General features: G+C 42.3%; 1 long non-coding RNA gene across 1 annotated transcript; it reads left to right on the top strand.

Moving 5' to 3' along the window:
* Nucleotides 1-34,056: 34,056 nt before the first annotated feature.
* Nucleotides 34,057-70,778, top strand: LOC126474046 (uncharacterized). Its single transcript, XR_007586562.1, has 2 exons — nucleotides 34,057-34,358; nucleotides 70,624-70,778. It is a non-coding gene; the product is annotated as an uncharacterized LOC126474046 (long non-coding RNA).
* Nucleotides 70,779-72,089: the final 1,311 nt, after the last annotated feature.

The following is a 72,089-nucleotide window of genomic DNA, read 5'->3' as shown; positions in this document are numbered from 1 at the left end:
CACACACACAGAAATAAAAAGTGCAGAAATCAGGAAAATCAGATGCTGAGGTCGACCGTGAATGATGGAAAAAGATGTTCCATTGTTCCAAAACGCTTGTTGTTGATGTTATTGTGGTCTTCAGTCCTGAGACTGGTTTGATGCAGCTCTCCATGCTACTCTATCCTGTGCAAGCTTCTTCATCTCCCAGTACCTACTGCAACCTACATCCTTCTGAATCTGCTTAGTGTATTCTTCTCTTGGTCTCCCTCTACGATTTTTACCCTCCACGCTGCCCTCCAATACTAAATTGGTGATCCCTCGATGTCTCAGAACATGTCCTACCAACCGATCCCTTCTTCTAGTCAAATTGTCCCACAAGCTCCTCTTCTCCCCAATTCTATTCAATACCTCCTCATTAGATATGTGATCTACCCATCTAATCTTCAGTATTCTTCTGTAGCACCACATTTCGAAAGCTTCTATTCTCTTCTTGTCTAAACTATTTATCGTCCCAAAACGCTTACTGTAGTCAGAAAGAGAAAAAAAATTTGCAGCTTTGCAACATGAGATCTCTCGTAAGGATGTGTGCTATGAACTATTTGTATAGAAGGTAACATACATTGTCCAGTCATATATCGAAATAATCAGCAACTGATTGCATTACAGAAATTTCTTAACCAGTTTCAGGGTCTTAGTGCCGTTCATCAGAAAATGAAATGTGAGTGAAATCTTATGGGACTTAACTGCTAAGGTCATCAGTCCCTTAGCTTACACATTACTTAAATTATCCTAAGGACAAACACACACACCCATACCCGAGGGAGGACTCGAACCTCCGCCGGGACCAACCGCACGTTCATCAGAAGGCTACTAAGTTACTACTTACTTACTTTACGCAATACGGCCCAATGTTGAGAGATTGCCTGCACTTCAGCCTGTCTTCGGTTCCTTTCTGCCATCCTTCCAGCAGCCCCACTCTCTGAAGGTCTTTGGATACGCAGTTACTCCATGAAATTCTAGGTCTTCCTATGGGCCCTCTGCCGGTTGGCTTGGTGTTGGGTACAGTTTTCGGCCATAGGTTGTCCTGCATTCGAGCAACATGCCCTGCCCACTGGAGCCGTCGTGTCTTCATTATAGCCACGATGTTCGACTCTTTGTAAATATCATACAACTCTGTATTGTGAGGAATCCATTTTTCACTCTCATTATCGTAAACTGGTCCAAAAATCTTCCGATGGACTTTCCTTTCAAATACCATCAGTTCATCATATTATTTGCAAGTGTCGACAGTAAGATGCAGACAGTCATGTGGTTCAGGGTGCCTGCATCTTATTGTTGACGGTCACAAATAATGCGTTGCATATAACCTTCTGAAGAGGGGCACTAAATTCTCGAACCCGGTTAAGAAATTAAATTTCTTTTATGCAACTAGCTGCTGACTATTTCGATACATACAACCACAGTTGCTGAGTACGTATAAACTCTCCAACCTGTCAAAAGCCTGACTAACCACCTTTTGAAGCGCAGACTGCTGCAAGGCATGCTGGGAGGGAGCCACTGAGGTTCTGGAAGGTATGGACGGAGGTGTGGAGCTATGCCGACTCCAGTGCTGTAACCAGCTGTTCTAGGTTTCTCGGCTGAGGACCCAAGGAGCGAATAGCCCGATCTAGGTGAGGATTTGCATCATGGAGTTTGGTGACCAGGGGTGTACGATAAACTCATACTGATGCTCTTCGAATCATGTACAATGCGAGATGTGTGGCACGTTGCACTGTCTTGCTGGCTGAGAATAAAGGAATAGCATGTAGGGGTGGACAGATGCACACTTGTGTTGATCCATTGTGCCTTGCAGAATGACGACATCTACATACATATTCCGCAAGCTACGTGATGGTGTGTGGCGGAGGGTACCTTGAGTACCTCTATCGGCTCTCCCTTCTATTCCAGTGTCGTATTGTTCGTGGAAAGAAAGATTGTCGGTATGCCTTTGTGTGGGCTCTAATCTCTCTGATTTTATCCTCATGGTCTCTTCGCGAGATATTAGGAGGGAGCAATGTACTGCTTGACTCTTCGGTGAAAGTATGTTCTCGAAACTTCAACAAAAGCCCGTACCGAGCTACTGAGCGTCTCTCCTGCAGAGTCTTCCACTGGACTTTATCTGTCATCTCTGTAACGCTTTCGCGTTTACTAAATGATCATTTAACGAAGCGCGCTGCTCTCCGTTGGATCTTCTCTATCCCTTCTATCAACCCTATCTGGTATGGATCCCACACCGGTGAGCAGTATTCAAGCAGTGGGCGAACAAGTGTACTGTAACCTACTTCCTTTGTTTTCGAACTGCATTTCCTTAGGATTCTTCCAATGAATCTTAGTCTGGCATCTGCTTTACCGACGATCAACTTTATATGATCATTCCATTTTAAATCACTTAATGCGTAGTCCCAGATAATTTATGGAATTAACTGCTTCCAGTTGCTGACCTGCTATATTGTAGCTAAATGATAAAGGATCTTTCTTTGTATGTATTCGCAACACATTACACTTGTCTATACTGAGATTCAGTTGCCATTCCCTGCACCACGCGTCAATTCGTTGCAGACCCTGCTGCATTCCAGTACAATTATCCATTGTTACAACCTCTCGATATACTACGGCATCATCCGCAAAAAGCCTCAGTGAACTTCTGATGTTATGCACAAGGTCATTTATGTATTGTGAACAGCAACAGTCCTACGACACTCCCTTGCGGCACACCTGAAATCACTCTTACTTCGAAAGACTTCTCTCCATTGAGAATGACATGCTGCCTTCCGTTATCAAGGAACTCTTCAATCCAGTCACACAATTGGTCTGATAGTCCATATGCTCTTACTTTGTTCATTAAACGACTGTGGGGGACTGTATCAAACGCCTTACGGAACTCAAGAAACACCGCATCACTCAGAGAATGCCACGAAAACATTCCCCAGACCATAACGCTTCCGACGACTGAATGAGAGTGTTTGCCAACAGCCATCTGTTCGATGGAGCATAAAACGTGACTCATCTGAAAAGGCCACGTGTCGCCACTCAGTGGATTTCCAGTTCTGATATTTTGGTGCAAGTTTCAGCTTTCGTTGCCGACAAACAGTCATCCTGGGCGCATGGACCAGGCACCTGCTGCGGAGGCCCATGCGCAGCAACGTTCGTTGAACGGTCGTCGAGGGGACGTTTTTGGTTGACCTTTGGTTCATCTGTGCGGTCAGCTGCTCACCATTTGGACGCCTAGTCGCCCGTACGCATCTCCGTAACTGCCATTCACCCCTGCCATCCACAGATGACAGGTTCGTGGCGCACTACAGTCGCCTCGGCGCCGGTTTTTGGTGGCGCTGTTTTGCCTTGCATGGTATAACTTAACCACAGCGGCACGCGTACGGTTTACAAAAGTCATCCTTTTCGTAAATTCTTCCACCTTTGGCCCGAAAGCCAATGACCACGCCCTTTTAGACGTCAGATAAGTCGTTCCGTTTCCGCATTACGACAACGGTTGCACTGTTTTCCGCGTGCCCCCCGACACGCTTTATATAGCCGCCACTGCTAGTGCTGCCACCTGTCGCCTGTGAGTGGTTATCGCACGCTGACGTCGAACGTGGGCAGTGTTCACATTAATATGACTGGAACGTGTATTTTCCAACAGGAACACTTTTGTACCCGTGATTAATGAATACACAGCTCACCCCCCCCCCCCACCGTAACCCTCCACCCCACACATACACACACACACACACACACTCTCTCTCTCTCTCTCTCTCTCTCTCTCTCTCTCTCTCTCTCTCTCCCTCCCTCCCTACCTCTCTCTCTCTCTCTCTTTTCTCACACGCACAAAAAAGGGTAATAAAAATAGTAATGATAACGATAATGATAATAATAATAAAAACCTACAAAACTGCTCTCTCTCTCACACACACATACACACACACACACACACACACACACACACACACACACACACAACAGTAATGCACAGACACCTCTGAAGGATTTAGAACAACTGCCAGGAACACCTGTAACTGTTCCACTGTCAGCCATCTTGTTTTTATACCTTCAACTGTTCCACTGTCCGCCATGTTTGTTTTTACAGCTGGTAAACAGTGAAAAAGTGACAGTGATAGAGACAGTGGCAGCTAAATATATAGTGTTTGACAGTGAAGAAGATGAGGACAAAGAAAATGTAAGTGAAACATAATGTAAACAGACACACACACACACACACACACACACACACATGTACATAGTATTAATTAATTTTAGGCATAGGAATAACAATTTTCAAGTCCTAATTTTGGCTTAAACAATTTATCTACTTTAAGGTATAAATGCTTGCAGATGACAAAGTGTGGAACAAAACAGTCACTGTAGAAATACATCAGAAAAACAACACCATGTGGTAAAAAGGCATGAATTCATAATTTTATGTGTTTTTTTTTTCAAATATACGTATTTACGAATTAAAAACTAATAGTTACATGTATACAAACAGTAAAGAACATTCTTTATCTTTAACAGCCATAAAATAAAAACCCACTGCAACCGCAGTGAAACATGTTTGGGATAAAAAACAAAAATGTCTTTTGCTAAAGGCAGACCCTATCCAAAAACATACATATTTTTGTACCCGTTTTTAAAAAAAATGTATGCTCTGCATTGTCATCGCATTCCAGTTATCTAATAACGAGCTCTGTGTGAAGGCCATGAGGGTAGTAGGTATGTCGACCGGCCGCCGCGTCCTCCTCTTTTTCTCGACGTCATGTGGATGTGGTACAGAGGTGCATGTGCTCAGCATACCGCTCTCCCGGCCGCTTTTGCAGGCTTTCCAGACCGTAGAGCAGCTACTTCTCGATCAAGTAGCTCTTTAATTGGCATCAAGAGGCTGAGTTCACCGCGTACCAGTCCTCCCACCAAGGAAAAGTCCTTGGCAGTACCACGAATCGAATCTGGGTCGTCCGCTTGGCCACTTGCCTACCAAGGCGGACAACTCTCTAATAAATGTGTGCAGAAACGTCATCGAAATGGGCAAAATAGTACGAGAGCTGTCCAGAAAGTAAGTTCAAATCGGTCGCCAAATATAAACTATAGTGAAAATCAGAAATGTTTTATTTGCAACAGATAGCTACACCTTCCAGCTACATCTCTACACAGTCACCGCTCAGACTTAGGTATCTGTTGTAGTGTTGTACCAAGTTTCTAATACCCTCGTCGTCGAAGGTGGCAGCCTGTGCTTTCCGCCAAAATTCTACGTTGTTCTACAGCTCGTCGTCTGTGCCAAAACGTTGTCTTCATAGCCATCGGTTTATGTGAGTAGAGATGAAAATCACAGACGGGAAAGACTGGGCTGTATGATGGATGATCTAACACTTCCCATCGAAAACGCTGCAGGAGCGTCTTTATCGCCCCTGCAGTGTGCGACCAAGAATTGTCACGAAGAAGGAATTGAATGACAGTTATGTTTTGTGGGGTTGTGTGAACTCAGACGAAATCTCTTGGCAGACTCCTATACTTGACGGGAGACAATATTTTCCATGCGTCTTTACGTGCTCACTGTGCGCTCAGAAATGCAAAGTGCAACGTGATGAGATCGACGGTGCAATTAGGAACACTGACAAACACATGTGTGCAAAGCTTCATCGCAATTTCACTGTGGTTTCCATTTCCTGACCGATCGGAACTTTATTTCTGGACACCCTTCGTAGTTGAATAACATGTAAAGACGATAGCGAATATTGAGTTACGAATTCGACTTCCGTCTTCTTCACGTTGCGTCACTTGTAATGGCAGTGTATGACCATCTAGCGAAGTTTAGGACGGAGGAAGACAGCGGCATACCACCTACGGGAGTACTCCAGAGTGCAAACCAATTCCCGGGTTGACCACAGCTTTACTTAACAGTGCTAATTATTGCTTCAGAAGACAGTCGCGAGGCGTCGTAAGTGGCCGGACAGCTGCGGCGAGAAAGCTGCACCAGCTGTTCCACGGTTCCGCCTCAAAGTGTGCCGACACTGCGGGGGAAAGCGGCCGCTCGCTTTCTATTCTGGCCGCGGCGCAGCCTTCCCGCTCTTGCGACACCCTCGCAGCGCAGGAGACGCGTTCTTTTTAGCACGCTTTACACAGTGCGGGATCTTAGTCCGCTCTGTTCTCCTGCTTCATTCACAACTCCGACGCTCGTGACGATTCGCTAGGAGCACGTTTCAGATGTCCGTCCAGCTATCCGTATGCAAAGTCGATTACGAGATCCATACCTGCCAGATGGCAGTTATAAGAGTCGAGGGGCATGAAAGGGAAGCAGTGGTTGGGAAGGGAGTAAGACAGGGTTGTAGCCTCTCCCTGATGTTATTCAATCTGTATATTGAGCAAGCAGTAAAAGAAACAAAAGAAAAATTCGGAGTAGGTATTAAAATCCATGGAGAAGAAATAAGAACTTTGAGGTTCGCCGATGACATTGTAATTCTGTCAGAGACAGCAAAGGACTTGGAAGAGCAGTTGAACGGAGTGGACAGTGTCTTGAAAGGAGGATATAAGATGAACATCAACAAAAGCAAAACGAGGATAATGGACTGTAGTCGAATTAAGTCGGGTGATGCTGAAGGAATTAGATTAGGAAATGAGACACTTAAAGTAGTAAAGGAGTTTAGCTATTTGGAGAGCAAAATAACTGGTGATGGTCGAAGTAGAGAGGATATAAAATGTAGACTGCCAATGGCAAGGCAAGCGTTTCTGAAGAAGAGATATTTGTTAATATCGAGTATAGATTTAAGTGTCAGGAAGTCATTTCTGAAAGTATTTGTATGGAGTGTAGCCATGTATGGAAGTGAAACATGGACAATAAATAGTTTGGACAAGAAGAAAATAGAAGCTTTCGAAATGTGGTGCTACAGAAGAATGCTGAAGATTAGATGGGTAGATCACATAACTAATGAGGAAGTATTGAATAGGATTGGGGAGAAGAGAGGTTTGTGGCACAACTTGACCAGAAGAAGGGATCGGTTGGTAGGACATGTTCTGAGGCATCAAGGGATCACCAATTTAGTATTGGAGGGCAGCGTGGAGGGTAAAACTCGTAGAGGGAGACCAAGAGATGAATACACTAAGCAGATTCAGAGGGAGGTAGGCTGCAGTAGGTACTGGGAGATGAAGAAGCTTGCACAGGATAGAGTAGCATGTAGAGCTGCATCAAACCAGTCGCAGGACTGAAGACCACAACAACAACAACCTGCCATCCCATCTCTCGTGGATCATTTCGGTACTGAAACCGTAGACGGAAAGCCGAATTATTAAATTTCACGAGACTGGTTTCATGCGGCCCCCCACGACTGTCTATGTCTCACAACCATACAATGCTAAATTCAAATGTGTGTGAATTGCTAAGGGACCAAACTGCTGAGGTCATCGGTCCCTAGACGTACATACTACTTTAACTAAAACTAACTTATGCTAAGAACAACAGACATAACCATGTCCGAGGGACGACTCAAACCTCCGGCGGGAGGGGGGCCGCAATTCTATGACAGGTTTCGCTGGCTCTCTATTTGCTCTGTTTTATTATTACTCGCGTAACAACTAATATATGAGATAAAATATGTTGCTACGAAAAGAGCTCCGAAATACCTTTTAGTGATGCTGTGCTGTGACTTTCTTTGGATCATTAATTTTCAACAAAACAAAGTATATTATGTTCTTATTGTTCTGGACTTGGCTTTCTATTAAAGGAACATTTTTTTTCGTTACTGTAACTCGCCATAAAGTTCAAAATATCTTCCTTACTTTACAGTTATTGAAAAGGTTAATGAAAATTATTTCGTTAACAATACTGATGTTACAGTAAGCAGTGATTGTTCAACATCAAAATTTTGCAGTGGATTTTTGTTAACAGTAAGACACCAATAAGTACCACGACTAACACGATAACATGAGACTATTATCATAGAAAAAGATGTTTTTACTATAAGGTTTGCCAGACCAGAACTACGCACAGCAAGATTTCTTTTATGTTATGAAGGTAAACTATATTTTTGCACTGTTAATAATATACTATCAGCAGCCCGCGACAACCTGTAAAACACATCATAAAATCTGCTGCTCTGCTCTGCAGTTCTGAAAGCTGAAAGAAATAATTTTAGTTCACTATTACCAGTCCGCTTCTTTGCGGTATGGTTGGTTTCACTTAATACAGTTTGAATGAGCCGCGGCAGCGGCTCGTTCGTTCTTAGCGCAGCTCTGCACCACGAATAATATTTAAATAGCTGAAAATGTCTTAAAGGGATGGGATAAAATACCAGGCAAGCTTATTACAAATCATAATGCATGTTTTCACGAAGTAACTCTATTCAAAACATTTAAACAGATTAAATTATTACACACCTTTACAAATCCATGTCTAATGGCGTCCTTCTCTCAATCTTGACAAAAGAATGCTACGCAAGCGTACAATATAACGTCACAGGCTCTTCCTACTCACGTTAACTCCAAGAAGACGACAGAGAAATTAATGTCGGGTCATTACTATTTATACTAGTCATATATTCTCATCTTTGTTTGATATTTAATAAGTATCGTCTGTGGCGGTTTCAGTACTCGCCGACACAGATATTATTAAAAAAAATCAGTACATAATTCTATACAAGAACAAAACATGACACATAATGCTTTCTCTTTATTACATAAAGTTCACACAATCGTTGTCCACGCAATTGCAATCATCCAGTTCAATTATTCTTTTCTCTTTTTCTTTTTTACCACATATAATATGTCTTTTGCTAAGAGACGTTACACAGGGCACCTCAAACCGCGCGGCCACTCCGCGCGGCATACACCGCTGTTCTCTAAACGTAGATTTTCAACAGAAATTCCTTCCTCAAATTAAGATCTATGTTTGATATTAGTAGTCTTCTCTTGCCGAGGAATGCCCTTTTTGCCAGTGCTAGTCTGCTTGTTGTGTCCTTCTTACTCTGTCGGTCATCGACTACTTTGCTGCCTAGTTAGCTGAGTTCCTTAACTTCGTCTACTTCGTGATCTCCAGCTATGCTTTTAAGTTTCTCACTGTTGTCATTTCTGCTGCTTCTCACTACATTCGTCTTTCTTCGATTGACTCTCAATCCATATTCTGTACTCATTAAACTGTTCATTCCATTCAACACATCATGTATTACTACTGTTCCAACAAAACTTCCTGGGAGATTAAAACTGCCTTTCGCACGTTAATACTTTAGTGAATTAGCTATCCACGCACAACTAACGACCCACCCTCGCAGATTTACTTCCGCCAGTACTTTCTGTCCTTCTGATACCGTACGAACGTTTGACGGCCACACAGACTCTCAATTGAGAGGCAGTGCTTTTTGCATCCCCATATGGAGAAACAAATAAGACTATTTAAAGCCAGCAAGGCTTACGAAGATGAAAACAAAGAAAATAATTTCTCAAGCATTCCAGCTGCCTTGAATGCGACTCCAGATGACTTTCACGAGAAAATGACTATTTATGCCAAGAGTCGTTCCTCGAAGAATGACCAGGAGAGGAAAACATGGATATCAGTAACCCGGCTGAGGAGCAGTTAAGACAACCTAGGAAGACAGCATTATTACAAGAAAGAAGCGGCGAAATGTGAACACATGGCAACAGACGACTTTACACCTACATAACTGCGTCGTACAACACTGATGATGGTTCAAATGGGTCTAAGCACTATGGGACTTAACGTATGAGGTCATGAGTCCCCTAGACTCAGAACTACTTAAACCTAACTAACCTGACATCACACACATCCATGCTCGAGGCAGGATTCGAACTTGCGACAGGAGCAGTAGCGCGGTTCCGGACTCAAGCGCCTAGAACCGCTCGGCCACAGTGGTCGGCGGCACTGATGATCTCGGAGTTCTGCAGAAAATTTGTTTTAATATGCTGTGATTAATTCAGAGAGAACTTAACAATGAGGTACATAGTGTACATTATTATTTATTTTAAATACAAATGTACTACAGTGCTTTTGTTGCAAAATAAGTAAAGAAATAACCATTTACACATCAAAATACACCAATGAGGTGCTCCATCTGTAAGTAGACTCTTTAGGTTTTTATGCTGGTAACGTCACGTAGAGTTCTGTATGAGAATCACTGGCTGTGCTGTGTGCAGTCTGTGGCTGGTTGGCATTGTTGGAATTTTCGCTATTGTAGTGTTTGGCAGTTGGATGTGAACAGCGCATAGCGTTGCGCAGTTGGGGGTGAGCCGCCAGCAGTGGTGGATGTGGGGAGAGAGATGGCAGAATTCTGAGAGCGGACGATCTGGACGTGTGTCCATCAGAAAGAGTAAATTTGTAATACTGGATATCATGAACTGCTATATATATATGATGACTTTTGAACATTATTAAGGTAAATACATTGTTTGTTCTCTATCAAAATCTTTCATTTGTTAACTATGCCTGTCAGTAGTTAGTGCCTTCAGTAGTTTGAATTCTTTATTTAGCTGGCAGTATTGGCGCTCGCTGTATTGCAGTAGTTCGAGTAGTGAAGATTTTGTGAGATAAGTTATTTATGAAAGGTATAGGTTATTGTTAGTCAGGCCATTCTTTTGCAGGGATTATTGAAAGTCAGATTGCGTTGCGCTAAAAATATTGTGTGTCAGTTTAGTGTTGATCAGAATAAGTAAAGAGAGAAATGTCTGAGTAAGTTCAGTTCTGCTCAGCTGTTTGAAAATCAAATAACATAAGGGGTTTACCAGCACAGTAATTCATAATTTTTTCTAAGGTGAGGTTTCACATCTATCGTCCTTGTTGAAGTATTTGTTTGTTTACTGGTTGGAATTTACATTTACTTCGTTCCCTAGACAATAAATTTATTGTAGTATTCATATCTTATGCTTTCATCTATCAGATTCCAATTCCAGGTAGCCTCTTGAAAATGACAGGGAGTTTACCAATCGAAATTTCGGCTGATACGAACGATTCTACGCAGCCGCTTTTCCGTAAACTATCCGAATCCTAAGAAATATAGTTCTCTGTGTATATAACTATACACCTTCGTTGCCAGAATCTTGTTTAGTAACACCAGCAAATCAACTGAAATCGTCGGCACTCAAGACTAGAAGTGACGTTTTGAAAATGTGAAATTTCGCTTTTCGTCTGTATTTCAAGGTGCTGTTTATAGAGCCAAAACTGATTTTTATCTCCAGTTACGAACGAGTTATTTTAGTTTTTGCGTCAACACCCATGGCACTCTTAAGCGTTCAACGACTTCAAATATTGAGAATAACAGATTTTGTGTGCTGTGACTGAGGAATGGAGTTTCGCACTTTTCAGGCTAAATGGAGAAAACAGTGTTACGTTTGTGTATCTGAGTCTGCAAACGATATGGAAACTTCCACTATTCGAGGAACCGTACCTTAAAAGCCGAGAACAGTATTGAAGTCTTCTTCTTTATTCATGGTATGAGGTAGCCTTGGCGTTCCACTTTCCACATTGTAGCCTTCACAATTCGCCGAACACTTGAAGGTTCATCCGCGTGCACAGTAATTCACAGTTTGCGATGGTCGTTAAAATGTGTTGCAACACCGAAGCCCTTACAGCCTGCTGGTCGCAGTCGCCCAGATGTCCCCCTTGCGTACATGAACGGCACAGCTGGTTGCAAGATTAGCCCTGGCGCAGTGTCCGATGTGTTGGTGGCAGAGTTCCAAACGCATCGTCGCTGCAAGCCTTTGGTGCTTCTGTGCTTGCAGTACTTTTCCAGTACAGCCCTGCGTTGCACCCACATTTCAGCTACGACTGCAGCTATGTTTTCCTTTCGGAGCCCGCGTCGAGCTCTCTTGATCTTCTTCGTGGACTGAGGATATAATTCACTTCTGCACCGTGTGATGATCGTAAACGCATCCTGACAGCGGATCATGGACGTGGGGTGGCGCAACATCTGTGATGTCGTAATGTTGACATCCACGGTGGCCTCACCCGGCCGTCCATTTTTAGGTTTTCTGAGGTTTCGGTAAATCAGTTAAGCTGAATGACAGGGCGGTTCCCCTGAAAAAGGATACGACTAATTTCCTTGCCAGTCCAAATTTGTGTTTCGTCTCTAATGACTGTGATGTCAATTAGAAGTTAAACACTAATCTTCCTTCCTTTTGCTAATACTGGGTGATCAAAAAGTCAGTATAAATTTGAAAACTGAATAAATCACGGAATAATGCAATAGAGAGGTACAAATTGACACACATTCTTGGAATGACATGGGATTTTATTAGAACAAAGAAAATACAAAAGTTCAAAAAATGGCCGACAGATGGCGCTTCATCTGATCAGAATAGCAATAATTAGCATAACAAGGTAAGACAAAGCAAAGATGATGTTCTTTACAGGAAATGCTCAATATGTCCACCATCATTCCTCAACAATAGCTTTAGTCGAGGAATAATGTTGTGAACAGCTCTGTAAAGCATGTCCGGAGTTATGGTGTGGCATTGGCGTCGGATGTTGTCTTTTCGCAGCCCTAGAGGTCTCGGTCGATCACGATACACTTGCGACTTCAGGTAACCGCAAAGCCAATGATCGCACGGACTGAGGTCTGGGGACCTGGGAGGCCAAGCATGACGAAAGTGGCGGCTGAGCACACGATCATCGCCAAACGATGAGCGCAAGAGATCTTTCACGCGTCTAGCAATACTTTGTTTTTTATTTTTGGTTCTAATAAAACCTCATGTCATTTCACGCATGTGTGTCAATTTTTACCTCTCTATCTACATTATTCCGTGGTTTATTAAGTTTTCAAATTTATACTGACTTTTTGATCACCCGGTACAAACCAAAATATACAACTAAACTGAAGCACCCGGTAGACAGAAGGAAATATCGTTCGACAATGCCTCAATTAAGATAAAGTACATAAATGTAGGCGGTCCGCATGCTCTGAATACTGGGTAAAATTTGTTTTGTTTTGTTTTGTTTTGATAGTTCCGAGTTCGAAGCGGCCTGTTAACATTAATTTTCAGCATCTTTCTTTAACACCACATATGAAACGGAAACCCTTCGATTCTTGAGAACTTATAACATTGCAGTGCGCCAGCAATCGTGAATAATTTAATGATTACAAAGAATCCGCTTCGATTGCGGTAGAAACCGGTTGATGACCTAGGTTTCGGCGCGGATAACCACGCCTCCTTCGGAACACACTAAAACTACAAACTGCCTAAAGAGGCATGGTCCAACATTAATACAGAACGCCCAAAAGGGCAAAAGATTCTCTTCTTTCCCGGTTTTCACACAATCTATGGTTCACTTCTATACACTGCTGTGCTCCGGAGGTAGAAGTACGTTCTCATACATTTTTTTCTCAAGTAACGAGTATGTTTTATCTTTTGGGGAGGAATATTCTCTTTGTCTATGCTAGTCTGCTACTTATGACTTCCTCCTACGTCGATGATGAGTTACTTCCATTGTAGCAGAATTTCTTCAGTTCTAGTATTATTATTTATTCGAGTCAGAAACAAATACAATACAAGGTAATTACAATTAAAAGCAAGTAAACGAAAGAATCATGAGATTATTCTTAACCAAAATCGTGAAACTTCAATGCAGACGGCCACAGTTGCAAGCGGAAGACCTTCTTCTGTGAAAGAACTCACTGCAGTAGGTGTTCCATTGTCTGTACTTGTCCGCAGTCATACTTGTTGGTATGTACAGGGAGGCATCATTTCTGGACATCACTCCTGGATCTTCCAACTCTGTGATGAAGGCGGCTAGGTGACCACCACGCGATCAAATTCTGTTAATGCCCACTTGAGAGGGTTTCCGAAAGAGAGAGGCCAGGCAGAGTTATTCTTGAAACAATTTTGTTTGGTAGCTGTAGCTGCTGCTGTTTGCAAGCCCGAAGCGAAAACGAGGAAACTCCTTCTGGACTTCAACCCTTAGGCTGCTGGAACTTTACCATGTAATGGATATTTTTCCTGATTAACCTGATTTGTGCTCTCCGCATTCCCAGCTAATTCACGACAAATATCTGGTGGTGCTACAATTACGAGCTGGCAGAGTTTTACAAACGGCGTAGATTCAAACAAACTGAGATAAGCGTTCACGTTTAGTTTAATGCCTTGTCAGATACCTTTGCAGAGGTAGATTTATAACCGTCGTGTGTACGTATACTACGCAGCACTGTAACATGTTCCTAGTGCCGTCGTTCACAACGTTTGTGGTCGAGAGCTCCACTTGCTACAACTGATCTTGCGATGAAAATTAGTTCTGGTTTCAAGTTGACTTACTTTACTTTAGCAGGCGTTTCCATTTATCAGCAGTCGCCTGTTCTCAGATGCCACAAATCTGTATCCTATCAGTCCTCTTCCGACAGAACTCTCCTGTCTCCGACTATGGTTCCGCTCCACTTTGCCCTCGATCTGTCTCGGCTCTTTGTGCCTGGCGTAGACCAGTTGAGCAAACTCTGAGGCCATCGTTGTTCCTCCATCCGTCGGACGAGTTCAGCGCTCGAGCATCAATCTTTTATGTGACTGGTTCACAGTATGCTTCTCCATTCTTACATATTCATTCCTCAGTCGATGCAAGGGGGACTCTCTCACGCTCCACCGCAACCCATCCATTTCGACAGCCTCAGTTTTCCCCCTTTGTCTGCCGTTCAGTGTCCAACACTAAGCCGTGCGTCAGAATGCTGTCAACCACTACACACAGTACCATTTAATGGTCTAACAGTATATGAGTTCCAATTTCGACGTACAATTTCTCGCTGCTCTCATTTTTTCTGTCACTCAACACTTCTGTCTTTCTTTGGCTTACACTCGACCCACTCTGCACTCAGTTGACTTTTCATTGACTTCAAAAGGTCCTATAATTCTTCTTCACCACTTCCACAGAGGATAACAGTGTCACCACTGATATCCCTTCACTCAGCTTATTAACTGTACTTCTGAAGCTTTGTTGATGAACAAGGTGGACAGTGGAGGAGAAAGACTTAAGCTTTTTTTATCCTAGCACTAGAATTTCTCTCCCGGTCATTCACCCCTTGCCGTGCGACGTCAATTTGTCCCACCACAATCGCCCTCCGTAATACAAACTCGTGCTCGCAGCGTCAGCTACGGTGGCTGGCTGCAGCTAGGTCTGGCGAGCAGATGCGACCGCATTCAGCCGGTTTATCACTTCCGGCGCGTCCCGGTTATCGCCCATCCGCCACCGCTGGCTAAGAGTCCCGTGATGCTGCAGCCGTGCTGTGCTGCTTAGCGCTTCGTGGACCACTGCGTAGGGACTGGGGAAAAGTGGAGGGAGCGGTTGGGGGAGGGGGGGGGGGGGGGGGAGCGCGGGGCAACGTGAAAGTTCCCGTGTGAGAAGCCTAACAGGCTGCTACCGTCTGCAGCAACGAAGATCACGTGGAGAATACCGCAGTCTTTCCACGTACAACTGTCCCTGCTATTCTGTCTGCCCAACTCCTCCTGAGAGACAGGCTGTCTTGTAAGATAGTGCTAACTGGCTACCCTTCATGACGCCGTAAGGAAGTCAATTTGGTTGCTAAGCAAGAGTCTCTAGAGTCTTTTCAGTTTGCTCTCGGTACGGTGCCCCATCTAAGCAGAAATATTCAAAATTGATTTCGTAGCGAAGAGTGAAGAGTGTTGAAGCATTTTTGCAATTTTTCAAACACGTGCGCCGCATATTAAATCGATACATGAAACTTCTCATTCCCACAAGACCACTATTTCTCTTTCAGATTAGATTAGATTCAGTTTTCGTTCCATAGACCAAAAAATTAGATGATTCTCGTGGGTATAAAACAAAGTATAACATAAAAGACATAAGACACTTGAATACAATACCCACTACCCTGATCATTTGTTAGGAGATTGCCAAAATAGGTGAGTGCATTATGAAACCTTCCCTTAGGATTTCTATCTCTTGCTTAATAATAACAAATGAAATCTTCCCTTTTAAATTAATTCTCTTTCTCAATAATAATAAGTGCAATCTTCGCATACAATTTTAAATGCTGCACATTAAAAGTGATTTGCTGATTATTTCGATGAAACATAGAATGTGTCGTCGTCGTGGCCCTCAGTCGTTACCTGCAATAACCCAAAACTGTTCCTTGCCTTTTTTTATACTGTTACTGGATCGCCATCTGACTGCGACATCGAACTGCGACGTGAATATACTTACTCTGTTTTACTATACTCTATTAGCTGCTGGTGGGCTTTCATAATAAGTGGCTGTATTTATTACCAAAGCTGACGTTATTCTTTAATAGCAAAGCTGACGTTATTCTTTAATTAATTTGACTGAAGCTACGTAATTCATAGTTAAACTTTTTCTTGGCGACAATAAAATTTTGCAAAGTTTTGCGTTGATGGTTTTTGGGATGGATTATAATCAGTAATGCAATATTGCTGGCAAAAATTAATTATATTCTGAATGAAATGATTTTACAAACTTTCAAATGTGACTTACTTTTTACAGTAATCTTACAACTACCATTGCGCAAACATACCTTCAGTAGTCTTGAGTTTCTCAAAAAAATAATTCAATAATATTAGTTCCTCTTATGATAATAGTTAGCTGATGTCTCTGTACATCCGTTTATAATCTCTTGTAAATCATAGCTGGTGGCTGGCAGGCACACCGCTCCTCTCAACCTCTCGCTTCAGACCTGCTACCGACTCGCTTCACATCTCGCTTACGACTGACTTCCTACGAACGCTAAAGTACGGTCTCTCCCGCTCTTTTCTTAAAATGTATCCATACGTGGTCTCTCCCGCCCTTTTTAAAATTATATCAATGTGCGGTCACTCCCGCCAACAATACTTTGGTGCAGACATTCCCTGCTACCACAATTATTTCCAAAATGATAAATATTAATTATTCCTACTTAATCCTATTAATAAAATATAAACATCTTTCATAAATTGTGGTTTGACAATAGACATTAGAAATATAGACGTCTTACAATTAGAGTAAACTGGAACTTCTAATATTTACAGAATTAATACGCTGTCATAATGAAACATAGTATCATACACAAAATACCTAATCTTGACCGTTGTGACCAAGTGCTGTGCAATCTGATATCTAACAGAAGTTTCAGTTGTGCATTTGATTTGAAGAGTCATATATTTTAAAGAACTTACTCGTGCCCAGTTTTCAGATGGAAATTAGATGAGGAAAATATTCCATAGCATTTCCAGTAACATAGCATTCCTATCGTGCCAGACACTTCCAAATTAGACAGTGCTAACTTCCGAAAAAAATAACAAAAAGGAAATTAATTCCAGGTTTGTGAAGCAGCATGCTCCAAGGACTATTAAAGAGGGCGTCTCCAAAACGACTCTGCTTGTAAGACATTTGTGAGTATTATCTTTGACTACTTCCATAGCATGTGGCACTCAGAGCATGTGGCAAGCCGCTACACGTTCGCAGTAGAATGGTGACCATAATAAAAATGTTCTGTCACTCGGCGGAAAGGGCTAGCATTTCTGTTGGGGACTCACAGGCTGCCGGATCTGCGATGTTGTTCATACGTCTGGGTATGATCAGCTACACGGTTCCACCTGGGATGTAGTACACTGGTGTGAAAAACTCAACAATGAAACTCACCGCCGCATAATGTGTCGCTGCCAAGTAACATAGATTGATGAAACGTAGACTATGCGTAGAAATAACTGCTACATTATACTACAGAAGGCAGTGGAAAGAAATACACAGTGAGACGAACAAGACAATGACGAAGCTGAACTCACTGCGATATATGATTCTCCCATGGACATTACAGAAGGCGTTGGTAAGATTCTTAATAGGATGTGCGATCACCTCAGACGGCAGTGCATGTTCTGCGGCTTGCTCCCATGCTGGCCACAAGCTTGGAATGCTCTTCCTTGGTGGTAGGGCATTCCATTCTTTCACCAGACACATTAACAACTGCCGGATCGCCGTTATTACATGTGGATGTGCTGCGATACAGCTTCAAAAAACCCTCTTATTCCTTCAGCTCGTCATCCTGTGCTATTCGAAACAGTACCACTTTTTTTTTTTTTTTTGAGTCATGAGTCTTCTTACTGATTTGATGTGGCCTGCCACAAATATCTCTCCTGTGCCAACCTCTTCATCTCGGAGCAGCACTTGCAGCCTATGTCCTCAAACATTTTCTTTGTATTCCGTGTTCCAATCCTTGTCTTCCTCTACAGGCTTTACCCTCTATAGGTCCCTCTACTACCGAATTTTCCACATATTCTTTCCCCCTCCATTTCTTCGCAGAACCTCCTCATTTCTTACCTTATCAATGCATCTAATTTTCAACATTCTTCTGTAACACCACATATCAAATGCTTCGATTCTCTTCTACTGCGGTTTTCCGACAGTCCATGTTTCACTACCAAGCAATGTTGTACATTCTCAGAAATTTCTTCTTCAAATTTGATAGTAGTAGACTTCTCATTTGCCATTGCTGGTCTGCTTTTCATGTTCTTGCTCCGTCCGTCATTGGTTATTTTACTGTTTAGGAAGTAACAAATTTCATTAACGTGTCTTGATTTTGCATTAGTCGTGCTTCCTTTACCAACCGGAAAGTCAGAATTGCCTCTCTGGTGCCTTTACCTTTCCTAAAGCCAAACTGATGATCATCTAACACATCCTTCTGACATTCCACGACCCGACTTGTAGAACGTTATCCTTTTTTTCGTTATTCAATTTTTATGTCATGGTCACCTCCCCTTAGCAGTCCTCTCCCGGAGATCCGAATGGGAGATTATTCCGGAGTGTTATACCAATGAAGAGATCATCATGTCACTTTTCCTAATTACAGGCAACATGTCGTATGGATACACATAAAGGTTTCCATTGCCTTTGCGTCCTGACGCCTTTGATCATTGTTAATTGTTCCTCCTTTAGTGGCAAGTTTCCACCCCAAGGGCAAGAGAGTGCCCTGAACCTCTGTCCACTCCACTCCATCGCCCTCTTTGACAAGGCTGATTCTCATTCATCCCCACCGAGTGTTTACTGTGTTATGGCACTTTATCCATCTCACTCTGAAGTTTTGCAGATCAGTGTACACAGAAACTTTTGAACAGTAGCAGTTTAGGACAGAGAGGAAAATGTGCCTCGGCGAGCCGTGAGAAAGAAAGAAAAGATACCTGCGAGACAGTCTGTGAGAGTGGTGATGCTGCTGGCTGACCTGTACTGCTAACAGTGGCTGTTCATGCACAGTCAAAGGATTGTCAGTAGTGGAGAAGTTGCTGCTGTTGCTGGGCGCCCATGATGTATCCTGGGCCAACCGCAAGCTCGTCATCAGAGTGGTTAATTTTATTAAAAAATTATCTACATCTACATACATACTCCGCAATCCACCATACGGTGCGTGGCGGAGGGTACCTCGTACCACAACTAGCATCTTCTCTCCCTGTTCCACTCCCAAACAGAACGAGGGAAAATGACTGCCTATATGCCTCTGTACGAGCCCTAATCTCTCTTATCTCATCTTTGTGGTCTTTCCGTGAAATGTAAGTTGGCGGCAGTAAAATTGTACTCAAATACTGGTTCTCTAAATTTCCTCAGTAGCGATTCACGAAAAGAACGCCTCCTTTCCTCCAGAGACTGCCACCCGAGTTCCTGAAGCATTTCCGTAAAACTCGCGTGATGATCAAACCTACCAGTAACAAATCTAACAGCCCGCCTCTGAATTCTTCTATGTTCTCCCTCAATACGACCTGATAGGGATCCCAAACGCTCGAGCAGTCCATCGCTCTGCAATGTTACGACCAAATATATAATCGACGTGACTGTGTCAAGCGCTACACTACTAATGGAGTATTCAAACATTACGGGATTCTTCTTCCTATTCATCTGAATTAATTTACGTTTATCTATATTTAGAGTTAGCTGCCATTCTTTGCACCAATCACAAATCATGTCCAAGTCATCTTCTATCCTCCTACAGTTACTCAACGACGACACCTTCCCGTACACCACAGCATCATCAGCAAACAGCAGCACATTGCTATCCACCCTATCCAAAAGATCATTTATGTAGATAGAAAACAACAGCGGACCTGCCACACTTCCCTGGGGCACTCCAGATGATACCCTCACCTCCGATGAATACTCATCATCGAGGACAACGTACTGGGTTCTATTACTTAAGAAGTCTTCGAGCCTCTCACATATTTGGGAACCAATTCCATATGCTCGTACCTTAGTTAGGAGTCTGCAGTGGGGCACCGAGTCAAACGCTTTCCGGAAATCAGGGAATATGGCATCCGTCTGATACCCTTCATCCATGGTTCGCAAGATATCATGTGAAAAAAGGGCGAGTTGCGTTTCGCAGAAGCGATGTTTTCTAAAGCCGTGCTGATGCATGGTCAGCAACTTCTGTGTCTCAAGGAAATTCATTATATTCGAACTGAGAATATCGAGAATCCTGCAACAAACCGATGTTAAGGATATTGGTCTGTAATTTTGAGGATCCGTCCTTCTACCCTTCTTATATACAGGCGTCACCTGCGCTTTTTTCCAGTCGCTCGGGACTTTACATTGGGCAAGAGATTCGCGATAAATGCAAGCTAAGTAAGGAGCCAGTGCAGTAGAGTACTCTCTGTAAAACCGAATTGGAATGAGTAACATTTATGGTATGGGATATGGGGTTTGTTTGTCGTTTCTGTGTTCCCAGCTTCGCTGCGTGAGCAGTTTGCCTACTGTTTTTGTTGTATAGCTGGTAGAGTAAATCAAGCTCACGGCGATATAAGGTTACGTCGATCTAGTGTTGTGTTTCATTTTCACTTTTAACTATCCGTAGCTCTTCAGTTTTCTCTACTAAAGAGTTCCTTTTGTCTGTTATGCTCCCACTACAGGTTATGATCGTAATTTCCCCAGTTTGAGATGAAGGGGTTGTTCGAATGCCTGTCTGCGTGTGAACAGAGCTGCTTCACACTTATCAATGCTTACTCTGCACTTCAGTTTCCCAGCCGAACTTCAAAAGCTCTGAGTGTAGTCCGTAGTCGTGAGCTAATGTTCGATGGATTCCAGTCTTGAACCTGGATAGCTATATCATCAGCGTAGATGGCCACCACCGTCTTATGTTTCGCTAGGATGTCATTTAATGCAGAGGTTAAACATTAAGGGCCCCAACATGCCTGTACACCTTGCTGCGCTGACTGTTTGCCCTGATTGGTAATGCGAAGACTTCTGTTTTGAGACATACGAACGTCATCAGGTTTGTGTATGAGGCAGCTGTGTCAGATAAAGGGGAAGACACTTTAGACGTCTAGGATCACCGTCCCTGTTGTCTTGTTTGTGTTGTAGCCCTGTACCATATGTTCTGCTACGCAGAAGAGTTGTGCTGTAGAACGGTGATTCCTGAATCCGAATTGCCCCGGCCTCAGTTACCTATTGTTGATGCGGTGCGGTCCAAACAGCGGATGTTTACTTAACCTCAGAATCGGATTATCCAATTTTGGGTTGTCTCCATACCACGATGGAACAATACTGAAAGTGGAAATAATTTCCGTATAGATTAAAGCTTCCTTCTCTATGATTCACAATCAACTTTTATATGCTTGTGTAAAAATCTGTAGCAGATTGTCGGTAGATATCACGTAGGAAATTGAAAATTCTCATTTCACATACCTGAAAGCTCTCCTTCATGGCACGATTTACAGAATATGACGTACGAATGAATATGTTGTAACTGTGTTGTAACACCATTTGCCTAATATTTTTGTTCACTAGAAAGCATGCCATGAATCGACGAACTTCAGATTACATAAATCTTACGCTCAAAATTAAAAAGTTGTTAGCGGAGCCTAGACTGGCTATTCCGAGATAAGATAGCAATGTACCGATGCGAATATTCCAGGCGTTACTACGACTTGAATGAGCAGTGTGTATGAAGTACGAGTTTCTAAACTGCTTAAGTTCCTTAACAGACAACTCCCCACTCCATCGACGTTGCTGGCGCTACCTCGGAAAACAAAAAATGTTCTTTCCACGGTGGAATTTGGCACTGATTACAGTTCGTGACTCGGTGTCGAGTCGTTACAATAAATTGCTGAGGAGCGTTTAGTGTATGATGGAAAAGGATATAGTGCCCAGGAAGCCGAGCGAACGTGCAGATGATCCACAGTACATGTGATTACCAACTTACTGGCACGCTTATAGCTTGCAGTGTTCACTTGCGTCCATTCTCTATGCTTGTAAATATTTTATTCTCTAATTTGATACGTCTCATGTCAGAGACTGAGACGTAACGAAGTGCAATACCTAATATGCTCATGCTCCATTTATTTACAATCGCGCTCGTGTGGGCGCGCGCGCGCGCTCGTGCGTGTGTGTGTGTGTGTTTGTGTGTGTGTGTGTGTGTGTGTGTGTGTGTAAGCTGGCAAAAATTCTCGTTATCCAAATGAATTTGTCATGGATACCAAAATGGAATGCAATTTTACGTATCCTAAAACGAAGCGATCTCTTCGTTTCCTACACACGTCGTTAACGCCTAAATTCCTCCATGAACCACGACCCTTCCCGAGATGAGATACATTCCGTGCCTATGCGATACAGATGGCCATAACTTAGGTGCATCCACAAAGGAAGGATATATGTGGAAGGGCCAGAAAAACATGTGATTCCTGAAGAGGGGCAGTCTTTTCAGTAGTTGCAGGGGAAGAGTCTGGATGATTGACTGATCTGGCCTTGTAACATAAGCGTACATGGCCTTGTTATGTTGGTACTGCGAACAGCTTAAGCAAGCAGAAACTGCAGCCACAATTTTTCCCGATGGCATGAAACTCTATTGTGTGGCTAAATCATGATGGCATACACTTCTTTAAAAATTTCTAAAGGTAAAATAGTCCATCATTCGTTTCTTAGGGCGGGGACTACACAGGAGGATCCCACCTTGAAAAACAAAACTGGCGTTCTACGGATCGGAGAGCGTCAAGTTAGATCCCTTAATTGCGTAGATGCCTTAGGAAATTAAGAAAGGAAATTGATAGTTTGAAGTTATAGTGGGAATTAGAGAAGTTCGGTGGCAGGACGAAGATGAATTCTGGTCACATGAATGTAGGGTCATAAACACTAAATAGAACAGATGAAATGCAGAATTAGATCTAATAAGAAAACAGGAAAATGGGTAAGCTACTATGAACACCTTAGTGAGCGATTTTCGTAGCCGAGATAGGCACAAAGCCAGTACAATACAGTACAAATTTATATGCCAGCAACTTCTGCAGATGATGAAGAGATTGAAATAATGCATGATGAGATAAAAGAAATTATTCATATAGTTAAGGGAGAGACAAATTGAATGTGGTGGGGAATGGGATTCGATAATAGGAAACTTAAGAGAAGGAAAAATAGTAGGGGACTATGGATTGGGTATAAGGAATGAAGGAGAAAACTGTCTCATAGAATTTTTGCACAGAGCATAATTTAATCTCTTAACACTTAGTTTAATAGTCATGAAAGAAGGTTATCATTAAAGCTAAAGAAATTGCAAAAACATAAGAAGTTAAAAAGACAGGACGTGGATGAGTTGAAATAACTAGAGGATTTTCAGAGTTTCAATGGGAGTTTTCATCAACTATTTACTGAAACAAAGGAAAAAAGTATGTATCGATAGCTTCAAAAGGCAAAGTAATGAAGGCAATAGATGATCAAATCGGTAAGAAGACAAAGCCTAGTAGAAATCCTTGGGTTTCACAGAAGAGATTGAATTTAATTGATGAAAGGAAGCGCAAAATATGTAAGCAGGAATGATTGGAGGACACATGCAAGGTTATAGAAGAATGTATAACAAGGGGGAAGACAGATACCGCCTATAGGAAAATTAAAGAGGCCTTCGGAGAAAACAGAAGCAGCTGTATATCAAGAGCTCAGATGGAAAGCCAGTACTCAGCAAAGAACAGAAAGCTGCAAGGTCGAAGGAATACACTCCTGGAAATTGAAATAAGAACACCGTGAATTCATTGTCCCAGGAAGGGGAAACTTTATTGACACATTCCTGGGGTCAGATACATCACATGATCACACTGACAGAACCACAGGCACATAGACACAGGCAACAGAGCATGCACAATGTCGGCACTAGTACAGTGTATATCCACCTTTCGCAGCAATGCAGGCTGCTATTCTCCCATGGAGACGATCGTAGAGATGCTGGATGTAGTCCTGTGGAACGGCTTGCCATGCCATTTCCACCTGGCGCCTCAGTTGGACCAGCGTTCGTGCTGGACGTGCAGACCGCGTGAGACGACGCTTCATCCAGTCCCAAACATGCTCAATGGGGGACAGATCCGGAGATCTTGCTGGCCAGGGTAGTTGACTTACACCTTCTAGAGCACGTTGGGTGGCACGGGATACATGCGGACGTGCACTGTCCTGTTGGAACAGCAAGTTCCCTTGCCGGTCTAGGAATGGTAGAACGATGGGTTCGATGACGGTTTGGATGTACCGTGCACTATTCAGTGTCCCCTCGACGATCACCAGTGGTGTACGGCCAGTGTAGGAGATCGCTCCCCACACCATGATGCCGGGTGTTGGCCCTGTGTGCCTCGGTCGTATGCAGTACTAATTGTGGCGCTCACCTGCACGGCGCCAAACACGCATACGACCATCATTGGCACCAAGGCAGAAGCGACTCTCATCGCTGAAGACGACACGTCTCCATTCGTCCCTCCATTCACGCCTGTCGCGACACCACTGGAGGCGGGCTGCATGATGTTGGGGCGTGAGCGGAAGATGGCCTAACGGTGTGCGGGACCGTAGCCCAGCTTCATGGAGACGGTTGCGAATGGTCCTCGCCGATACCCCAGGAGCAACAGTGTCCCTAATTTGCTGGGAAGTGGCGGTGCGGTCCCCTACGGCACTGCGTAGGATCCTACGGTCTTGGCGTGCATCCGTGCGTCGCTGCGGTCCGGTCCCAGGTCGACGGGCACGTGCACCTTCCGCCGACCACTGGCGACAACATCGATGTACTGTGGAGACCTCACGCCCCACGTGTTGAGCAATTCGGCGGTACGTCCACCCGGCCTCCCGCATGCCCACTATACACCCTCGCTCAAAGTCCGTCAACTGCACATACGGTTCACGTCCACGCTGTCGCGGCATGCTACCAGTGTTAAAGACTGTGATGGAGCTCCGTATGCCACGGCAAACTGGCTGACACTGACTGCGGCGGTGCACAAATGCTGCGCAGCTAGCGCCATTCGACGGCCAACACCGCGGTTCCTGGTGTGTCCGCTGTGCCGTGCGTGTGATCATTGCTTGTACAGCCCTCTCGCAGTGTCCGGAGCAAGTATGGTGGGTCTGACACACCGGTGTCAATGTGTTCTTTTTTCCATTTCCAGGAGTGTACATAGAGGGACTACACAAAGGAAATGAAGTTGAAGCCAGTGTTACAAAAAGGGAAGACGTGGTAGGCGAAAATGAGATAAAAGATATGATACTGCAAGAAGAATTAAGTCGAAATTTCTTTGGGAGAGCCATACTTGAGCAAAATGCATAAAACAGGCGAATACCGTCAGACGTCAAGAGGAATGTCACAATCCCAGCTCCAAATAAAACGATATGCGTGCTGACAAGTGTGAATACGACCAAACTACCAGTTTAATAAGTAATGGTTGCAAAATACTGATAAAAATTATTTACAGCAGAATGGAAAAACAGGTATACACCGCCCTTTGGGAAGATCAGTTTTGGGTTCCGGAGAAATGTAGGAACACAAGAGGCTGTATTGATTCTATGACTTATCTTAGAGCTTAGGTTACAGAAAGGCAAACATACGTTCTAGCTAATATGGAAATGTGGTTAGGCCTTGAGCAAAGACAACTTCTCGAAGAAGTTTCATTATCTTCTGTGGGTTCATTTATTATCTGGCGAGTCGAGTAAGTTCAAAATGGCTCTAAGCAATATAGGACTTAACATCTGAGGTCATGAGTCCCTAGATTTAGAACTACTTAAACCTAACTAACCTAAGGACATCACACACATCCATGCCCGAGGCAGGATTCGAACCTGCGACCGTAGCAGCAGCGCGGTTCCAGACTGAAGCGCCTAGAACCGCTCGGCCACAGCAGCCGGCCGAGTCGAGTAAGTCGTAAAGAATTGTTGCATCATAACACATAACAGTTTTCGAGATTATTTTATTTGCATTAAAAAAATATTAACAAACTGGATATATGGATATATACATTGGTATAACATATTGATGTTCATGTGGCTGTCTGACATTTGCAGTACAACAATTTCTTTGTTACAGTTTGTCATTTGCAATTATAATGTTACATAATTTGCCAAAACGTTTGTGATTGTGACAGTGTACTGCTGGACTGACACGTCTCATGTTTCATTTTTTACTTAAATTCATTTGGTTTGAATTCGATTGATATCAGATGATGAATTCACACGTTTATAGCAAGAAACTCCAGTGATTGCAGAGGTTAATATCTTACTTATCTCTATACTCTGAGGTGACGAATGTTGTGGGACACGTCCTAATGTCGTGTCGGACCTCCTTCTGCCCGGCGTAGTGCAGCAGCTGGAAGTGGCATGGAGTCAACAAGTCGCTGGAAGGATGCCTCCAAAGCCGTCCAGAATTGCGAAAGTGTAGCCGGTGCATGAGTTTGTGCACGGATTGACCTCTTGGTTATGTCCTATAAATGTTGGATGGGACTCATGTCGGACGATCTGGGTGGCCAATTCATTCTCTCGAATTATCCAGATTGGTCTTCAAACCAATCGCCAACAAATGTGGCCTGGTGACGTGGCGCATTGTCATCCATAAAAATTCCAAAGTTGTTTAGGAACATGATGTCCATGAGTGGCTGCAAATGGGCTCCTAGTAGCCGAACATAACCATTTACAGACAATGATCGGTTCATCTGGACCAGAGGACCCAGTCTGTTCCATGTAAACACAGTCCACACCACCAGCTTGCATAGTGCCTTGTTGACAACTTGGGTCCATGGCTTCGTGGGACCTGCGCCACACTCGAATCCTATCATCAACTCTTACCAACTGAAATCGTGGCTCATCTGCTGCCATATCCCATTAACCCCAAATTTCATCGCACTGTCCTAATGGACACGTCTGTCGTACGTCCCGCATTGATTTCTGCTGTTATTTCACCCGACGTTGTTTGTCAGCACTGTCAAATATTTGCAAACGTCGCTGCTCTTGGTCGTTTAATAAAGGCCGTCGGCCACTGCGTTGTCGGTAGTGAGAGGTAGTACCTGAATTTTGGTGCTCTCGGCACACTCATGACATTGTGAATCTCGAAATAATTCCGTAACGATTTACGAAGTAGAAAGTCCCATGCGTCTAGCTCTAACTACCTTTCAGCGCTCAAAGTGTGTTAATTCCCGTCGTGCGGCCGTTATCACGTAGGAAAACTTTTCACATGGATTATCTGAGTAAAACTGACCGCTCCGACAATACATTGTCGTTTTATAGTACCTTGTCTGCGTTGTACTACCTCCATTTGTATATGCGCACATCGCTATTCCATCACTTCTGTCATCTCTGCACATAATACTGAAAGTTGTATGTAATTCTTTCCGTAGTTTTCTTGTGGCAGTGAAACCAACTCTGATCGTAAACGGTGCAGCTGAAATCCCGTAACGTCCGGACGACAAGCACTCCTGGTGCTTAGGAACCAGAGATGGGACCAACCTGTCCGGGCAATTGCTAAGCTGGGCGCGCTGAGGCATCATCTGGACCTTGTGTCTGTTCTGCTGCTGGCCGCATAGCAGTTCACTGATTTCACCTCACGTTGAATGTAAACACGGAAGTTAGATAAGCCAACACAGCGGGAGAACACTTGAGTTTGGGCCAACTCGCTGATTTTGGAAGCCGAGCCAGCCAACTGTAACTGTTGACAAAAGAACTTTCTTTTTGCAGTGGGAAGTCCGTACCGGAAGAGGGTGCAGTGGAACGGCAGTCACGTTGTGGTACTGTGAGAAATGACGAAGCCTTGCTCCTCCCCTGGGAGCAGCCGAGCCACTTGCCGGAAATTTGCAACATAATTGCTTACAGGTTATCAGTAAGTGGGAAGCAACCAATAGCTAGTTTCCAGAAAAGCCAAACGTGGAGCCCAGTTCATTGGCTGGTGAGAAAACTCAGCTGCAGAGAGGGGATGGCAAACACAATTGTTAAGAGTGCATCCTTCTACAACTTAACAGTGAACAACTGTTACTAACTCGAAAGGCAATAGTGATGGAACGTAGTCGAACTAAATTAGGCGAGGGGCTTAGATTAGGAAATGAGATACTGAGAGCAGTAGGTGAGTTTTGATATTTGAGCAGTAAAATAAATTATGATGGCCGAAGAAGACAGCAAATAAAATGTAGAATGCCAATGATAAGAAAAGCGTTTCTAAAGAAAGGAAATTTGTTAACACTCAACATAAATTTAAACATTAGGCAATTTTTTCAGGTATGCAGCCTAGAACGAAAGTGAAATCTGGACGATGAGCAGTTCAGACAAGAATATAAGCTTTTGTAATGTGGTACTACAGAATGAGAGAGCAGATGTGGAGAGGAGATGTGAAGGACAATGGCAGAGGGTGGGATACCGGACAAGCAGATAAGGCGAACTAAAACCTGTGTGATGGAGTTCTCAGAAACATTTGAGGTAAAAACAGGAGTGAGACAAAGTGATATTATATCACCAACCCTGTGCAATTTGGCACTCAACAACACCCTGAGTTGAGTAACACAAGAACGTGCAGGAATCACCATAGAGAAAAAGATAAATGCTCTCACTTTCGCGGATGATACTGTAGTGATAGGAAAGAGCATGGAAGATCTGTAGAAAATGGGAACTGTACTGAAGGAAAAACTTAAGAAAATAGTTTATGGTAATACGAAAAAGAGCTCAGATAGGTCCAAACCATCTAACAATCAGGAACCTAATAATACAAAGACAGACCATTCACGTACATCGGTATCAACATCAACCAGCAATACATTATAGAAGAAGAGATTGTAACGAAAATTCAAGCGGGGGGGGAAGATAACATCATAAGATCTAAGCTGTTATCCAGGCAGGCTAAAAAAGTACATACCAAATCATCAAGAAACCAATAGTGAGCTGCGCAGCTAGACATGGACACTGAAAAAAAGTAAAAATATACGTTTTCAAAATAAAGTACTGAGAAAACTACACTGAAGAGCCAAAGAAACTGGTACGCCTGCCTAACATCGTGTAGGGCCCCCGCGAGCGCGCAGAAGGGCAGCAACACGACGTGGCATACAGCCAACTAGTGTCTGCAGTTGTGCTGGAGGGAACTGACACCATCAATCCTACTGGGCTGTCCATAAATCCGTAAGAATACGAGGGTTTGGAGATCTCTTCTGAATAGCACGGCAAGGCATCCCAGATATGCTCGATAATGTTCATTTCTGGGGAGTCTGGTGGCCAGCAGAAGTGTTTAAATTCAAAAGAGTGTTCATGGAGCCATTCTGTAGCAATTCTGGACGTGTGGGATGTCACATTCTCCTGCTGAAACTGCCCAAGTCCGTCGGAATGCACAGTGGACATGAATGGATACAGATTATCGGACAGGATGCTTTCGTCCGTGTCACCTGTCACAGTCGAATCTAGACGTATCAGGGATCCCATATCATTCCAACTGCACACGCCCCACATCATTAGAGAGCCTCCACCAGCTTCAACAGTCTCCTGCTGACATACAGGATCCATGTATTCGTGAAGTTGTCTCCACGCCCGTACACGTCCATCAGCTCGATACAATTCGAAACGAGACTCGTCCGACCAGGCAACATGTTTTCAGTCATCAGTAGTCCAATGTCGGTGTTGACGGGTCCAAGCGAGCATAAAGTTCTGTGTAATGCAGTCATCAAGGGTACACTAGCAGGCCTTCGGCTCCGAAGGCCCATATCGATTATGTGTTGTGAAATGGTTCGCACTCTGACACTTGTTGATGGCCGAGCGTTGAAATCTGCAGCAATTTGCGGAAGGGTTGTATTTGTGCCACTCTGAACGATTCTCTTCAATCGTCGTTGGTCCCGTTCTTGCACGATGTTTTTCCGGCCGCAGCGATGCCGGAGATTTGATGTTTTATCGGATTCCCGATATTCACGATACACTGGTGAAATGGTCGTACGGGAGAATTCCCACTTCATCGCTACCTCGGAGATGCTCTGTCCCATCACTCGTGCGCCGACTATAACACGAAGTTCAGAGTCACTTAAATCTTGATAACCTGCCATTGTAGCAGTAGCAACCGATCTGAAAACTGCGCCAGACACTTGTTGTCATATATCGGCGTTGCCGACCACAGCGCCGTATTCTGCCCGTTTACACATCTCTGTATTTGAATAGGCAGCCTTTACCAGTTTCTTTGGCGCTTCAGTGTATGTGGACTAGTGAAAGAAAATGGCACCAACTAACATCGTAGCGACTGGGAAAACTAAAAGTGTCAGGTGATACGCACATGCGAGGAGGCAATAAAGGCAGTAATGGATGGAGAAGCCGAAGGAAGGATACCACGAGGACGGCAGAGAACGTGATGTAACACCATGGGAGACATGCGGATACTGGGTCTGGGAGAAGAAGATACAGCTGACAGAAAGGTGTGGAAGGCTGGACTGAGTGAGTACAAGGACCGGTTGCTGTTTGTGTGGCCAGTAAACAATGAGGTCAAATAATTTTTAATTTTTTCGAGCAATAGCGCGTTATTTTGTCATGTGTGCAGGAAGAGCGGCGATCGCCCCTTTGAACAACTGCTGCGAGCCTAAATTCTTCCTATAAGGTGTAACTTGTTTATATCAGTGAAAAACAAAGTACTCATTTCCGACTATTACTTCCTTATCTTTACCATCTGTATAATTTTCGCACTAAAGGTTTGAGGCAGCCTGTATGCTAATGAAATTGTGATGCTGTGAACCTGCTTAGCTAGAATCGAATGCAAGTAGAAGCACTAACGTCACGTTCGTTATGGACTGGAATTATAAGCATCTCTGTCGGTGTAGAGAGTTACATGCCTTGAGTAAACATACTCAAATAGGCTATCGGTGTTAACGGACCCCTTACATCGGCAAAGTCTGTGTCACAGGTCCGTGGCCAGAAATAAAACAACACAACCGTTATCGCATATTGACCGCTGAGAGTATATTTAGCAACGACGGCTATCTGGCCTTGTGTATATATTCTACCGACTTCGGCGCATGTTGGCATTTGCGACCCACTACGGCAATACGGAGATATGCACTGCACAACATAATGTCGACAGTCATATAGCATCCGTGCAAGAAAAGTGATGCAGGTCAAAAAACGGCAATTTTTACTTTGTCAGTGATAAATACGTGTGAAGTGCCCCAACGTGCACGAAAATTGCAATGAAATTTGATCCCAACAATACTTACTTGAAATTTAAAGGATTCTTGCAATATTTCAATGGATGTTTCATAGAATTGTTTCCTTAAGTTGAGTTTTCTGATGCATTGCACTTTTAAGTTCTCCCATTATTCTTACCTGGGTGAGATATGATGACAAGATGTATGGGGGATCTGTGGAGACGAACATTTATTGCAGTACGAGTGTTGTCATTACTATAAGTATACGCAGTTTCTTCTACAGTGTATTTGTCTCACGACAGGCATCTAATGGACGTCATCCTATTTTCTCCATCTTTCACCTGTTCCTTCATCTGTTGGTAAAATTTTATTAAAATTTAATCCAGCATTCCAAATCTTCTTCTTCTTCTATCTTTCTTCTTCGCAATCTTTTCCTTCGGTGTATCACTGTCCCAGTCAGACCTCATCATGCCCACAACTTTTTCTTTTCTCTCCCATGCCTAGAAATATTTCTTCATTCGTTATCCTGTCCGTTCATTTCGCTTTAAGTATTTTTCTCTACAACACATTCTAAATTATCCACGTATTTTTCATCTTTCTTTTTCACTGCCCATGACTGCCTGCCGTATAACACTATACTCCAAACAAAACGTGTGGTGAATCTCTTTCTTAGTTCTACCGAAATTATTTTACCATGAACGAAGATTTCATCTTCCCCTTTTACTCATTGTTATTCATGTATTCAAAAGCACAATACAGAACGAGAAATGTATACCTTACGAATTAATTTAGGCTACCATCCGCTTGTGTCTGCTCATTAAACAGAGTTACCCTGTTTTTTTTTTTTGTCATTTGTTTGTATCTCTGTATTCTACTCGAATATTATGCTGATGAGGGTGACACAAAGGTGCAGATTTAAAACTCTGTTATGACTTTGTCCATCACTGCCACATTCACATAACTAACGCACCTCTTTTGATTTACAAGTACCACAAGGATAATAAACTATTTTTATGTTATTATTATTATTCTTATTAGGTATTTTGGGTATTATGCCGTGTTGCTGATCGGCATTTGTGGCAGAAATCAGGAAAAAGAATCGATAGAAAGGGGAGTCTTCTAGACTTGCGCAGTCCTCTAAACCTGACTACTTGAAGTATTTTGGATGTCGTACTATTAGAGTGCTATAGCTAAGAACAGTCAACACTTTTGATGCCACTGCAGAACGTAAATTTCTAAACAGATAGTTACATTTAACAAAAGGCGTTACTTCCTTCACTTTCCCTGTTCATCCAGAATACTGTTTCCTAGGAACAACCCTCTCAAGTCCAGAAAGATTCGATCTGACTTAAAAGTCAGACACACCGCTGATATTCGCACAAAATTAATATGTAATTAATAAAAATAATAAATAATGAAATTATTAAATAACTAAAAAGCTGCTTAAAAATCATGCATGTAAGTTTCATAGCATTAACGAATCAGAAATATAAACGTTTATTTGTCCTTAACGACTTGTAGACACGTGCATCCGAAAATAAAATTTCGTGTTTCGAAACAGTCCATGCTGTAGGAGAGCAGAAATAAGGTACACCTAACAAGGAAATTAAGTAGTCCATATGTAAGATCCTGGAGCCGGATCTTCAACCAAATGGGGAAAAGTAAGACTTTGAAAATCTAGTGATGCTGCACTTACGAAAAGGTTACCACTCCGGGTTGAAAGAGTAAATAAAACAGGAACTTGTACACAGAAAAGGAAAGGAAACTGGTGCCTAATATCGTTTAGGGTCCCCGCGAACACGCAGAAGTGGCCCAACAAGACGTAACATGTACTCGACTAATGTCTGAAGTAGTCCTGGAGGGAACTGATGCCATTAATCAAGCAGGTCTGTCCACAAACCCATAAGAGTACGAGGGGGCAGATATCTCTTCTGAACAGTACGTTGCAAGGCATCCCAGGTATGCTCAATAATGTTCATGTCTAGAGAGTTAGGTGGGCAGCGGAAGTGCTTCAACTCAGGAGAGTGTTCCTGGAGCCACTCTGTAGCAATTCTCGACATGTGAAGTGTCTCATTGTCCTACTGGAATTACTGAAGTACGTCGGAATGCACAATGAAAATGAATTGATTCAGGCGATCAGACGGAATGCTTACGTACGTGGCATCTGTCAGAGTCGTATCTAGACATATCAGGGGTCCCATATCACTTCAACTCCACACGCCCCGCAGCATTACAGAGCCTCCACCAGGTTGAACAGTCCCCTGCAGAAATGCAGGATCCATGGATTCATGAGGTTGTCTCCATACCCGTACACGTCCATCAGCTGGATAATCTGAAACGAGACTCGTCCGATCAGACAACATGTTTCCAGTCATCAATAGTCCAATATCGGTGTTGACGGGCCCAGGCGAGGCATAAAGCTTTGTGTCATGCACTCAGGAAGCGCACAGTGTAACATCGGAAATGCAGATAAAACACCTTCTGCACTATACAAAATTTTCGCCGTTTAATGTTCGTTGATAACTTGGTCTGTACTTTTGATTCTGAAGCCGTAAGCTGTATTACAGAAACTATATTTAATACGTAATCCATGCACCAGCGTATTTAATTTTGGCTGTATATAAGTGATTGTAATTATAATGAAAATATTGTAAGTTGCTGGTAATAGCGAAGGGATCGTTATTGAAATGTATCGATAGCAACTACGAAATGGCAGTAGCTGTGCCGTTGTTTATCTTTGGGTGTGGAGAGTCTCTGTCGCGTTGCGAACAGAGAGGAGGCAGAGGAGCTTGAGTGATGAAAGAGTGCGGAAGCGTTAGTCGGGCGCTACCGCCGACGCGGTGTGCAGCTATGCTCGCGCCAATGTAGACGCGCCCGATTTGTTATCCCGCGAGTTATCCCGAAGACGGTAGGATTGGACGGGCGGAGGAAGCCACAATTCCAGCTATTGGCTGTCCCATAATTATCCGTGGCTCTGGAAACGACTCGGGGTTCTCAAGCAGCAGCAACAACAGCAGCTCAGCATTGTCGCCGGCTACATTCTTCGTCGTCCGCACAGCTACAACATCGTAAGACTGGTAACTGACAAACATAGTAACGTAGAGGCTATGCCCAGCAACATTTCTTTCACAAAGTTTGAATAACTTGTATAATAACTTGCAACATTTAAAACTTGAAGGACATCTGTGTTGTCGTTGTCCTCAGACATTGTTACCAAGAAGGGTCCCTTTCCTTTCCACGCAATCACCGAGTGTCGTAATAATGTGAAAATTGATCAAATATTTACTGACAGTTGTTGTATTTGGTAAGTCTAAATTTTCTGCCTCAGTAACTGTTCATTCTCGTATTGCATAACAGAGCCTAGTTAAAGTAAAGTAAAATTTCACTGGCAAAACTAATAATTAAACATACGGCACAAATTAAGAGTGCGCAATTTCATTTATTCTGTATTTAACTTTGCGAGTGTCTTCTGCTGGCTTGGTATGTATTTTATTGTTATTATTGTAAAAGTAAAGTCAATTGCTCATCTGTTTAAAGTAAATCCAGATCAATAATCAAAATTAAGTTGCTTGCCTTTTTCTAAATTTTGCATTACTTTACACTGAGGTTACTGAAAGCTATTCTTTTTTACGTAACAAATTTCAAGTTAAACCAGTCATTTATTTAACCAATAATTTCATTAACTTTACTTTCAATATTTAGTATTTCAGAATAGGTAACTGCAAACTCAGTGCTTTCTGATTCATTTATTTTCTCGTGAATTGTTGTGGTGTGGAAATGCGTGACAACCTTCTGTTGCCACGGCAGTGATTATTTCCTTGAATTTCTTTACCATCATCTTTCTCAAGATTCAGGAGATTCGTTACCCTGGCGGGCTGGCGACCGTTTAATTATCTCTTTTTTAGCTAATCAGTGTTTTCTATGTGTTTTTGTAGTAAATATTACTTGGACCCTTCCCCCCCCCCCCCCCCCCCCCCCCTCCTGAGCGGTTCGTGAGCGATGGTACTATATTCCACCTATATTCCACCCATTTCAAAATTATAGTCTATATTTAGTTTAAATTTAAAATAGATTCTTCCTTCAGGAGAATTTGTTGTACACCTTCCTCCAAGTAACCGGTGTTATTTTCCTTCAGTAACGATAGCCTTATTCAGTGTAAAATTTCATGAGGCATATGCAATTACAGTCAGTTATAAAGCAAACCAGTAGGCCGCTTACAAAGGGAAAGGTTACAACACGAGTGGGCCTTCGCCTCCAAAAGCCCATATCGATGACGTTTCGTTGAATGGTTCACAGGCTGACATTTGTTGATGGCCCAGCATTGAAATCTTCAGCAATTTGCGGAACAGTTGCGCTTCTGTCACATTGAACAATTTCTCTTCAGTCGTCGTTGGTCCCGTTCTTGCAGGATCTTTTTCCGGCCGCAGCGATGTCGCAGATTTGATGTTTTACCGGATTCCTGATCCGGCCGTTGTGGCCGAGCGGTTCTAGGCGCTTCACTCCGGAACCGCGCTGCTGCTACGGTCTGAGGTTCGAATCCTGCCTCGGGCATGGGTGTGTGTGATGTCCTTAGGTTAGTTAGATTTAAGTAGTTCTGAGTCTAGGGGTCTGATGACCTTAGATGTTAAGTCCCATAGTGCTTAGAGCCATTTGAACGGGATTCCTGATATTCACGGTACATTCGTGAAATGGTCGTACGCGAAAATTCCCATTTCATCGCAACCTCGGAGATGCTGTGCCCCACTGCTCGTGCGCCGACTGTAGCGCCACGTTCAGACTCACTCAAATCTCGATACCTGCTACTGTCGTAGCGTTAACCGATCCAACGACTGTGCCAAACACTTGTCTTACATAGGCGTTCCCAACCGGAGCGCCGTATTCTGCCTGTTTACACATCTCTGTATTTGAATACTCATGCCTATACCAGTTTCTTTGGCGCATCAGTGTAGTTTACAGCAACTGCTGCTATCGAAGTTGCTTTCCGTAATTAAGCTTGATGTTGCGGCGATTGCGAGCTACATTCTGTAAACAGAATATATCCCTACCTATATTTTCTGCCATGCCTGCAGTTAATAATAGTAGACACAAACTATCAATGTACACCTAAGCAACTGTGTGAAATTTTCATTGGAATACATGTCTTAGCACTAACTTGGATTAGTCCGTATTCAAGAAGTAAGCTGCAAGAAAGCACACTAGAGTCGTACCACATCATATGTATGGGGAAAAACACTATTGGGCGTTCCTCAGCGATCGATCATAGGCTCAGTAACGTTTTGCTCCATATTAATAATCTACCATTTTATGTAAATTAGAAATCAGAATAAGTCACCTTTGCAGTAGTAGAGGTATTATTGCCAAGCGTAGCAAAGAAGCATCAATACAGAGGATAAATCCCACACAGCACATCATCTTCTGTATCGCAAGAAAAAAAATAATCTTCCTGTTAACGTTGCCTTCTTCATCATCACCGCGCGACTGCTACGGTCGCAGGTTCGAATCCTGCCTCGGGCATGGATGTGTGTGATGTCCTTAGGTTAGTTAGGTTTAAGTAGTTCTAAGTTCTAGGGGACTGATGACCTAAGATGTTAAGTCCCATAGTGCTCAGAGCCATTTGAACCATTTTTTTGCTCTCAGAAATCAATAAGTTAATATATTTTGTGTTCACTGATGTCCTTCGGGATAAGGCAGCTGTTAAACAATAGTCTCATCGCATATTACGTTTTATTCACTGTTGAAACAGGACAATAAAAAAAGCTAAATGAAACATATGCCCTCTTGAAGAAGATTAACAGCATTAATCGAGAATTCAAACCGCGCACGTGGGTGTTAGAAGATGTAAATAGTAATAGCATTAGTGACAAAAAATTAGCAATAGTTAGATGTAAACAAGACTGTGAAACAGTTTATTGCGAAGGAAATCCCATCGAGGAAGAGAACATTTGTATGGAATCAGACATGAAACTTGATATCCCACTCAACGAAATCGAAAATGCCATGAAGCATATGAAAAACAACAGGTCTAGCTGGTTTCCAGAGAAATGGTGACTGTGATGGGAGAAGAAGGTATGGGTGCTGTACATTTAATATGTATGAATAATACGGTGTGTAAAACTGGTGAATGATGTAAAGACTGGACCATAGTTAGTGGCTGCTCCAATTACAGAGTTGAGCGTCCCACCAACCAAACATCAACATCATCGTCATAATCATCATCCATTTACAGAACTACAGCAAACTCCTCCTACACATAATGAATCAACGCTTAAAGACATTCCTGCAGTCCCGGATTTCTGCAAAACAAGCATGTTTTGTGGCACGTAAAAATACTCGAGAGGCAGTCTTGAGTTTGAGGCACATAACTGAAAACTGTCATGATTTCTGTGCTTTCATTTGTTTGCCTAGATTATTAAAAAGCCTTTGATTGTGTTATGTGGGACAAGTTGTAGCATTGCTAAATAAGTTTGGATTCCGAAAGACCTAGTATCATTACTAAAAGGCCTTTACGATTGTCAAACTGGAACCACAAAGGTGAATAGTGAATACTCAGCGTTTTTTCGATGTGAAAAATGGAAGTCAGACAAGGTTTTATACTGTCACCAAAGCTCTATATCATCTATGCCTAGTCTGTCGTCAGAGGAGCACTGGATGGTTAGGATGGTAGAATTTCAATTGGCGGCATATAATCAACAATCTACGCTTAACAATTCCACTACAGGAAGTGAGGAGGAATTAGGGCTCTGGTCTTCAAAGTGAAAACTATTACTTTAAGTTCAGTTCTAGGAATAAACATGAAAATAATCAAACTAATAGCTATTAATCTCCAATGTTTAGATGAAATTCAACTTACAGTATGCTTAAAGGATCTGGAGGTAGTGAATGATTGTGTATATCTAGGATCTCTGATGAAAGACACAGGAAAATGTGACAAAGAAATAAAACGAAGAATCGTACTACTTGGCCGATTGTTGGTGTACGGCTGCGAGACCTGGAACGTGGAAGCTAGTGACAAGAGCTGAAGTGATGCCTTCGAGATGTTGTGTTGACGAAAGATGTTACTGGTACCATGGACGTAAAGAAGAACCAATGCTTCCATTATAGAAGAACTTAGCATCACTAGAAGTTTATCTTCCCGTGTCAGCCAAATATACTTCCAGCTCCTTGGGTAAATTTTGAGAAGAGAAGGAGATAATTTAGATAAAACAATCCCTCGAAGGCAAATCGAAGGCACAAGGAAGGCCAGCAAGCAGTCGGTTGGATGAAGCGAAGACGATTACCGATATCTCTCTTCACATTATACCACGAAGGACTGAAGAACGTTGGGAATGGAGACGTCTATTCAAAGATTCATTAGCTAGGAGATAAATGAAGGAATGAGGTCACGACACTCAGTAATGAGTAGGGCCCAGATTTTATTTACCTGAAAAACAGTGAAATATGCAAGCATTTATGACCTAAAACTTACATAAATATGACCTTAAAAAATAAAATATGACTTAATAGAAGTGTATATATTCTTTAAGAATTTTTTCTAATTCTTGGAAATTTGAAGGGTCTAGTTTGTTAGGTTTGGTTTTTATTGGGGTATTTATGTTGATTTGTAAGAGTTCTTTGGGTTCCACGCAATTCAGAAGTTTGTTAAATGCTTTTGCCATGACTTCTGCATTTTCCTTGTTACTGTGTGTCATTCTTCCATCTTCATCTTTCAGTATTAGTGTAGGGGCCTTATATTGTTGTAGTTGTTTCCCAAAGATTTTATATTAGTTCCTGGAGTTCGTTTTATGATAATTACTTTCTATAGAGTTTATAATATCTTTATGGAATCCTCTCTTGATTCTTCTAATATTTTGTGTGAATTTTTTTTCTTTCATTTTTTAGGTTGATGCCATTTTCTTCAGTTTTATGTGTTTGAAACTTTAACCATGCTTGGTGTCTATCTTCATGGAATTTGTCATATTCTGATGTCCACCATGCATGTATCCTTTGTGGGTTCAAGGGAGCTAGATTCTCTGCTTCTTTTTTTAAAGATTAGGCACTAGTTGTTCTAGATCATCTGTTAATTTAATGGTTTGTGTTATTTTTTGGTATTTATTATTTTTAATTAGCTGATGTGGGTCAAACCTCCTTTTTATTTTATTAGTTTTCTGGTCCTCTTCTTTAACGGAGTGAATTTGATTTTAATTGTAACTACATAATGGTCTGATCCTGTGTCTACTCCTCTCAGTACTTTGACATTGTGGATCTCCTTATGAAAATTTTTGTCCATACAGACATGATCTAGCTGCCACTCCCCCTTCCTCCAGTCTGGATGTTTCCATGTTTTAAGTTTACTTGGCTTCCTCTTAAAGTATGTTGATTTAGATATAAGGTTGTATTCTCTGCAGAGTTCTGCAAGTCTTTGACTGTTTTTGTTCGTAAATTTATGTGGACTCCATTTTCCAATTATATCTTTATATTTCCTTTCTTTTCCCAATAGAGCATTCAAATCTCCCAATAAGATTTTTACATTCTTTTTATTTGCTCTGTTCACAGTTTGTTCTAGAAGGTCCCAAAATTTATATACCTCTTCCTTTGTGTTTGTTAGACAATTTTTTTCATTTGTTGGGGCATGAGCGTTTATTATTGTATAGGTTTTATTCATTGTTTTAAAGCTTAGAGTCGCAATTCTTGGTGATACTGCTTGGAAATCCGTTACTGAATCTATTATTTTTATGTTTCTAAAAACGCTGTTCCAAACTGGGGCCATTGTTTCATTGCCCTCGGTCCTGGTTTCCCATTATAAATTATGTATTCTTGTGATTCGAATGGGTCCTCTGTGGTGTTTCTCATTTCTTGGATCCCTGTTATTAAATTTTTTTGTTTATTTAGTTCATCTGTGAGCTCATGTTTAATCTTCTTTTTGTGTTTTAGTTTGATGGTTGCAAACGCTCCGATTCGTTGCTGTTTTCTAGTTGACTACCCACGGAATCCGATGTAGCCTTTTCCTGCCTTTTGAGCAGGACGGTGGAATTTTTTTCCTAAAAGACCTTTCCATTTTTGACTTTCGAAGGTTGTCAACCTTAGGTGGAGCAAGCTCCGATTTACAGCTACGGTTGTTAACCGCAGAGGGTGTGTTTGGTCCGCGAGAGCTATTTTATTTCACTCAAGTCCGCCGGTAAACCAGTGAGGACTTCCCTATCCGCCACTTGCGATGCGCCACGTAGGAGTATCACCTCTCCTTCTACTATGACAGCATGACTATAAGGCATGTGGAGAAGATCAGGTTTTTGTTGAAATGTGGAAATACGCTAGTGACAGTCAAGACCTCCATACACATGGTTCTAACAAAAATTTGGGTAACAGAACGATTCCCCAAACATTGGACCACAGCTATCATCCACCCACTACACAAAAAGGGAGATAAGAGCAACCCAGACAACTACAGAGGAATCTCTCTCCTAGATTGCACATACAAAATTCTATCCAAGATCCTATATGAAGGAACCAAGGAGCAATTAGAACAGGAGTTATGGGAATATCAGGAAGGTTTCAGACCATGGAGAATCTGTGCAGAGCAGATAAATAGTTTAAAATTGACTATCGGATACTACAAGAAACGGAACAAACCTCTGTCAATACCATTTGTAGATTTTAAGAAGGCATATGACTGTCTCCACACACCTTCCGTATTAAAGATTTTAAGAAATCTAGGACTCCATCCAAAACTAATTAAAGTAATAAAACTCACTCTAACCAACACCAAATCAAAAGTGAAGTTTAGAAGAGAAATTTCAGAACCATTCCTCATAAAAAAGGGCTTAAGACAAGGTGACTACCTATCACCATTGCTGTTCAACTGTGCACTGGAATACATAATGAGAGAATGGTACAAGGACAATCCAAAGATGATAAGAATTGGAAGTGCAAAACATGATATTAGCTTAAACTGTTTGGGATTTGCTGAAGATCTTGCTCTCCTAGCCAACACCGTTCAAGAAGCCAGGCAACAAGTGAAATCACTACAAGAAATAGCAGAGAAAGTAGGCCTTAGAATATCATTTGAAAAAAGGAGATTATGCTAACTGATCCACAACTTGCAAACAAAATTACAATAGGAGAACAGGAAATCAAAATTGTTGATAAATTTAAATATTTAGGCGAAATAATAACATAGAATCTAAATGAGAACCCATCATGGCAGAATAGAATAAAAAAACTGAACTACGCAAATTACATTACCAAAACTACATACAACAAAAAAAGCCTATCTATAGATGCAAAATTAAAACACTATAAAACAGTTACACAACCAGAAATAACGTATGCAGCTGAAACTATCTTCAAAACAACTAATACAGCAGAAATTGACAGAATACTAAAAACAGAAAGAAGAATAATTAGGACATGTATAAATAAACAGTATAAAATAAATGGACATTGGAGAACAGCCATCAAATGAAACAGTATATAAGAAAATAGAACCAGTCATGAGCACGATCAGGAAGAAACGCATCTCATTCTTTGGACATCTGATGAGAACTCCAGAAAACAGAATTAGTAAAAAAATAATCCAAAAATTGTGGAATAGCAAGAGCGACATTAAATGGATGACAGAAATTAAGGAAGGTATAAAAGAACTCCAAATTACAGTAGGTGACCTATAAAACAAGACAGAGAAAACCAGAATACTGCAAGACCCACAAACCAGACTACAAATGAAAATCAATAAAAGGAGTACAGAAAGAGTGGTCTCAGATGAAGAAAGAAAGAAAATATCTGAAAGAATGAAGAAATATTGGGCAGACAGAAGAGCAAAACACCTTTCATATAAGAATAGACTCTAATAATTATATTACCTAAATATCATACTAAGTAATTGTTGAACCAAATTGTATCCCTGTGTAACAACTTGTTTACAACTTCGTATTTTTGACTAGAGTGGTCCAATGAAGGCCATAAAATAAATAAAAAAGAAGTTTATTCAAAGCATTCTTGTTTGTTTACTTAATTTTTTATTCACCACAAAGTAATACAAAAATCACTTCTCAAAATATAGTTGTTTCTTTCTGTAGGGTTTGTGGCTAATTTGCACATATTTTTTGAATGTCTGAATGTCTTATTTTCTAAACTCAAAGTACAGTGAAAAGATCATCTATCGAAACAGTAAAGCAATGTTTTTATTTCTACATAGTACTTAAAGCGTTTCACATTATTAATACCATATGTCAATCTTTAGTATCTGGAAAGTTGCACTGGGTCACAAGGTGCATTTTCAGGTTTTCCATTTTCAGAGATCTACGGTTGTCGCTGAGGATAGTTTTGTTCCTGGAAAAGCTTCTCTCCACTTCACAAGACGTCACTGGAGCGTATTTGAGGGCAACCAGGTCACTGGAGTTCAGCTTTGTTTCAATATATTCAAATTTTGCGGCATTCCCTGAAGGACTGTCACTAATCTTGCACAGCGTAGAATATCCAGGATTCCGTTGGAGACCACTTTGCAATTTGGTTTTCACTTTGTCAGCCACATGACCACGAGCTCGACCCAACTCACTCTGCACATGTTACACTATACTCAGGGCCTCACATAGCTGAGTGCCAACAGCTTCCAGTCGTTTGATGGCTTTTAATATCACTGAAAAATTGGCGTTGATGTATGCCAAGTTTCCAGACAACATATCTGTAAAAACTTCTTTCACAATTTTGATAGCACTTGATTCATCGCTATCAAGCTCACAGAAGCTTGTCTTTATTTGGGTGTAGTTGGTGCAGTAATTCTCAGCAGCATTAAGCCAAGAACCCCATCGTGTAAGAACGGGTTCAGGTGGGAAGTGCGTTGAAGGTGCTTGTTCCTTGAATTTCTGCACCCGTAGCGGAGCCTTCACATAGATTTTCTTGCCACAGGAAATTAATTTGTCCACGTCAGGGTAATTTGATCTCACCTCTTCGGCAACTCTGTACAACGCATGTGCAAGGCAAGTGGCGTACACCATACTGGGGTACAGAATCTGAAGCCCTTTGGCTGCTTTAGCCATATATGAAGCACCATCTGTCACAAGCAGCAAAACGTTGTCTCTTTTCACACCATCCAGCCACAGTAGCTTAAGAGAGTTGTCAAACAAAATAGCAATCGTCGAATTGTTTACTCTATCCAGTACTTCACCCGTTAGTAGGAACATATCTCCAGAGCCATCAACTTTTAGAACACCAACAACAACATTTACAAAATAATATTTTCCCATCAGTACTAAAGAACTTCTCTCCAAATTCTGGAACAACTTCTCGCAACTTCACGCTGTCCAAGCAGTTTTCTTTAGGCATGTTGAACAAGGCAAAGGCTGTATTCAAACTGGTTACTGGGAACACCTGTGCGACTGCGATGATTATATTACGGCAGAAGCCGCCTTTGTTGGCTCTGCGAGCGTATTGTCGACTCTGCGCAACAATGTTGTATGTTTGGGAAACGACTGTTGTGGTGAACCGTTTTCTGCTACAGTCCTAAGCAATAAAGCTGTGTACTAATTTATCTGTTTGTCTTTCATAAGAGCACGTTAAATATTGTCTCGTGAGCAACATACTCATTTTCCTATTCGTGCGTCCCGTAAGATACGAGAAAAACGGTATATGTATTTTTGGCAAAAGTTGACGGAAATATGACCTACATTAAAAGTTAGCCGCAATATGACCTATTGCTAAAATTTGTTGAAATACGACTTTATATGCACAATCAAAATACATTTTTCGACACTAAAATGCCTACATTTGTATATAAATTTTTCTAAAATTCACCCAATAGTTCAGAAAAAAATATGACTTGTCAGTAAAATCCGGGACCTAGTAATGACACAGCCGACTAATGGTGATGATGAACTCGTCAAACCAATCTTCGGACAAAAAAATAGCGAAATAGTAATGGAAAATGTGTGCGCAGGGAACAGGTGACGCTACGAGCATTAAATAAGTAACGGGGTGCATCGTAGTCGCAGGCGGCTGATCGATTGGCGCCGCCTGTTAACAACGGGCAAGCAGTGCGACAGAGCAAAGGCCGGCGGACACGACGCGAGCGACGCGGCGGTCACTGACCAATAAGCGGTGCCATATCACCAGCTGCTGACGAAGCGCGATGCGCCGTTACGCGGTATCCGTTAACCCGCCGTTCCTAAGCGAAGCCGCGGTGGCTAGTGCCTCAAGGGACGTTCAAGGGGGACGTAGAACTGGCCAGTATCGCCCAACTTCACTACTGGCCATTAAAATTGCTACACCAAGAAGAAATGCAGATGATAAACGGGTATTCATTGCACAAATTTATGATACTAGAACTGGCATGTGATTACATTTTCACGCATTTGGGTGCATAGATGCTGAGAAATCAGTAACCCGAACAACCACCTCTGGCCGTAATAACGGCCTTGATACGCCTTGTCACTGAGTCAAACAGAGCTTGTATGGCGTGTGCAGGTACGGCTGCCCATGCAGCTTCAACACGATACCACAGTTCATCAAGAGTAGTGACTGGCGTATTGTGGGGAGCAAGGTTGCTCGGCCACCATTGACCAGACGTCTTCAGTTGGTGAGAGATCTGGAGAATGTGCTGGCCAGGCAGCAGTCAAACATTTTCTGTATGCAGAAAGACCCGTACAGGACCTGCAACATGCGGTCGTGCATTATCCTGCTTAAATGTAGGGTTTCGCAGGGATCGAATGAAGGGTAGAGCCACGGGTCGTAACACATCTGAAATGTAACGTCCACTGTTCAAAGTGCCGTCAATGAGAACAAGAGGTGACCGAAAAGTGTAACCAATGGCACCCCATACCATCACGCCGGGTGATACGCCAGTATGGCGATGACGAATACACGCTTCCAATGTGTGTTCACCGCGATGTCGCCAAACACGGATGCGACCATCATGATGTTGTAAACAGAACCTTGATTCATCCGAAAAAATGACGTTTTCCCATTCGTGCACCCAGTTTTGTCGTTGAGTACATCATCGCAGGCGCTCCTGTCTCTGATGCAGCGTCAAGGGTAACCGCAGCCATGATCTCCGAGCTGATAGTCCATGCAACCGCAAGACCGCTACGGTCGCAGGTTCGAATCCTGCCTCGGGCATGGATGTTTGTGATGTCCTTAGGTTAGTTAGGTTTAACTAGTTCTAAGTTCTAGGGGACTAATGACCTCAGCAGTTGAGTCCCATAGTGCTCAGAGCCATTTGAACCATTTGATAGTCCATGCTGCTGCGAACGTCGTCGAACTGTTCGTGCAAATGGTTGTTGTCTTGCAAACGTCCCCATCTGTTGACTCAGGGATCGAGACGTAGCTGCACGATCCGTTCCAGCCATGCGAATAAGGCGCCTGTCATCTCGACTGCTAGTGATACGAGGCCGTTGGGATCCAGCACGGCGCTCCGTATTACCCTCCTGAACCCACCGATTCCATATTCTGCAGACAGTCATTGGATCTCGACCAACTCGAGCATCAGTGTCGCGATACGATAAACCGCAATCGCGATAGTCTACAATCCGACCTTTATCAAAGTCGGAAACGGGATGGTACGCATTTCTCCTCCTTACACGAGGCATCACAACAACGTTTCACCAGGCAACGCCGGTCAACTGCTGATTGTGTATGAGAAATCGGTTGGAAACTTTCCTCATGTCAGCACGTTGTAGGTGTCGCTACCGGTACCAACCTTGTGTGAATGCTCTGAAAAGCTAATCATTTGCATATCACAGCATCTTCTTCCTGTCGGTTAATTTTCGCGTCTGTAGCACGTCATCTTCGTGGTGTAGAAATTTTAATGGCTAGTAGTGTATTTCCGAAACTTTCACGCTTCCATGAGTTTGAATAAAACAACAAGCGTTTTGTATGGTCATCTTCCACAGCTGGTACAGGTGTATACAACTGACTTTATTTTTTCTTGAAAACGACTTTCTCTTGCTGCAATACATACGAAATAGTCACATTAACGTGACCACAGCCTATGTACGAGGTCAAAGTGCAATAACCACTCACAGAAGTCAGGTGGCAGCACTAGCAGTGGAGGGCATATAAAGTGTGTCAGCAGGATGTGGAAAACAGTGCAGTCGTTGTCGTAAAGTGGAAACAGAGATTTATCTGACGTCCAAAAGGCATGATCATTGGCTTTTGGGACAAGGGTGGAAGCATTTCCGAAACGGGTAATCTGTAAACTGGTCGCGTGCTGCCGTGTTTAAAGTGCAGGGTGATTACAATTCAAGTTCCAGTTTCAGAACGCTGTAAGAAACATGCTACTCAGACCGACGTCAAATTTGAACGACATATTCTCTGTTAAGGAGGAAACGTTATCAAAACAAAAAAATGAAAAGAAATTAAAGTAAATATTCCACTAGATGTCGCTTCAACGGTTGTGGCACTGTCGATTACGTAAGCCCGACCACCATGAAATGTCGTATCCTACTGGATGGGAAAAAATTGTTTTTAATTGATCTCGGGACAAAAACCGCATAAAAAGTGACAATGAAATCGGTCGTGAGAAAGGCGCAAGGCATGTTCAGTGTACATGCCACCGTTTTCTGTCTCAAGCTGGAATCGAGAAATAGCATGTTCAACAACAAATGGAAGTGTCTCAGGGGTCACGTTCAGAATGCGGTGAGCAATCCGTGCTTTCACTTCAGCTACTTTTATAATCAGATCACTGAACACACCATCTTTCAAATAACTCCAAAGCCAGAAGTTAAAGGATTAAAATCAGGCGGTTTGGATGGCCAGACTGTAGGGGAATGACGGCTGGTAATTCTAGCATTTCCAAAACTCCTCTGAAACAGCTGCTTCACTGGCTGTGCAATGTGCGGAGAAGCGCCATCTTCCATAAAAATGATCCTTCCCACACATCCACACTGTTGAAGGATTGGAATGACGTTGGTGCATAAAAGACTATCATACACTATGTGGTCAAAAGTATCCGGACACCCCCCAAAAAATACGTTTGCATATTAGGTCCATTGTGCTACCACCTACTGCCAGGTACTCCGTATCAGCGACCTCAGTAGTCATGAGACATCGTGAGAGAGCAGAATGGGGCGCTCCGCGGAACTCACGAACTTCGAACGTGGTCAGGTGATTGGGTGTCACTTGTGTCATACGTCTGTACGCGAGATTTCCACTCTCCTAAACACCCCTAGGTCCACTGTTTTCGATGTGATATTCAAGTGGAAACGTGATGGCACACGTACAGCACAAAAGACTAAAGGTCGACCTCGTTGACAGACAGAGACCGCGGACAGTTGAAGAGTCTCGTAATGTGTAATAGGCAGACATGTATCCACACCATCACACAGGAATTCCAAACTGCCTCAAGATCCACTGCAAGTACTATGACAGTTAGGCGGGAAGTGAGAAAACTAGGATTTCATGGTCGAGCGGCTGGTCATAAGCCACACATCACGCCGGTAAATGCCAAACGACGCCTCGCTTGGTGTAAGGAGCGTCAACATTGAACGACTGAACAGTGGAAAAACGTTGTGTGGAGTGACGAATCACGGTACACAATGCTGGCAGGGTGTGCGTATGACGAATGCACGGTGAACGTCATCTGACAGAGTGTGTAGTGCCAGTAGTAAAATTCGGAGGCGGTGGTATAACGATGAAGTCGTGTTTTTCATGGAGGGGACTTGCACCCCTTGTTGTTTTGCGTGGCACTATCACAGCACAGCGCTACATTGATGTTTTAAGCACCTTCTTGCTTCCCACTGCTGAAGAGCAATTCGGGGATGGCGACTGCATCTTTCAAAACGATCGAGCTTATGTTCATAATGCACGGCCTGTGACGGAGTGGCTTCAAGACAGTAACATCCCTGTAATGGACTGGCCTGCACAGAGTCCCGAGCCGACCTCTGTGACCGAGCGGTTCTAGGCGCTTCAGTCCGGAACCGCGCTGATGCTACGGTCGCAGGTTCGAATCCTGCCTCGGGCATGGATGTGTGTGATGTCCTTAGGTTAGTTAGATTGACGTAGTTCTAAGTTCTAAGGGACTGATGACCTCAGATGTTAAGTCTCATAGTGCTTAGAGCCAATTGAATATGAACAGAGTCCCGACCAGAATCCCATAGAACACATATGGGGTGTTTTGGAACACCGACTTCGTGTCAGGCTTCACCGACCTACATCGATAACTCTCTTCAGTGCAGCACTCCGTGAAGAATGGGCTGCCATTCCCCAAGAAACCTTCCAACACCTGATTGAACGTATGGCTGCGAGAGTGGAAGCTGTCATCAAGGCTAAGGGTGGGGCAACAGCATATTGAATTCCAACATTACCGATGGAGGGCGCCACGAAATTATAAATTATTTTCAGCCAGGTGTCCGGGTACTTTTGATCACATAGTGTAGCGTTTTCCAGTGACGGCACAGGCAACAGGACCTGCAGGATCCACCTCCTCGAAAAAATATGGCCCTACAACGAACGATGCCGTAAACCCACAGTAGCGTCGGTATGAGGATGCAAATCAGTTTGCTTTAAATACACGCCGTAACGGTCGTGAGTGTTAGTTACCTTTGAGATTGCTCGTGATGAGTCGATGTTAGTCAAGAATGTACTCAGGCGACAACGACCTCATTATCGACAACTCACTGAGTTTAAATAAGGTGTAATAGAGCTACGAGAAGCTGGATGTTACTTCTGCTACTACATACATTCCTAGCAGGAATGTAGCGTACATGAGAATCTACGGTCGCAAAACGACCGGTCTCCGGACGGCCACATGGCACCACCGAGGGGGAAGACCCTCGTGCTCGGCGTATGGCTCTGTGGCATCGTACTGCATCTCCACTAGCAATCTGAGTAGCAGTTGGCACCACAGTGACACAACCAACTGCTTAAAATCGGTTACTTCAACGATGGCTCCGACACAGACGCCCTGTAGCGTACATTCCACTGACCCCAAACTACTGCCATTTGCGACTTAAGTGGTGTCAAGTGAGAACTAATTGGAGCGCAGAATTCAGATCTGTCGTGTTTCCTGATAAAACCTGGTTCTACCTCGGTGACAGTGATGGCCGTGTGCTGGTTGGAGGGAGTTCAGTTTAGGGCCTGCAATCAACCTGTCTGTGTGCTGGACAGACTGTACCTGGAGTTATGGTCTGTGATGCGATTTCGTATGACAGGAAGAGCGCTCTCGTGACGTCATGCACCCTGACTGGAAACCTGTACGTCAGTCTGGTGATTCGACCTGTTGTTCTGCCATTCATGAACAGCTTTCCAGGATTTTTTTTCCAACAGGATAACGCTCGCCAACGTGCTCTACACAGTGTCGACATGTTGCCTTGACCCTCTCGATCGTCAGATATCGTGCTACCCTTGCGAAGCTTGGAAGGGTCGTCACTTTTCAATACAAACTGAAGAACAGAGCACAACAAATTCAAATACGAGTAGAAAGAACATATTGAGAGACTGGACAATAATAATGTATAGGGAATGTATTTCGTATGGCTGAGCTGAAGTGTTAATCCTTTGTATATCAAAGCATGTAGTTTACTCCACGCCACTTTCACATTTCCGCCGTAAAGGTGCTCGACTGTTAATGGCTAGTTGTCTACTATGACTATAATCGCTTCAAACCCAGCCGAGCAAAGACAAAAGTATGCGTTTTTTTTGATTACATATTTCAGTCTGCCGTGCCGTTGCACAAATATTATCACTACCTGTTTCGATGTGTTACCAAGATATCGCGAATCTGTTTAAAAATAGAGAAAGAAAGGGATAGTAAAACACTAGGAAAATATATTTCAAATAAAACTAACTACTCCACGTGAGTTGTATACGTTACGATGTTACATAGTGGGTCGTCAACTGAAGAGGCCCAGAGAGCTGCTCATACTATAAACGTATCTACTTTCTGGTTGTTGTAAATGAAGACCACGGTTCACTATGTAAAAGTGTAAAGCTGGTAACTGTCAAATCGCAACGATAAGTTTAAAATTATTCTTAATATAAAATACATTGTGAGAGAAAAGATCCTTTAGTAGTAAACTAGTAAAAAATTACCTAACTACGGAAGTAGACAAACTGTACGTGTACTAGCAGCAGGATGTGTAGTCTGCATAGGCCTTTCATCATCTGAACGGAGGTGAATTGATGAGGTCGAAACAAGATCACTGTAACAAGCCAGAGGATCAAGGGCAAAGGACTCGATCGTATGTTTTAATACAGATCGCCGTATAAAGAACGAAATGGACAAATACGCTCCAAAAATGCTGTCATACCCGAATGTGATTGAAAATTCATGGAGAGCAAACCCTCTAGTGTTGCACTCGACGCCTGTAGGACATGGCTTTGCAGCGGCAGAATATGGGGCACCGGTCTGAGGAATTTGCGATCTTTCAAAGAAAGTGGGTGTGGCTCTTACCGAGTCAGTCTTCTTAACTGGATGGATGAAACCGAAGCCAGCATAGGAAATCATTCTTCAGCATGTATCACGCCACAGGTTATTCGACACGCCGTGTCAAGAGAAAAAGAGGCATTTTACAATACTGTCAAAATCGCCTAGTGTCCTTTTATTGTATTACTTCAGGGGCATGTTTCTCTTACTACCATCATTAGACTACGTGTGCATTACCAGTCAGCTAACGTAAAATCTCATCCAAAAATTAGAAACTTCTGAAATGGTTTCAATGCATAATGAAACATCTCAAAGCACAGCATCAGCTGCCAGCTCGGCTATAGAGTTTATGCAAATACTAGTGCTCGTCGATATGCGACGACAGTATTGGAATACGTTGAACTCATTTTTAGGATTCCATTCCTCGATCTGTAAAAACGGAACCCTTATACAATCGCTTTGTTGTCCGTCTGTCTGCCTGCCTGTCTGTCCAACTGCGTTAGAACCTTTTTTATCATGAACAGGCAGAGGTGTGAAGCTCAAGTTTATGTTACATATTAAGGTCTATGTCCCCTTCACTGTGCAAAAAGTTTTAAGCTTCTAAGTCAATGCAATCAGAAGATAACGGCCGTTTATGTCACATATCTTCATACTCGAATATTCACTGGTCAAAACCTGTAGAGTGCTTCACTTTGACATATAATCATGAAATTTGGTAAGAAGCAATGTTTTACATTACAAGTAAAGGAAAAAAATTCGAAAATTGTTAATTTGCGGTTATATAACAGGAGGAATTTTTTTTTCATTTTATATCTGTCTGTTTGTCGTTCGTCGTTTAAGACCCTTTTTCTCTGAAATTGCTTGGCGTATAAAGTTCAAATTTACTTCACATACTAAGGTCTGTGGCCCTCAGCAATGAAAAAATTTTAAGCTTCTCTGTCAATGCAATCAAACGATCCGGCCATTTATGTCACATATTTTGAAACTCGAACACTCACTTATCGAAACCGGTAGGGTATTTCCTGTTGACCTAGAAACACGACATTTGGTAAGAAGCAAATTTTCACACTACAAGTAAAGTAAAAAATTGCTAAAATTGTTAATCACACGAAAAAAAAGTATTTTTTGTCATTTTGTCTGTCTGTTAGTATTTTAAGACCCCTTTTTGTCTGGAACCTGTGAGGGTATAAAGATCAAATTTATGTCACATACTAAGCTCTATGTTCCCTTGACGGTGTAAAAATTTTAAGCTTTTGAGTCAATTCGATGAAAAGATTCAGCCATTTATGTCACATATTTTGAAACTCGCAAATTCACACATCAAAGCATGTAGGATACTTCCCGTTGAACTGGAATCATGAAATTCGGTGAAGAGCTAGGTTTCACAGGAAAAACAAAGAAAAAATATGAAACTATGAAACTTGGTAAACTGTGTTTATATCACACAAAAATATCATTTTCCGTTTGAACATACATTGCATTAATCATTCGTCAGAAGGATAATAGACGAACATTAATGCGAACAAACATAAAATGTAAGTTGTTGCCACGTTTTAGTAAGTAAATAATTTTTTTTATCCAGTCTTCTCTCTCTAAATACATAAAATGAAGTCTCCTGCTCGTTTCCTTTTGTATGTTCGGACTAGTCTGGGGAACTAAGTGCGCAAGCCCTACTCGCACTTGTTCAGTTTTTTTTGTGATAATGTATACACCGTGCTTAGAACAGCAAACAGTTTATGTAAAATTAAGGAACATGACGTCAATAAGTACGATACCACAATAGTATATATAACTTTCGAATAACAATAACAGTTAAACCTTCTTAAATTTAACGGTAAGTATATTTGCTTTATTATTATTTTTTAAGTAGACACCACTGTCATGTTAGCTCTATAATCATCAGTGTAGTTAGGAGTTACTAACCAGCTCCGAGAAAGGTGATGTGTGCGCATTTGCATGCGCATGTTTGTGTACCTACGCGTCTGCATGAACTTTACTGGCAGCCGTGCAAACAGTGAGTGAGTCAGACCGAGGCACTGGAGTAGAGGTAAGCGAAATACTAAGTATCGGCACGACTTGGAAGCGTCCGCACCTCGGATCTGCGAAGACTTCGCCGTGAACACATGGTCCAGTGCTGCCGTCAAGTTTCATGGAACGACAAAACCCGACATAAAACCATCTGATTGGTGGTCAGTTTTCCAACTGCTAACTCCAACCTCTGAAGTTCATCCAATCACATCGGAGTAGGTGTCTAATGCTGATGTTCCTGTCCCAAGACTTAACTTTTCTGTTAGGTAAGTACCTCAAAACGAAAGATAGAGAAGTAAGTTGACAATGAATCTAGCAAAATACACCAACTGAAAAGTAACAGTCAAAACACATCATGTTTTGCACATTTGAAATACGTAACAAACGATTCGTGACACAAGAAAAAAGTACTTTCTAAAAGAAGCATTATTTTCTGCTCGTCACTGAAGCTTCAAAACTACTATTAGACGATGCGACATCTACTTGAATGGCATTTCAGTCGTACGAGATTCATGGTGTATCGTAGCTGTGCTAGCAGAAACGTCAACTATCAACAAGCGCATAAACTTCAAGGTCGTGATTTTTTTTTTTTTTTTAAGATGATCCTAGATGTATTCATGGTGGTTATCTGCTTAATTGCACCACACAGAAGCAATTATATGACTGAAGACAAACAACCACAGTTATAATTTTTTAAGTTAAAAGAGCCAGAGATAATTAAACCATCTAGAGTACATGCCATGTACCTGCTGTAACAATATCAAAGATAATAAATATTGCAGACAACTCAATGACACTGATGAGACTCTCTGAGACAAGGGAAGCTACAAGCAATTTGTCTGTGAACTATAGATACTGACATAACAGCGTGCCTGTTCGCACTGGTGTGTCGAACATTATTTAACGTAACGACTTCTGAAATATACAGTATAACTATACCAACTTGCGAAGTGTAGGTGTAGTACATAACCTGCCAACAAATCAAATTTTTGTTGCACAGAAGCTAAGAACTTTTTAAAGGTTCCACCAAGGCCATAAGCTTTTACCAAAATAGTAATAGCCTACTAATAACAATATTTTCTGAGAACAGCCCTGGGTTCCTATAGACAGATGGTTTTAATCTTTAGCAACTGCCAACAGATGTCCGTCGGTACAACTGGACGTGAATTTTACACAGACAGCTACAGACATAGGAAGTACAACAGCTACTACGAGTGTGGAAGAACGTTTAGTCGTTGGTAAGTGTCAGTCTTTGGTCCTTCACATTAGTGTCAATTACTCTTACGTATTTGTGGCGCTTTGTTTATGCTGCACGTGGTTGATGCACTTGATTATTACCATATTCTACCATAATCGGAACACTAATTTTTCTGATGTACCCTTTCATAAAACAAAAACGTTATCCAGTCCCTTCTCCACTGCTGCTGCCCCTAGAAGACGCTAAGCCATCGTTTACGCAAAATTAAGCGGCATACTAAATTTAAGAAAAAATTGAAAACTTTTCTTCCTAGTAAGTTCTCTTTAAAAAAATACGTAATGGTCACTCCTCGTTGTCTAATGGTGAATTAAATCTTCATTTCTTCTTCCATTACTCTGCTTGTCCTTTTTTGTTCTTCAGTCGCTCAAGTCATCTTCCCTTTTCTCCTCTTTCATTATTTATACCGCATCGTGTCTCCACATTCGCATGCTACTTTGTCCGTTCCTATCCTATCTCTGTTCCCTATTTCATTGATGCCACGGCCAACAGTAAAACTTTAGCTTCCTGTATGATTTTAGCCTCCTCTCCATCTACAAATAGAAACATTGTAGTTATCGCTTTTATTCTTCTTTCTAAATGTTAGACTACATATAAAATATGATACATATTGTAAAACAGTTATGTTACTCACCATATGCCACAATTAACGTATGATCGTATATCAAGAATGCCTAGGTGGAGGGCAGTGTGGTCCTGATATTTTATTGTCCCTATAAATGACCGACAAATAAATATATTCGGTAAACAGAGCTACTCTATGTTCTAAATACATTGTGCCTTTAACATTTGCATCTCGGTGTAATGAGCGTAAAGTTTAGATCGTCTATTTATTAATTTATTCTACATTATAGCCATTTAGCTAGAACTCTATAATAGGCTGTATTTTCTGTCTGCAACTACATTTCACCTTAAATAACAACGATTCTAAGGTTGAAAAAAGAGCAATATATTACTGTCACCACTGTTAATACTATCACCGCCATTGTCTACATCTACACACGTCTATCTCAACCATTGTTATTTCTACTTCCTTAATGACAGAAAATCAACAAAAAATAGTAAAATAATTGCTCTTAACTTTTTAAGAGGAGTAAGTATGCTGAAACTGTTCTAAAAGTGACATTTTCAAATTATTATCCCTTAATAACATTTGATCTCTTGTGAAAAGTTTGACTTATTATTTGTCAAATAATTTCAATTGGAATTGTACTTCTTATCGTTTCAAATTAAAAAGTGGAAACGTAATAATATTCAGTAGTCCTGCAGTTACTTATTTAACTGTCTTTATCTCTGGAAGTATTCAGTCTAGAAGGCTGTGGCTTTCTCCTATTTATTCCTTGATTTCATGTTCATGTTAAGAGGATAGATGCACTGCATAAGAGTTCAATTGTAAGGACATAAACTCTAAATGGTAAAAACTTACAGTGAAAACATTTATGAACTCCAGCATTATTATGGGATGGCAATAAGATACAACTTTTTGACCTACAAGAAACGAAAAGAGCAGTGCGGGCTACATTCTTCCACAAATCATCCACTGATGGTACCTCCACACGTGATCTTTGTCCACCGGCTGCTGTTTGACGGTGCAACTACTGCAAAACTCAGGCGGCAGTCACGGAGAAACAATTTGGGTGCCAAAACAGTATACCACCTGTAATGATGGAAGCTATGAAACCTGTGTATAGAGAGTTAGTTCATCCTGATCTTCTTTCCAAATGTCTTCATGGTCACACGCAAAACCTAAGTGAGCCTTTCAGCAATGTCGTTTGGACCCGAATGTCGTTTGGACCCGAATACCAAGCAATTTGTTTGCAGGGATGAAAACTTTACATCTAAGTGTTTGTGATGCTGTGACAACGTTTATTAATTGCTATAAGGGATGAATTAGGGTACTGGAGCTATTTGATAGCACTTCAGGAGCCAACACGCTTCAAGCCTTCTAATGAATGGCTCGATTTACAATCATAGAACCCCTTGGCGCAGCAGAAAAAATGACGAAAGAAGCAAGGGATAGGGAAAGAAGGAAGCGTCAAGGACTGCAGGACGATCCAGAACAGTATACAGACAATGTTGATTATGGGCCTGGCTGCTTCTAGGAGCTGCCATGCCTCCGTATGTATGTTGATATCATCTGAAACTTTGAACATAATTTCCTGAAAATTAATTTTTGAAAACATTTGACCCACTATTTCAGATAGTACCTCTCAGTGCACTGCAGCTACTGAACTACCAAAATACAGCCACCTCTGACAATTTTTTGCTAACAAGGGAAAAAAGTGGAGTTTTAAAGAAAAAACTGAACATAATTTTCAAATTTCGCAACAAATTAATTATTTTATGTGTTATGTAATAAGAAAATGAAATATACAACACATCTTAAAAATTTATGGTGCAGTTTCTGAGACAAAGCGCCATCAATATTGCAGTTTTAATACTGAAGTTACAGGGCGTACGTACTCCCGTTGATAGGTTTTGAACCCAGATTCCACGCAGTCACTCAGTGCCGCCACAGCCCGTAGGTCTAATTCTTTTTCCATTTCAATCTAGAAAACAGTCTTCGTTTGCACAGTTCTGTATAATGCTACCTAGCTGCAGGAACATCCCGCAGATCGTATCGAGCGTTGCGATATTCAGAACCGACCTCTGCCGCAAGACGGCTCGCATCACTCAGTTCGCTCGGATTACCCGGGTGCGCAGACCAATGACTTCAGCGCTGCGCTGAAGCAGCCGTGAAGGGAAATCGTGTCGGTTCTAATGATGATTGGCATGCAGTGTCTTTTTCGACACTGCGTCAGCGATGTTGACGAAGATCAACCAAATTGACACGTGATGCAGAATCTCTTTCACAGCTTTCTTAGGTGTACCCGGTCTTGCTACGTTGGATGGCGGGACAGCACTCCGACATACATGTAACAAATATCAAAAAAGCCGTCAGCTGTGAGTTCATCTCCAATTTGTTTTATAGACGACCGTTTCGGCGACATGATACGCCATCATCAGGCCCTAAAGAACAAATTTACAGCTGTATTAACAACAAGAATTGCATGGAACCAGTGTACTATCTGTAGATACATAAAACCATATTACTCACTGATAAGTAAGATATGTATATGTTTGCAATATGAGGCCACCACATACGAAGTTCCACAAGCTATGTTTATTATGTAGATATGAATAAAATCAGAAACCTACAAAAGCGGTCTAACCTTTGACATTGTATATATTCTAATTATACCAAAATGAGTGAACTGAAAGACAAGATGGAAGACTAGTTTCAATACTAGTAAATCCTAATCACAGATAAGTCTAATTTAAAGATGGACGAGTCATATTACCACAAGTATGCAATCAAGCTATTTATCTATTATTTAAAAAATGCAGTATAACCGCAGTGAGAGACTGGAACGAATGAAATGATCTATATATCTGAAGCATACGTGTCATTAGTAGCGTCATAGTGATACGCTGTCAAGTCAATAGAACGGAATTCGTAGAAGACACTTTACAAAAAGAAGTGAATAGTTGACATCATTATAAAGTAAGTTGTCTCGTACCATCTCTAAATATCCATATTTACAAAACTTAACCGTTTTCATAGGTAAACTGACAAGAAAAGGCTTTAACGAGAAAGATGATTACAGTAGTGTATTGTATACAGCACCCACATAAAGTAAGAGAATAGAAATAGTAAAGTGCCAAACGTCTATATTTGAAGAAAGGCTTGTACACCCATGGATTTGTATAACAGAAGAGAGGAGTATGCGCATATGCATTACAAAACTAAATAAAGAAACCGGTTTCCTAGGACAACAGACCGATGATGAAACCCTAAAACTGGCTCAGTCAGAGCGTATTACATTGCGCCAACTTGGACTTCATACTTGGACTAAGTAGTAAATTAGTCAAATATCATAGAAACAACAACAGGTTATGATGGATAAAACTGGCATAAATCACATAAGGTAATAAAACAACGGCCACTGTTTACTTCAAAATAGCAATAGTGTTCAAGGAGGCCAGTCAAATCCCAAAAGCAGAAGCGTCATATGACGGCAAGCATGCACCTCAAGTCGGTCCCCACTGTGTATTACCGAAGGAAGATTTAGCCACCTCTGCATCGAGAACAAGTCAAAGTATTAAAACGGATACACCACGATATTAGTAGAGTAAAAAATTAGTCAGTCTCAAAGACCAGAGAAGAGGAAATACATGTACGTCAGAAACATATGTGAATATCAATAGTAGCATCCACATAGCGATGCGCAATCATGTAAATGGAACGTAATAAGCAGAACTGTACGTATAACAGGAAAATCAGCAGATGACATTATTGTTTCTACGATAACATGAAATTTACTTGTATGTCCATAAGCAGACTATTTAACACCTAGTTAGATAGCCAGTGAGAGACCGTATTTGATCAATGAAACAAAGGCACCGAAGACTACCAAAAATTGTAAACAGAGAATTTAGTAACCTGATATATTTGCCAATCCCCCACAAATGCACAAGAAGAGAGCTTACTGTTGTTCCAGTTTCTGATACCACGTCAGTTGTAAATCATAATCAATCAGAAAGCATACATCTGTGAATAAACTTACATGTTCAGGATCAGCCAGGTTGACTCGTGATGCAGAATCTCCGTAACGTCTTATTTCATGACCAGTTGGAAGCCATAAATCAGCAAAGAGGCAAAAGTACCAAAGACAACTAAGTGATCTAAAGAAAAAATCTGGAAACCTTATCCACCTTCGATTCGACATAAATACAGAGCAACAGAGCTTACTATTGTTCCAATTTTAGGTACCATCTCGTCGGGTGTTTGCCGAGAAACCGTATAGCTGCAAATGACTTCAGGCGTTGAGGATCAGCCTGCTGGTACCCCTTACCATTACAAGTTGTTGTTGGATGTTTAAGGGGGACTAAACAGCGAAGGTCATCAGTCCCCATTACAAGTCCTTTCCTGTTAAACTCGCAAACAGAGCGAGGGAAAAACAAGAGTCTTTATTCCTCCGTAAGACCTCTAATTTCCCTTATTTTATCTTCGTAGTCCTTAAGCGGAATGTAAGATGGCGGCAGTAGAATCGTTTTGCCTTCAGCTTCATATGCCGATTTCCATATTTTCTCTGTAGTGTTCCTCGAACACTCCTGACGATACCCTTGTCTCTGATGACCACTCGCCGTCGAGGGCAACACACTGTGTTCTGCAGACAACGTCGTAAGTGGGACAACCACAGCTATGAGTATTCATCTTGGCTATTAATAACCGCTTCAGTTATATTTGGTCCTTTATTACCGTAACACTACCGGTTTCATGGCATTAAAAGCCACATCTTCTGGTGAACATACGATTAAAACATTCAAGCGGAAAACTTCGGAATGTTTTTTTCCAACATTCGTTGTCCGCTAAAAGACGGCATGTGATGGATTAAAAACTGCTCTTTACGCGGTTCCATATACGAGGGGGAGTTGGAAGATGTTTTCCCTGTTGACTGTGGGCAGAGTTCTGTGATATGCGCGACAGACGACACGGCAGGTGAACGCGCACGTGCAAGACACCGATGCACCAGTGGACAGAGGTCGAGCGCGATCAAGCAGATGGCGCTGTCGCAGTGGCTGCGCAAAGCGGAGGCCAGCCGCTCAGTCTTTTCCCGGAGCTATGATCACAGGCGTTACCCGCTATGAATGGGCACCTAGAGTATCAGGCACACAAATTCATAACCGCCTTGTTGAGGTGCATGGGTCAGCTGTGATGTCGAGGCAAATGGTGCGGAGATGGTGCCAGCAATTCAGTGATGGACTTCAGCAAGTGCAGGACACACCGAGCCCTGGACGGACGCGCACTACAGATGCAAATGTCAGGAAGGTGGATGACATGATTAACGCGAACCGGCGGATTACCATCGATGGAGTAGCGGCAGAACTTGGAATCGGACATGAGCGAGCTCACAAGACCATCCACGACATGCTTCGATACAGGAACTTGTCAGCACGATAGGTGCCACGCCAACTGACCCCGATACACATGGAACAACGCATGGCGTTCAGCCTGGTCGAGCGTTACCATGAATCTGGCAATGACTTTCTGTTTTGGATTCTGACGGGGGATGAAACTTGGGTCCACCATCACACGCCCGAATTGCAGGCCGCATCCATGGAGTGGAAATATCATTCATCACCTGCCCGAAACAAGTTCAAAAGCACTCCGTCTGCAGGTAAAGTGCTACTCACCGTTGTCTGGGACGCCAAAGGAGTTTTGCTGCTGGACTTTCTGGAGGATGCAGCCATCATTGCTGCGTGGTACTGTGCCACTCTGTCGAAATTGAAAGAGGAGATTCGGAAAAAGCGGCCTGACCTTCTCAGATCTGGCGTTCTGCTGTTGGATGACAATGCGAGACCACACACGACGGCAATGCAAAACCATATTGTAACTATTGGTTGGGAGCGCCTACACCATCTGCCTTACAGTCCGAATCTCGCACCAAGTGACTTCCATCTGTTTCCTGCTTTGAAGAAGACTCTCGGCGGAAGGCGCTTTGGCAGCAATGCTGACGTCAAACAAGCCGTTCAACGCTTCTTCCGTATGCAACGCCCTGAGTTTTTCCTGGAAGGGTTTTTGAAGCTTATAAAGCGGTGTGACAAATGTCTCAATGTACTTGGAAGCCATATAGAAAAATAAAGATATGTCTTATCTTTAATGTCTTATTCTCTTTTTTTTTTTCCTTTCACACCCAACTTTGACCACAGTCGACAGGGGAAACTTATTTTCCAACTCCCCCTCGTAGATCAGAGAAGCTATCACTATGGTACGATTTGTTTTAGACCCATCCATCACACTGGAATCTGGAAATTTTTAATCCATGACACATCGTCTTTCAGCCGTGTTTTGTTTTGGCGGACAACAAATATTGGGAAATAAGATTCCGAGCCTTTCCCCTCTATTGTTTTAATCGTGTTTTCACCTGAAGATGTGGCGACGAAATCGATAGTGTCACAGGAATAAAGGACCGAATGCAGCTGAAGTGGTTATTAATACCCAAGATGAATACTACTGTTCTATAAGAAGTTTTCGAGCCACTCACACATCTGTGAAACTATTCCATAAGCTCGTACCTTAGCTAAAAGCCTGCAGTGGAGCACCGTGTCAAATGTCACCCGGAAATCTAGAAATATAGAATCTGCCTGTTGCCTTTCATCCATAGTTCGTAGGATCTCATGTGAGAAAAGGGCAACTGAGATTCGCAAGGGCGATCTTCCTAAAACGGTGCTGATTCGTGGACGTAAGCTTTATTATATTCGAACTGAGAACATATTCAAACATTCTGCAGAAAAACCGATTTAGGGATATTGGTCTGGAGTTCTGCGGATCCGTTCCTTTACCTTTCTTATACACAGGAGTCAGTGCGTTTTTTTCCTGTTGCTTGGGACTTTGCGCTGGGCGAGAGATTTAAGATAAATGGAAGCTAAGTAAGGGGCCAATGCCGGTGAGTACTCTTTGGGAAACCAAACTGGGATTCCTTCCTGACCTGGCAACTTATTTGTTTTCAGCTCTTCTCTACGTCAGGGATGCTTATTACTATGTGTTCCATACGGGAGTCTGTTCGATGGTAAAATGACGGTATGTTTGTACGATATACAGGAAGAGTGCTGGCGCTTGTTTCAGTTTCAGGTATCAGGTACCGTCTCTTTGTTTCGAGGGCCGTGCCGAATTCATATACAGCGGCCACCGGGCAACGGAACCCGGTAAGTGGGCTGACGAGTGTGTCACGACGCAAAGTGACTTGGCAGGGTCAGTGGCCGGCGCCGCGCTGCAGACGCTGTGCCAGAAGGGGCGGCCGAGGCGAGTCGCGACCCACAGCACCAACAGTAGTCGACGGGGAGCAGGGGAACGAAGCAATTCATATTCCACCCCTCCACTTCATCGATTAATAGTGGGTGAGACAACTTCTTCGCCTCTCCGCAGAAAGCGGCCCCTCTCTATCTGGAAGGACGACGGTTCGATCCCGCGTCCGGCCATCTTGATTTAGGTTTTCCGTGATTTCCCTATATCACTTCAGGCAAATGCCGGGATGGTTCCTTTGAAAGGGCACTGCCGATTTCCTTCCCCATCCTTCCCTAACTCGAGCTTGTGCTCCGTCTCTAATTACCTCGTTGTCGATGGGACGTTAAACACTAATCTCCTCCTCCTCTCTATCTGGGTAGGTAGGAATTGGGTCATACGTGTATTTCCAGAGTATACGTGAGTGTGATGGCCTACTCCTCTCGAATAGCCCCAAAGGAGAGGGGGGGGGGGGGGGGAGAGGGGGGCGCTAAGTTCAATGTCCCCATCCAGCGGACGGATCATCATCAACGGTGTAACACGTTCATTTTTTTTTCTCTGAGTCATCAGTCTTCTGACTGGTTTGAAGCATCCCACTACGAATAGCTCTCCTATGCCAATCTTTTCATCTCAGAATAGCACTTGCACCCTACGTCCTCATTTATTTGCTGGATGTATTCCAATCTCTATGTCGTTCTACAATTTTTACCCTCTACAGCTCTCTCTAGCATCAGGAAGTTGAACTCTGATGCCGACCGTTGTGGCCGCGCGGTTCTAGGCGCTTCAGTCCGGAACCGCGCTGCTGCTACGGTCGCAGCTTCGAATCCTGCCGCGGGCATGGATGTGTGTGCTGTCCTTAGGTTAGTTCGGTTTAAGTAGTTCTAAGTTCTAGAGGACTGACGACCTAAGATGTTAAGTCCCATAGTGCTCAGAGCCATTTCAACCATTTTTGAACTCTAATGTCTTAACAGATGTCTTATCAGCCTGTCCCTTCTTCTTGTCAGTGCTTTCCATATATTCGTTTCCTCGACGATTCTGCAGAGAACCTCCTCATTCCTTACCTTATCAGTCCACCTAATTTTCAACATTCGTGTAGCATCACGTCTCAAAAGCTTCTATTCTCTTCCGTTCCGATTTCCCCAAATCCGTGTTTCACTAAGATACAATGCTGTACTCCAAAGGTACATTCGCAGACACTTCTTGCTCAAATTAAGGCCTTTGTTTGACACTAGTAGACTACTCTCGGCCAGGAATGCGCTTTCTGCCCGTGTTAGTTTGCTTTCTTTCATCCTTTTTGCTCTGTGCATCATGATTTATATTGCTGCCATGGTTCAGAATTCCTTAACTTCATCTACATCGTGATCCCCAATTCTAATCTTAAGCTTCTCTCTGGTCTCATTTCTGCTACTTATGATTACTTTCATCTTTCTTCGTTTTACTGTAAATGCAAATTCTGTGCTTATTAGACTGCTCATTCCATTCAACACATCCTGTAATTCTCCTTCAATTTGACTGAAGGTAGCTACATCATCAGCGAATCTTATCGTAGATATCCTTTCACCTTGAATTTCAGCTTCACTCTTGAAACTTTATTTTATTTTCGTCATTGCTTCTTTGATATATAGATTGAACAGTAGGGGCGAAAGACTACATCCCTACCTTATAACGTTTCTACGCTGAGTACGTCGTACTCAGACTTCCAGTCTTACTGTGCCTTCTTGTTTCTTGTACATATTGTATATTACCCGTCTTTTCCTATAGCTTATCCTTATTTTTCTTAGGATTTCGAATGTCTTGCACCATTCGAGATTGTCGGACGCTTTTTCCAGGTCGACAAAGACTATGAACGGGTCTTGATTTTTCTTCAGTCTTGCTTCCATTATCAACCGCAATGTCAGAAATGCCACCTGGTGACCTTACTTTTCCTATAACCAAACTGATCGTCATCTAACGCAACCTCAATTTGCCTTTCCATTCTTCTGTATATTACTATTGTCAGCAACTTGGATGCATGAGCTGTTAAGCTGACTGTGCGATAATTTCGCACTTGTCGGTTCTTGCTATCTTCGGAATTGTGTATCTCATACATTCTACACACCAATATGAACAGTCGTTTTGTTGTCACTTCCCCCAATGATTTTAGAAATTCTGATGGAATGTTGTCTATCCCTTCTGCCTTATTTGATCTTAAGTCGTCCAAAGCTCTTTTAAATTCTGATTGCAATGTTGGGTCCCCTATCTCTTTCGTGTCGACACCTGTTCCTTCTTCCATGACGTCATCTCATGTCCTCCCCCCCCCATGGTGGCCTTCAATGTTCGCTTTCCATCTATCCGCGCTCTCCTCCGCATTCAACAATAGAATTCACATTGCGCTCTTAATGTTACCGCTCTTGCTTTTAATTCAACCAAAAGTTGGTATAACATTTTTGTCTGCTGTATCACTTTCCAACAATCATTTCTTTTTCGACTTCTTCACATTTTTCATGCAGCCATTTCGCCTTAGCTTTTCTACGCTCCCTGTTGGTTTCATTCCAAAGTGACTCGTATTTCTATATTCCTGATTTTCCCTGAACATGCTCATATCAGAGTTATAACGTGTGGCTCCGTTGTAGGTAATGCAAATTGCAACCTACGATTCATTGGTGTGATACTGGGAAACTGCAGTTTATCTACGAGTTTACATACGAAAACTTCTGCAGTCCGTACTTGAATATTATCAGGCGTATGGGCCGAATTCCATAACGCACTAACAGGAGACGTCGAGCGTATGCAAGGCAGAGCGAATGGTCGGAGGCTTGTCTGACTGGCGAAAGAGCAAGACAAAAAAATTTCAAAATGTTGAATGGTCCACACGCGAAGGAACCGCCTAATAAGCTTCAAGAACCCCTTTGAAGGCACAAACTGGTAATACTTTTCAAACCCTCGTATTTGTTCCACAGTGATCGTGCACAAGTCTGTCAACGCTTGGCAACTTTTCAATTACGCAACTGTAGAAACCATGTGGTTTTAAGGCGAAGCGTACCGCATTTTTATCCGGAAAGGAAGTTCCTTGGTGATTGTCCGATAGAGAGCGGAATAGGTGAAACTCTGAGAGAGCACTCCTGTATAATGTTTATCGTCAGCCTATGAGAATGCGGGCGGGCGTTACCACGGAGTAGCATCACTTCAAGCAGTCTTTCTGCTCGTTGCTCTTGGACTGGGTCTGCAATATGTCTCAGTTGATGACAATAAACATCAGCAGTGATGCCTTACACGTCGAGGAAGCATTTCGCATTACACCACACCGCCACTGTTCCACCGGATGAATAACTTTGTCGGCTGATCCCGGCGGAGGTTCGAGTCCTCCCTGGGGCATGGGTGTGTGTGTGTTTGTCCTTAGGATAATTTAGGTTAAGTAGTGTGTAAGCTTAGGGACTGATGACCTTAGCAGTTAAGTCCCATAAGATTTCACACACATTTGAACATTTGAATAACTTTGTCTTCTGTCGACACGAGCAGGTCTTTGTGCGGGGAGTTGCTGCTTTGTTTGGGCTCAGCCATTCTTGTCTTTTCCTTGTTGTCGTTGTTGTGGTCTTCATCCCTGAGACTGGTTTGATGCAGCTCTCCATGCTACTCTATCCTGTGCAAGCTTCTTCATCTCCCAGTACGTACTGCAACCTACATCCTTCTGAATCTGCTTAGTGTATTCATCTCTTGGTCTCCCTCTACGATTTTTACCCTCCACGCTGCCCTCCAATACTATATTTGTGATCCCTTGATGCCTCAGAACATGTCCTACTAACCGGTCCCTTCTTTTTGTCAAGTTGTGCCACAAGCTCCTCTTCTCCCCGATTCTATTCAATACCTCCTCATTAGTTATGTGATCTACCCATCTAATCTTCAGCATTCTTCTGTAGCGCCACATTTCGAAAACTTCTATTCTCTTCTTGTCCAAACTATTTATCGTCCATGTTTCACATCCATACATGGCTACACTCCATACAAATACTTTCAGAAAAGACTTCCTGACACTTAAATCTATACTCGATGTTAACAAATTTCTCTTCTTCAGAAACGCTTTCCTTGCCATTGCCAGTCTACATTTTATATCCTCTCTACATCGATCATCATCAGTTATTTTGCTCGCCAAATAGCAAAACTCCTTTACTACTTTTAGTGTCTCATTGCCTAATCTAATTCCCTCAGCATCACCCGACTTAATTCGACTACATTCCATGATCCTCGTTTTGCTTTTGTTGATGTTCATCTTATATCCTCCTTTCAAGACACTGTCCATTCCGTTCAACTGCTCTTCCAAGTCCTTTGCTGTCTCTGACAGAATTACAATGTCATCGGCGAACCTCAAAGTTTTTATTTCTTCTCCATGGATTTTAATACCTACTCCAAATTTTTCTTTTGTTTCCTTTGCTGCTTGCTCAATATACAGATTGAATAAAATCTGGAGAGGCTACAACCCTGTCTCACTCCTTTCCCAACCACTGCTTCCCTTCCATGCCCCTCGACGCATAAAGACACCATTTCTCGTCATCATTAACGATGCAGGATGGGAATGTATAGTTCACGAGCCAATTGACGACGAGCAAGCAGAGATGCACTTAAGACCACCCGCTGATTTTTGTGATTCAGGCTTAGAGCATTCGTTACCCATACAACCGATGTTTAAACCAACCCCATTGCATGCAAATTTACGACGGTGGAATGATCACAGTTCATCACATTTGGCAATTCTCGATTCCGCTGACATTGAACATTGTGGATTAACGCGTTTAAACGATCTTCATCAAACCCCGAAAGTCTTCCTGAGTTTGGAGAGTCGCTAAAGCCAAAACTATCCTCTTTAAACCATTTCTTGCCGTGCCCTATCCAATGGCATTATCCCCATAAACTGCGAAAATGTTTGTGGCTGCCTCCGCTGCTTTCTTCCCTCTATTTAGCTCAAACAGAAAAATATATCAGGGATGTTCCGATCTCTCCACACGGAATTCCATTTCCTAGCATCCACAACCGCACCCATCATCCCCAAACGACAGCATGTAAACCCAAATAGGCAACACTGAACTAGAAATAAAAAAAGACAATCGATAAATAAACCCACAGCAACTGGAATATCAACATGCAAAACAAAAACTCTACGAACTTATGCGCCAGCCTAATACACCTATAGTCCGCAATACACCTTACGGTGTGTGACAAGGAATAATTTGTATACAAATGTTACTTCTCCCTTTCCCTGTTCCAATAGTCAGTGGTTCGTGAGAAGAGTGATTCGCGGTAAACCTCCGTGTGGGGCTCGAATCTATCAAAGTTTACCTTCAATGTCTTTTCGCGAGATATACGTCAGAGAAACCGCTGCATTGGTTGACTCTTATAGAAACGAACGTTCTCAGAAATTTAACAGTAGACCGTACCGCGATGGAATAACGCCTCTCACGTAGTCTCTGCCACTGGAATTGGCTGTTCATCTCCGTGACGCTATGCACATGAACCTGTAACGAAACGCGCTGCTCTTCGTTATATCTTCTCTGTTTCCTCTGTCAATCCTACGTGGCACGCATCCCAGACTGCAGAGCAATATTCAACTACTGGTCGGACGATGGTTTTGCGAGTACGTCCATTGTGGAGGCACTACATTTCCTGAGGATCTCCCAGTGAGTATCACTCTGACATTCGCTTTAGTTTTATACGGTAGATCCACTTCAAATCGCCCCGCACGCACACTCCTAGGTATTTTATGGCTGTGAATGCTTCCAATAATTGTTCGGCAATCGAACAGTCACACAATAATGAGCCTTTTTTACCTACTTATGCGCAAGACCTTACATTTGTCAATGTTGAGGGTCAGCTGCAATTCCCCGCAAAAATCATCAATCCTCTCCAGGTCTTCCTACAATGCCCTACAATTTTTCAGCATTACAACTTCTGCTTATATAACACTATCCGTAGAGCCTCCGAGTTTATCCACTAGGTCATTGTGATAAGCAATGATCCTATAACACTCCCTTGCAGTACACTTTAAGATACTTTTACGTCTGAAGATTTTTCTCCGTTGAGAATGACACATTGTCTTCTGTTTGCTAGAAACTCCTAAAGCCAGTCACGAAGCTGCTTTGATAGTCCGTGGTCTCGTCTTTTGTTCATTATGCGGCAATGCGGAACTGTATTGAACGCCTTCCAGAGGGAAGGGAATACGGGATCGATTCTGGCGGCATGGGTCTCCGCGGAACGCATGTTTATTCCTACAGAGAAGCCTTTCGGCCTGCAGAAACGCTAATGCAAATACAAAAAAACTTATCCCCTTTCAGACACTGCGCAGTGTTTCGCAAAATATAGATGTAGACGTTATCATTCATCTTATAGTGTATCAAAAATCAACATAAATTGGGCGTCTTCAAGATGAGATCCTCCCACCGAAAGAAATGGCAGGGGACAACCGATTTTTTGCAGTAGACATCCACGTGCTTAACGCGCTACTCCAACATAGGCCTTCTGAAAGTCTAGAAAACTGTTGTACCAGTCACACTTCTTTACAGTACAGTTTTCATGGAATTAGCACAATGTGAATAGGACATCGACAGTCCCATGATTCCAATGGCCCACGAACTGAATATACACCGCCACTCTTATGAGAAGTTTATCGAATACGTCGTGGAGTGGGGTTCTGTAGCAAAAATTGCAGTTCAAAAAATGATCTTCACTTTTGTTAAGGGTCAGCCAACAAAATAAGTGAATTTCACAATTTTTTCTTTGAAAAGCTAATGAACCCATTAATGTAAATCTTTTTGCATATTATTTATTGATTCTTGGACGACATATTTGGATTTAGTTAAGAAATTCGTGTAAAGAAATTAGGACATCATTAAGCCCCCCATCCGAGGAGTTCATGCCGTAACGGAAGGCCTGCAATCCGCAAATCTTATCTGAAATCAAAAAACATAGAGTTTTCTTAAGCTATAGGACATTGCGCACGTAGTATTAGCACTGTTGGTTTGAAATTTGAAGAAGTAATGCCAGCCGCTGGTGGCCAAGCGGTTCTAGGCGCTTCAGTCTGGAACCACGCGACGCTACGGTCGCAGGTTCGAATCCTGCCTCGGGCATGGATGTGTGTGATGTCCTTAGGTTAGTTAGGTTTAAGTAGTTCTAAGTTCTATGGGACTGATGACCTCAGATGTTAAGTCCCATAGTGCTCAGAGCCATTTGAACAATTTGAAGAAGTAATAAAATGGCGGACGCTTGAAACAAAGTTTTGTCGTATGTTTTTGGTCACTTTTTTTGCAATAACTAACGAACAAATTAAAAATTAGCCTATTACTTCTTGCGGACATGTTCGACGGTTAAATTCATCCCAATTTCAGAAAGCTATCTTTATTAGTGTCCCCGCAACCAGTTCCGCAGCTCGAGATATGGTACATTAATATAGGTGTCTTTGTGAAATTTTCCTTTTTCAGAGACAGCAGTACAGTATATGTGTGATAACGACATGATTATTAGAGTAGATGCACCAAATAGCTGCCTATAATAAAACCTTTATTTTTGTGAATTTCTTGTTATGCGTGCGTCGAATATGTGTGCTTGTGTTCCACGTTTATCTATGTACAAACTGTGCAGTATAATCAAAAGTTAAAGGTGTTACACTGTTACTTAACTTTAGAAGTACTACACAGAATTCTTGAATCACTGTTTCTTTTCGATGTCATAGCTGCTTATAATAAGTAATCTTTACTTACGACACTGTTTCAGCTTTATCTCCATTTACTGCTGAAATAGCTTTTACATTGACCAAACAGGAAGAAATTTTAACGTGAGTTATAAACAATGCATTAGAGAGAGCGAATATAATCAGTCGAGCTTCTTTCTAGACTTGAAAAATCAAAGTCACTCTGCTGATACGACCGAAAATGCACTACAGATTCTGCACAGAATACCAAAAGGTTTTGCAAAGAATTCTTGAAGAATTAGAAATATATATGTATACGAGAAAATACACACAAGAAATATTAAACGAACATACAGAATTTAGACACAAGAACTACTTCAAAAACTTTATTGAACTTCTAGAGCACGAAAATGGATAAATCGGAAGTAAGATATGCAACAACCAAAGATAATTGTAACAAATTGTAGTTAATAAAATAATATCGGTGTTCGTCTGCACAATCCTTGTAAACATATAGCGTCTTAAGAGTGAACTGTCAAACTGCTGTCACGTCGTAATTAGCATTTTATTTTCAACATCTTGACATCATTTACCATCTTATTAAAGCAGTGACATAAAACAGTCCACTAACGACGTAGTATGAAAGTCACATCAATCTAGACGTGAGTACAATACAGCTACTTTAATATAAATTACATTGGCATCCATATCTGTTGCAGGTACTTGAAAATGGCGATAAAGCCGAAACAGTCTGTCGTAAATAAAGGCTACTTATTATAAGCAGCTATTTGGAGCATCTAATAATCATGCGTTTCGGTTTAATTACTGGTTCAATGGCTCAAATGACTCTGAGCACTATGCGACTTAACTTCTGAGGTCATCAGTCGGCTAGAACTTAGAACTAATTAAACCTAACTAACCTAAGGACATCACACACATCCATGCCCGAGGCAGGATTCGAACCTGCGACCGTAGCGGTCGTTCGGCTCCAGACTGCAGCGCCTAGAACCGCACTGCCACTCCGGCCGGCGAATTACTACTCGGGCATGTTCGTAAGGAGTAATAATCTGTTTTTTGTTTTAATTTATTGATTAGTTATTGCAATAAATCTGGCTAAAACCACACGAGAAAACTACATCTTTGTTTCAAACGTCCGCCATTTTATTATTTTTTTCAAATTAAAAAAAACTGTTATTATTGCGTGCGCAATATCCTATACCAAAACAATTTTTTTTTTTTTTTTATTTCAGATAAGATCTGCAGACTGCAGCGCTTCCGCCATGGACACATCTCATTCTGGACAGAACAACCTTAACTCCTCGATTGGAGGCTTATTGATGACCTAATTTCTTAACAAAATCAGAAAAATTTTGTACATGAATCAATAAATATTGTGCAAAAAAGATTTACTTTTATTTACTTCATCAGTTTTTCCAAAAAAGAACATAAAAATTGCTTAATTTATTGGCTGACTGTGGAAAATGGACACTTAATTTGAGACATTAACGTTGATGTGAAATCATTCTCCTCCGACAACGAAAATCTTCGATATGTTCATAAGTGAGGCATAAACCCTATCCAGCGCCCCCCTCCCCCCCGCCCCCGCCAATCTCCCCTCTTCCACACACTATATTTCAGGATAGATGATGAGATTGTATGCCATATCGTATCATTGTTGCTTCGTCAGTCTGTAATTCATACCAGTTTCAGTTCCAGAATCACAGGGACCGTCTGCCTTATCTAGAATGGGACCAACTTTAGCGAAACGTCCGTTCCCTATTCCGGATGACGGCTCTATTTATCCCACCCTCGTTGGCTCAGGCGCAAAGTGCACAAAAAAAGATGGACGTGGGAGGGGGAGCACTGGTGGCGTGATAGAGGACCCGCGGAGTGACGTAAGCCCAGGTCAGGCACATCGACTTATCGATTGCCGGCGGGCTGGTGCGAGGGTCGCAGCAGTCACGGAGGACAAAAAGAGAGCAACCGCACTGGCTCTTCGACAGCTAGCGCTCGAGGGAAAACCTCGTCAGTAACTGCAGTACGAATGAGCTGGCAAAGTTCCAAACTTGCTCTCCGCTTCCTTGACTAGCAATTCGTATTTTATTTGTCGTACATTATTTTCTCGCTTTTGTGTTTTCTCATTCTAAATAAGAAAGAACATTAATTTTGCGAAAACCGCTACCGCTACAATGATTTACATTTCCTCATCGCCGAAAACAGAGGAAAATAAATATTTTGTAACAGCTACTGGACTGATACTTTTACCGTAATTGATCATTTTTCGAGGGCAGCGACTAAGTAAAGTGCAAAACATCACCGATTTGTTGCTTCAGTCTCTTATATTTTTAAAATCATTTCGCGTTTCAATGGTCTGTCCATCATTACGTGGGAGCTGAGGGGTCGGCGAAGAAGAATCCCTGCAAAGGGCCCGAATTCGATTACCGGCCGGGTCGGGGATTTTCTCCACTCAGGGACTGAGAGTTGTGTTGTTCTCAGTTAAAAGACTTGCACCAGGTGACCGGTCTACGCGAAGGAAGGCCCTAGCCACATACATCCGGTGGATTAGGATGTTTTTACATCTGTTATGTTATCTGTAACATGCACATGTGTCTTCCGTTTGGCATACAGGGAAGTGACAACGTTATGTGCCGTCTTGCATTAGTGAAGAAACATTAGCGTTAATTTACAGCACTGAATAGTAAACGATTTGGGACAC

Source organism: Schistocerca serialis, chromosome 4, assembly GCF_023864345.2.
Source record: "Schistocerca serialis cubense isolate TAMUIC-IGC-003099 chromosome 4, iqSchSeri2.2, whole genome shotgun sequence".
In the NCBI taxonomy this organism is placed as follows: Eukaryota; Metazoa; Arthropoda; class Insecta; order Orthoptera; family Acrididae; genus Schistocerca; species Schistocerca serialis.
The sequence above is the reverse complement of the archived record's forward strand: the minus strand, read 5'-3'. Positions and strand labels throughout refer to the sequence as shown.